Genomic DNA, 70,449 nt, shown 5'->3' on the forward strand with positions numbered 1-70,449 from the left:
CCTTCCTCCCAGGCTGAGATCCACAGGAGCACCTTTAGTTACCGCTGACCTGAAACTGGCCATACTGGCACTAGAGCCTTAGATGGGACAGGCCCCGTATCGCCTTCCCTGACCCCCTCAACCCACCAGGACCACTTCCCTGGGGCCACATTGGAGCTAGCACCCCCTACAGGGCAAAGGCCCCATGTCGCATCCCCTGAGCCAGCTAGTGCCCCGCCCTGGGGCCAGATCAGAACTGGCGCCCCGAGAGAGAAAAGGTCCCATCCACATCTGGGCACCACAACCAACAGCTGTTTCTCTTCCTCTTTTGCATGGGCAATGCCTGTTCCCGCAGCTTCAGGGACCAATCCTGGTAACAGGACGTGGTGGAAGATGCCGTCTGTATCCTGCAGTGGAGGCGGCGTCATCTTCCTGTGCTGTAGCTTCACATCTGGAACCATTTACTGCTGTGTCCTTATCCCGTCTTTTGTGTCCTGGATAGAACTGGGCAAATAACAGGTTCGGGGGTTTGCTGGGAATTCTGAAAAATTGGGAGGGGGAAAAAATGTTTAAAAAAATATTTTGCAAATGCAGAAGGGGGGAAATAATTTTGCACCAAACAAAAATTTTGCTTTGATTGTGACCATTTTAAAACTCTGTTTGTTTTTAATCAGACTAAAGGCCATTTCAAAAGGAAAAGTAGTTTCAGACCAAAGACGCTAAAGGTTTAGATTTTTCTGGGTTGGTTTTTAGTTTTGGCCGATACACGTCAGTGAAGCCAAAACAATTCACCAAATGATTCGGTTTCACCAAACCTGCATTTTTCACCGGAAAAGGGGCTGGTCTGAAAAGTGTCACCCGCCTGTATTCCCCCTCGGTCCCAGGTGGCGTCTCCTGCTGGGAGTCACTTTCCAGTGGGAACCCGCAGCAGGCCGGAGGCCGGGGGAACAAAGGTCACAGTTTCTTTGGACTCCAGAGCCACTGCGCTCTCACTGGCAAGGCATCATTCAGCGATTTTGCTCATGCAAATCTGCTTAGAGAGCTCCCTGCTCTGATCCCTGCTTCTCTTTCTCCCGCCTCTTCCTCCTGCTTTATACATGTACCTGCTCATTCCTACAAATGTTCTGGGCCAAAACAAAATGATCAATAAAAAGGCTGTTCGCCCAGAGAACGAATGTAGTAGTCATTGTACAGCGCCTGGCACAGTGGGGACCTGGCCACGAGTGGGAGGGGTAAGGGCAGCAACTTGTGGGGAAAGGTGTATAAAACCACGGCAGCTTTGCCAGGTGGAACGCTCGCTCGCAGCGTTGCCTTGGGGATGAGTTAAGTTTCCAAATTTCCTCTTGACTCTCTGAGATTTCAAGGGACGGGGCGATTTCTCCCCTCTCCCCCAGTTGAATTCCCCATCTCAAGTCACCAGCACGACCCGACGGGGCTCTGCTGAATCCCCGAGCTGGAATTGCTCTGGCAAGCCTTGGGCTGTGTCTGCTCTTGACCATAACCACAGTGGACTGAACCCCAGAGCCCTTCTCCAGCCTGTGACACTGGGGCGTTTCCCTGGCTAAGGGCTGTGTGAAATCTGCAGGCCCAACCCTACAGCCTCATGTTACGAGGTGCCCCGTATGGAGACTCTTCTCCTGCGGGGAGGCAGCATTTGCTCCACAGCAGAAAAACGAGGGGTTCCTCCCCCTCAGCCCACCTGGACCCCTGGATCCCGCGTGGATCAGGCCATTGGAAGACTGCAGCTGACATGATGCAGCGTATAAGTTCTGCCAAGAGGGGAACAGCCCCGGTACCGACAGGCTCTCTATCCTGGAGGAGAAAGGCAGCACATGACACACTCGAGTTAGAAACAAGGCACGGATGTTTGCCAGGCTGGGTGAGTAACCCTGGGCACAGCCTGCCAAGGGAAGGGGGCCTTCAAACCCAGCCGGGAGGCCTTGAGGGAAGACGCTTCAGCCAGACAGTCGTTACTGGGCACAGGGCAGGGGGAAATGGGTGAACTGGGGGAAATGGGGGAAAAGGGCCTGTGATATACAGGAGTTCAGACTCGATGATCTAATGATCCCTTCAGGCCTTAAACTCCATGAGTCTCCACAAGGCACTGCACACTCGGGCTCGGCCGGGCAGGTCTGTGCTGGATCTTGGGCTCCTGTGGCTCCGCTCCAGGCCCCTGACAGGTAGCAGAGGGACACCTCAACCGGCACCTGCCCCCTAAGGAGCACTCAGGAAAGTCAATGCGGTCTCTGGAGCAGTCTCCAGGGAGCAGGTGGGGAGGGATTTTTGCCCAGAGTGGCACCTCCTGCTGGCTATCTTGGGGATTAGCACCGCAAGTCAGTAGCCCCTCTCCTGATGTGCCTTGCCTGCCATCACGTCTGCTCTTGGGTCCACGCCACACCAAGGACTGGGGTATCCTGTGAGTCACTATCTGTGCTCCCCTGGGGGCCCGGCAGTCAGCTGTCCAGTCACTTCCCCAGGGGCGAGTGGGGGGACTCAGACCCTGAACGTAAGGGTACTGGGGGACCCAGTGGGGCAAGTGAAAGATAAATTAGCCATTGCAAAGAGCAGAGGACACCTCGCATACCAGAGGGTAACGTTTAGCGATGATACGCAAGCCCAGGCAGACGTGTGTCTCTGTTGAGGGAGGCAGAAAGAGAAAGGGATGAGCTACAGATGCAGCTTAGGCAGCTGCAGGGTAGGAGACGCCCAACCCCCCGAGGGACGCAGTCCTGAGCGGGAGGGTGTGTGATGGGGTGTCTACCCCACACAGATGTAAAAGGGGTTAATCCTGCATGTGAGCAGTGGAGTTGGGTCCTCCGATCAGCCTAGAGAGGCTGCGTTGGGTGCAGGCAATCAGGGAAGGGCTGCAGGGAGCGACCAATCAGAGCCCAGCAGGCTCACATAAAAGAAGCCCCTGGGGCAGAGCTGGTCAGTGGCTGCTGGGAGCTTGAGGAGTCAGGACTGTGTCTCTAGCGGGCGGAGAGCCCTGTGGCACCATGGACAGAGCAGTGTTGGCAGGGACCAGGGGAGCGAGAGGGAACTCCCAGCTGGCTGCTAGGACTGTGGCCCTGAGGTAAGAGTGAAGAAGGTGCTGCGGTCGGGGGGGAAGTGGCCCAGGAAAATGTGCTGAGCAGTTGGAGGGGGCGAAGCATGTGGCTGTGCAGGGTCCCTGGGCTGGGACCAGGAGTAGTGGGTGGGCCTGGGTCTCTCCCCTGCCCCACAGGGGAAGCAGCTGGACTGTTAGACTGGGATACTAACCCCGGAAGGGGGAACACGGATGGTGACACAGCTGAAGGGCTGAGTTGCAAAGAGGGTGTTGTGGTTCCTGAGGCGGCGAGGGGGGCTGCAAGCAGATGCAGTGTCGCTGTGCAAGCTGCAGATGGGGGGTGGCCTCAAGCTCCACCCCAGCGTGACCAGGAGGAGGTGCCAGTTTGGCGGCAAGCAATGCGCCCCCGTGACACGCCCTTCCCAGAGACAGCATCCCTCCAAGGGCTTGTCGCTTTGCACCCGGACACCCTGGTGTGTCGGTAGCTGCGCTGGGCACCCGTAGCCTTGTGCTTCAGTGTCCTGTTCTGGGCGCCTCGCTCCTGCTGAGGTGTTTGCCTCTGACAGGTTGCCAGCCAGCCTCACCTGGGACTCGGACCCTTCCTGGCCCTGCAGGATGGGGTCACCGCAAGGTGGAAGGTGGCCCAGTGTTTGCAGGGCTGGCTCGGTGCTGGGAAGTGAATGGCGGTGCTTCCCCCAGGGCTGTGGTACTCACCACAAAGTGTCAGCCCAGAGCAACAGGCCACGGGCACAAAGCCCCACTAAAGGCTGTGGCCACAAATTTCTTTGGAGGAAGAAACTGCACCACAGGATGTTCATTTTACTGGGGTTGGCCCTTTGGCCCGAGCCATTACCTGATGTTTGCGGCCTTCTTTCTATTAGTATGAGCAGTCCATGAGACGAATCAAGTCTATCCTTTGTTGCATGTTGCGTATCTCCAAAGAATGCACACACAGTCCTGACAGCAGCAGGCAGCTTCGTTGCCAGAAATCCCCACGCCTGCCTCTCCAGCGGGCTCTCTGCCCAAGAAGCCCAGCAGGTCCTTCCTCTCAGGGCCACGCTCACGACTGCTGCTTCTGGCTTTCTCTGTCTCCAGCACATGCACGCTTCAAAACCAATTACCCAGCCCCTGTGTTTGCAACCAGGGAAACCCCTTGTTACAGGGACTGATCAGCTGCCTCCTGACTGGGTTTAAGAGAGCACCTAGGCCAGTCCACGGGAAGCTGCCTGAAGAGGAAAGGAGAGACCCAGGAGAAGCAGGGGAGAGCTGCTGGAGAGAGGAGCAAGAACCCTGAGAGCTTTGGGCATTGAACATGTAGCATTTTCCAGGCAAACCTGATTTCAGTTTCTGCGCTTCCTCCAGCTGTCAGGCCACTCAGAATCCTTCCCACCACTTGCCTCCAGCTGACCACTGTTGTGCACAGTGACAGAGCACAAGTAAGTGTGGAAAAAATGTAAGCATTTTTAAGAAGGCAAAGGGAAAAAAGAGGCTGTTCTATTATGTGGATGGTGCTGTGGACTGGAATTCAGGAGAGGTGGCTGCTATTCTTGGCTCTTCTGCGACATCTTGGGCAGGTCACATCCCCTCTCTGAGCCTCAGTTTCCCCATTTGTGAAAGAGGGATGCTCATTACTTTGTGAAGTGCTTTGAAATCGCCTGATGGAAAGTGCACCGTAAACACTAGGGATGACTAATCTGGTCTGCAGCCTTAACTGCAGCGCTCAGTCCCAGCTCTCAGGTTGTGAGGAGATGTACTAGACTAGATGACCTGTAATTACAGGCTGCGATGCAATGCTGCAAATACCCAAGGGAATCAGAGTTAAGGTTGTGCAGAGCCCCGTAGCTTTGGCATCTGCTGCCTTGTCAGCGCTCAATCGTAATGCAGTATTTTTTTTTTAATGGAATGAATAAAATACATTCCCCATTAGGCCAGGCCTGTGGAATGCTCCCTAGGGATTAGGGCTTGGGTAAAACAAATGGTGCTTGTATCCCGAAAGCTTTGGATTTCATCAGATACGTGGTTCTGTTTCTGGTCTGTCGTTGTCATCAGGGTCAGACAAGGCTCCCATTGTATATCGCATCACTCGTCACGCTTCGCAGCCTTCATTCCCAACACAGGTTGAGCTGCGACAGCCACAATCAGAAAAATGAAGCGACTTCTCAGTGCCTCTGTCTACACACCCTGCCCTTGGCCTGTTTCTAACGTCGTTCAATTGGGACAGGTGTTTATTACTCCACAATTATATGTCATCATAAATTGGGCCCTACCAAATTCACAGCCACGAACAACATGTCACAGACTGTGAAATCTGGTCCCCCCCTGAAATCTGGCTATTGTAGGGCGGTCATGATATTACCACCTTTACTTCTGTGCTGCCTTCAGAGCTGGGTGATTGGAGAGCAACAGCTGCTGGCCAGGCACCCAGCTCTGAAGGCAGGGCTGCTGCCAGCAGCAGTGCAGAAGTAAGGGTGACATGCTATTGGGGTTAGGGTGACCAAATGTCCTGATTTTTATCAGGACAGTCCTGATATTTGGGGCTTCTTCTTATATAGGCTCCTATTACCCCCCCCCCCATCCCCATCCCCATCCTCTGTCCCGATTTTTCACACTTGCTGTCTGGTCACCCTAATTGGGGTTCTAACTTGAACTCTGAATTTTAGCAGACACCTTATCCAGGGCGACTTACAAACGTTACAGTTGTACAGTCCAATACTTGTGTATATACTGTCTGACCACATCCATAAAATTGTCTATTTATGCTGTGACCAACCCGCAAAAAATGTGTGGTTTCTCTGTGATTTTAAGTAGACCCTAATCATAAGTGAAGCTGTATTGTTACCAGTGTAATGATATGTACCTACAGCATAGGTATGTACCTACAGATGTCTCTATGCACTTTATAGAGTTCCAAACAGGATGTGGGTCCTGGTAAACAAAGGTAACAAAGCCGGAATTCACACCAGGTAGAAGCCAATTTGTTTGACACTAGTTGTGGCTGTTTCTTTGTGTATGAATGGTTAGAAGTCTATGGATCACCACCCCCACTAGAAGGAGCTATTGTACTAATTTAGCATAATCCTGCTTTGTGCTACCAATGACACATCCCTGCCCTGGTCTTCCACTTCCGGAGACCCAGGAAAGAAGCGCAGCTGGGCTGGGTGGGGCGAGCTTAGTCCGTTCCCTCCTTTCTGGACCGTTATTAAAACCCAAGGCGTGGTTCCTGCTGCCTCATTGTCTTGCCAGCCCGTTTCCTCTCTTGCTCTCTTCCAGTCTCTCCACAATACAGCTGCAGCTTGCCACGGCCAGTCACGGAGACGGATCTCTGCACTTTACCTGCTAGAGCAGGCTGGGAAATGCCTCCAAGGACTGCAAGGAACCTACAGGGTCTAGCATCTGAAGAGCTGTGGAGCAAGGTTCTTAGGCCCACGTCTTCACAGATACGTCAGTGCCCAACTCCCATTGTTTGTAATGCGAGTTAGATGCCTAAATACCTTTGAAGATCTAGGCCTTAGAATATCCTCCATCCATAGGCCTAGGAGCCGCTGGGACCTTTGCTAAGGAGCTCAATGGGGTTTTCTTGGGGCATTTGACTCTCTACTGTAGTCCTGGTTGCAGCTGTTTTTACGTGCAGAAGGGCCTGGGTTCAAGCCCCAGTGGAAGCAGCTGAGCCCTGGCGCCAGAGCGTGAAAGCCAATGCTGCAACCTTCAGGGCTGCTTTTATGTCACTGGGGGAGATGGTTAGTGCCCACCCCTCTTCTCGGCCATCTTGATTCCCAGAGGCTCTTTCCCAGTGAAATGCAAGGGGGTAATGTTGCCTAGGGGATAGGGCACTTGACTGGGGCTGGAGAGAGCTGGGTCTATGCTATTGGCTTCCTGGCCTGGGGTACATCACTTCACCTCTTTGTGCCTCAGTTTCCTCGTGTGTATAACAGGGAGAATGATGCTGACCTGCTCTGGAAAGCGTTTTCAGATCTGCTGATGGTCAATACTCTATCAGGACCCTTGGCCTATGCTGCCACCATGTGGCCACTGCCTGTAGCGCTCAGGCCACTGGCACAACAGGGATTCTCATGAATGCAGTGGGGCTACCCATCTGCCTCAGCTGCCCCCCAAGCTGGGTCTGCATCCCCCTCCCCCATCAGCAAGAGTGTGCCAGCTGTGCATCAGCACGGCCTGCGAGATGGGGCACAGCTACTCCGTGTCCTTCGGGAGGCTCTTCAGCTGCGTGACAGGGAACCCCCTGGCGGGGGCCCACCAGGGGACCGTGGATGACCCCTACCTGAAGCGCTGCCCGGCGGGGTTCAGCCAGCACCTGGCTCTGATCAGCAACGGCTGCCAAGTGGAGTACTGCGTCCAGTCTGGGATCTTCACTGGAGGGGCCTGCCCCTGGCGCGGCTCCCTCCCTACACCCGCCATGACCCTGGTGGGCACTGACACCGTCCTGGTGACCCACGCCGACAGAGAGCGCTCCTGGGTCAAAGACACCCAGACCCAGCTGTGGCGGCTCTACGGTGACCAGACAGCAAATGTGAAAAATCGGGATGGGTGGGTGGGTGTGTGTGTGTGTGGAGGGGGGGGGGGGGACGGACGGCTCTAACTTTTTTGCTGCCCCAAGCAGCAAAAAAAAGCGCCGCCCTGCCGAGCCGCCCCCCTGCCGAGCGCTGCGCCCCCCCCCGAACCCCCCCGCTGCTGGAAACCCCCCCACACACAGAGCGCCGTGCCACCAGAGCGCCCCCCCGTGGAATGCTGCGCTGCCCCTCGCCACCCCAAGATTGACCGCCCCTTACCAGGTGCCGCCCCAAGCATGTGCTTGGTTGCCTGGTGCCGGCCCTGGTGTGTGTGTGTGTGTGTGGGGGGGTGTAATATGAGCCTATATAAGAAAAAGACCCAAAAATCGGGACTGTCTCTATAAAATCAGGACATCTGGTCACTCTAGGCAGCTTGAGGATCCCACTGAGACGCACCGTGCCAGAGGGCTGGATGGTGGAGGGGGCCTGTCGGGCAAGGAGACAGCCGGCGTCACGGTGGCCGTCACCACCGGCCTGGCCATCCTCATTGCCCTGGCTGTCTACGCTCCTGGTGGTACAAGGCCAGGGGTTACTGCATAGTGGAGGAGGGGCAGAGCCTGGCCCCAGACCACTCCGTGTATGGCATCGCTGCTGAGCTGGGGGAGAGAGGCCAGTAAGACCCAGACTGGTTGATAGAATATCAGGGTTGGAAGGGACCTCAGGAGGTCATCTGCTGGGCAGAGACGAGATCCCTTCCTCCTCCCCCCCCCCTCTCCCCAGCCTGTAGCTTTGTCCCCACGCGCCCACCGGCCAGCCCCCCGGAGCTAGAGATGTGTGTACGCAGGAGTCAGGTCAGGGTAACCCTTGATCCCATCTCAGAGAGACGCTGGAGTGGAGCCAGGTGCTGTCTGTGCTTTGAACCACCCAGCGATTAGAGGCAGAGACAGGGAGGGCAACTCCTCGGCCTTCCCCCAGGGCCGACGTGTGGGGGTGGAATTAACCTGCAGGGTGGTGGGGAACAAGCAGCTCGTGGATGGGGGTTGGTTGAGATCAGGCTGGGGGTGGCTGTGACCCAGGCACTACCCAATTCAGGGATCACTCTAAATGCCCCCCCCCCCCCATGGGCCAGCCTAGAGCTTCCCTGCCCCTTTCCTCTCCACACACACCCCTCTCACAAATCCCCCTCTGCCAATTCTCCCTAATGAGATGTGGGCCTCAATTTCTGACTCCGATTGGCCTGGCATCTACCCCTTTTGGGGTGTCCCTTTAGGCCCGCCAAGCCATGAGCCCCTTCCCAACGCCCAGGAGCAGAGGGAAAAGCATAACCAGCCAGAAGAGGAGCCGCGCAACGCTGAGGCATCTGAATAGGGGAGGTCATGGATCTACTGGGAGGCGGCAGAGGGAGGTCAGAGCCCTCTGAGCCCCTAGCCACAGAGACACCCACCCTCCTATGCAGCGAAGCCAGGGGGCTGACACCAAGGGACGGGGAAATACGTGCACTCTGTATTTCAGAACCCCCATCACCCTCAGGAATCCTGTCTGCAGCCTGCCTCTCTCCCTAATCCCTGCCACCACTGCCCAGCCACACCATCTTAACGCCCCTCGTCTCACATATGCCCACATGACCCCACCGGGGGCGCTGTGTAGTTTGGGGTGCCTCTGGGGTCATCCTTCAACAAGGGGAATCTCCCCCCCCCCCCCCCCCCTCCCCCCTCCCTTCTCTCATGCTACAGGCGTCAGACCTCCCTTAGCCCTCCTCTGCACGGAGATCGGTGCCACAGGGCTACTGGATTATAGCAGCAGATTGGCAGAGCGCAGAGCTCCGTTCACAGCTCCGCGGCCCCGCCACTGCCCCGCCTCACGTTCCCCAGCTGGAAAGCCAGGCTGATGTTCACCCTGCGGGAGAGGGGGGTAGTAATGGATGGACAGACCTCCTCAGCACCCAGGGAGGCAGCGCAAACCCCCATGAAAGCCAATGACCCTGCTCTTGGACAACCATCGTGAGACATGAGGAGAGGAGCGGCCTTTGTCCATCCATAGGACGTTTTTCCAGCGTGCTCCCAGGGGGCACCCATAAGAGCAAGAACAAAAATGGTTCTAGGTTGTGTTCTATTGAAAATACCCCCCCTCACCCCCCAATCCTCCCCCCTTAGCCTTCTTTGAGCGCGCACGGTCGGCTCACGTGTCATTAAGGACAGATGGCCTCCTAGGAACGGGATATAGAAAAGGAATCCAGTATCCAGAGTCAGCCATTACTGTCTCTCCGTAACCTCCGGCGGGTTACTACAAGAGATTAGAAAGATGCAGCTTTTCTCTTATTTCAGCCAGCAGTTAATGGCACAGGGGACAATGCATTAAAAAAAGATTGTTTAAAAAAAATGTACATAGTGTGTTGTAGTCTATGAAATCCAGCGTGTGGCTGGGGGGAGGGGTGGACAGATTCCTAGATCAAGAGGGTTTTTTCAGTAGATTGGCCCTGCTCTTCCCTAGGGAAACAGCCCTGGGATTTTTGGGGTCACTCCTAGTATAACCCACCCTGTTCTACCACTTGCGGAGCTCAGTCCTGCATTTAAACAGCTGCCAGGGGGCATTAAAGGGGCTTTGAGGAAGATGGAGGAGGGGAGAAAACCCGAGCATCTTTGGGGTAGAGGGAATTAAACACTCCCGGCTCAGAGGGGACATCGTCTCTGGCAAGTGAGGGGGGCAGGGCCTGCTCGGACAGACCAATGCAGAGAATCGTTTCAACTCAACTCACTGATACGTAAAGATCGTTGGCAGCGTTGTGGCAGCCATGCTGGTCCCAGATTATTAGCGAGAGCAGGTGGGCGAGGGAATCTCTCTTATGGGACCGACTCCTGCTGGTGAACGAGAATCAGACGCCGTAACTCCCTCTTGGCCCTGGGCCGACCGTCCCCCTGGAAAGAAGGGGCTCTCGCATGACCACTTGCCACAAATGGATAACAAAAGACACCCGGACAGGCCCCGGTGACGCAGACAGCAAATGCCCTCCCGCCTGGTGGGAGAGTTCTCCGTTTATTAAATTGGCACATCCAGCCTACACGGGCGGGCAACACACCAGAGAGACGGGCACAGTGCACCGTTCACAAACAGAACACAATATACAGCAGGACACTGCCCCACCCCAGCCGCACACCCCGCATCCAATGCCACGAGGACACACAAAGACAGGGGAGGGATGACCCTTCCCATGGCCCCGCCCAGATCCTTCTGGAGAAAGTATAAAACCACAGTTAGAAATTAAACAAAAGCACAGCTGGGGGAGGAGAGGGAGATCAATCCCCGCTCCTCCCTGGGAAGAACAATCACAGGGGCCTGTAGGAGACCCCTTCCAAATCTCTTCCCCTATCCTAGAAACCAAGTCAGACTGGAGGCCGCACCTTGCTAGCACAGCAGGGTAGAAGGGCACAAGTAGGGGGTGGGTAATGTGTGACGATCTTACTGGCTAGGAGGGGGAATACGGGACTGGAGGGGTAGGCTGAGCACCCAGATATATTGGGAGGGGACAGAATATGGGACTGGGGAGGGAGCTGAGATAGACGGGGGGGGGGGGGGGGAGGGGGGGGGGGGGGGGCTAGGGCAGGGAACCCCAAGGCGGGGGGGAGATCTGTGCGATTAACAGGATTTTCAGTTTGCTGGTGGTTCCCGCCCCCCCCCAAAATAATAATTTAGAAACCAAAAAATTTTGGCAACTCACAGAAAAAAAGATTGTTTCAAGTTTAGAGCATTTTAAACATTTGTAAAAAAAAAACAAAAAAAAAAAAAACAAAAAACGATTTTTTGCCTTGTAAAAAAAATCAAAATGCTTCATTTTTTAGTGGGTTTTTTCCCCTTTTGCCTAAAACAACCCAGCAAAGTGGACACAAAACATTTTGATTTCTGGATTTTTCACCGAAAAATGTTTTGGATGAAAAATTCCCCCCAGTTCTAGTTTGGGGGTAGGATTACCCCCCCCCCATCATTAGTGAGTGCTTGGGAAATACAGAAAGGGGGGTCTTGGGGCACTGGCACCCCTGGGGGACAAAAGGGGTTCAGGACAGGATGATCTCAGCCCCTCATGAAGGGAGGGGTTGCTGTGGCAATGAAGGGGGTTTCCAGGCAGTCTGGGACAGGATCAGCTCCTCAGGCATCCCAGCGAGGGGGCTGCTCTGAACTCTCCGGGGCAGTGTGAACAGGCCTTGTGAAGCCTCTGGTTTTCCCCTCCTCCTCTGCCTGCTCCTGCGAATCCCATCTGCAGCCAATTGCAACTCCTATCCCTCCCCATTCCTGCCTCACCTGCCCCCATCTCCTCTGCATCTGCCCCACAGGGACTTCACAAGGGCTGCAAGGGGAAAATCCTCAAGCCAGGAAAGCCCAAGGAGCCAAAGACCTAAGCAACTAGACAGGAGAAGGTCAGATCCCAGCAGGGAGCCACCTCACCCACCCCTTCCCCAGCTCACAACAGGTATGGGACCTGGGGCATAGCCCATGGGACCCACCTCACTCACTAGCTGCAAAGAGGCCACTAGGTGGCAGCACCACAGAGGCCGACCAGGGTTACGGATGCTTTATAGATTTTACTGGGCTCCTGTTTCCCCAACATGGGGGCTAACCCCAGGCCAGGCGTGTTTCCAAGGCCTCCCATTGCTGCCAGCCAGAGGAGACTACGGATCTCGGCACGGGACGACTCAGAACTGTCCCCCCCCGAACAGCGCAGAGTCACACTAATGGGAGCGTGTGTATTTGTGCCCTTTCCCCACCTTCCTGAGGGGCGTGCAGTGGCCATTTTGAAATGTGGCCAAGCCTGACTGGGCGCCTCTGTTTCAAGATGGCCGCCCAGCTTCCCTCGCCCCATGCCGTGGTGAATGGCCAGTGCCAGCGGACTTGGCCTCCAGGTCTAACTTAAGTACCGTTTCCTTTAAGCGTCCTAGCGCCAACGTCATCTTCAAGCGTGACATGAGAGATATTATGTACATATATACGACAAACCCCCAAAACATGAGGTATATAAATTCAGATCAGTATCCGGGGGACTCCCCCATACAAACAGTTCAAAGAACCCATCTTATGGGGTGAGAGGGGGGAGAATTGGACCTCCCCTCATAACTCAACTCACCCCCACCAGGTCTGACCAGACAGAGCCATCCCTGGGGCACGGTTCCTTCACAGGTACAAGGAGATCAGCTCACGCAGTTCTGGACGGGGCTGCAGTAAACGACACTCACTGAGACAGGGAGAACCAGACGTGGTTCCGAGCCAGTACTGGAGGATTTCTCTCTCCCACACGCCACTGGACAAGGCTGAGCCACCTGGACTAGTTCTGACCCAGTGAGAATGGATTAGGGAGAGTGGGAGGGGACGAGGGACCCGGAGAAGACCGGGCCTGGTTCTGATCCGTCTATCACGGATTCCCGTCCCCTGCTCTAGTACCGTTCACATAGCGGCCGAACTGGTTCTGCTCCAGCCCACTAACCAGTGCCAGGAGACTCGTACCCAGCTAGTTCTGGTCCTGACCCAGTTTGGAACATATCAAGGAGACGGGATTTCCACCTCATTTCCCCCAAGGCTCACATCCGAGCAGGCAGCAGGCCTGGCTCTGACCTGATGTGGGGTGGGATCGGGGAGGCAGGCCTGGGAGGGTGAGGTGGGTTGGGACGGGGGATACCAGACCTGCAAACAGCACATTTCCAACTCACACTGAGCCCACAACATGAAAGCAGCAGTGACATGACAACACACAACCAACCAGTCTCCTAACCGGGCAAGACTACGACTGGTTTGAATCCTTGGCATTCCCACAGGCCTTTGCAGCGGCGCCCATGCGGTGCCGGAGCTGCCTTATGGGACGGGAGCACTTCCCGCTGGGTAGTGCCCTAAGAGGCAGTTCATTTTCACAGGGTTTAGCGGTTCAATCCCCCCTCCCTTCCCAGTCCAGTGCAACAAGATTAACGTAACCTTGGGTGAGGGGCGGCGCCCATGTTGGGAGACCAGCCCCACAGATATGCCCATTGACGAGGCACCGTGGGCCTCCTCCTCTGCTCCAACCCCAAGCCACACGTCTCAATGGTGCGACTGGTGCCCTCTGAGCGTCACAGCAGCGGGAGGAGGAGGGTGCAGGCACTGGGGCAGGGAGGAGGAGGTGAGTGTGGGGTGCTGCTCCCACCACAAAGGAATGCCATCTCCTCCCCTCCCCCTGTTCTCAGTCCTTCTCCTGGGCCGTGCTCTCCTCCGTGATGCCCTGCACCGCCAGCTCGGCCAGCACATTGTCCAGGTAGTTGGCGTCGGGGTAGCCGTGGCCCGTGAGGTTAGAGCCAAACTCTGTCTTGTGGTGGATCTCGTTCCAGATCACCGTGTCCGACTCGCCTGTGGTGCTGGAGGTACCGATGGCGAAGATCAGGCGGCGGTCCCAGGCCACCAGCAGCAGCTTCAGCACCTGGGGGAGCGCAGGAGGGAAAGGGTTAATACAGAAACAGCTGAGAGCCCACCCCAAGACAGGCTGGAGTCTGCACACAGTCTCTCCCAAGCGCGAGTGGCGTGGTTCATCCGATTGTGTCGTTAACTCTGAAACATAATGATGACCGATAACATGATAACGCGGTTAACTGTTTCACAGCTGATCATCCAGCTGATGTGCTTATCCCCACCACCACCAACCTGGCTCCCCAACCAAAACCTCCAGATGCCTCACATGAGATTTTGCAAGGCACTGAGTTTGCCAGACAAAATGCGGCAACATGTTATCAGCAAATTTTGAAGCAGCACAAAACAAATCTGAGTTTATTTCCATATCAAAATTCAATAAAAAAAAAACCCTCCATGGTTCGATTTTGGGGGTTGTTTTTAAATGGTCTGCAACTGACTTTCTATCTGGTCTCTTGTGCACAGAGCGCTGCTGAATTTAGCTTGCTGTGGAGTATATGGGGGCTTTGTCTGGCATGAACCCACAGCCTCTGAAAAGGCCTTGATCGTCCATTAGAGAGGTCGCTGAAATGGTGGGCTCCTGGCATCTTAGGTCTTTTGCAGGAGACCAAGTGAAAGGAGGTGGTACATCCCAGGGCTGAAAGCTCATCTCCTAAGAGGAGCTTGTGTCAGGGACGCACACGCCAGGCTATGATCCCCATCATCATCCAAAGACCCCCGGGCTAGTCCAGAAACCCTGCATCTCCTGCAGATTTCCCTCCCTCTTCGGCTCTCCAGCGAGGAGGGGGCAGCCTGTCCTATGGCAGCCCCTTCTCTCAGCCCCACAGGACGATAGCCCCACTCTGCAGGGGTGCTCTGTCCCTGCTCCGGGTCTGGAGGACAGTTTCTATCTGGGAGGGGGGGGGGGGGGGGGGGATGGCTCTCCCTTCAGCTATTGTCCCTCCCCAAACCAGCTGCTCCCTCGGATAAAACTCACCCCACCCCACGCTGCTCTAATGAACCATCGACTGAAGGCAGAGCCCCCCTCGCCCCCCAGCCCGAATGTCCTGAGTTTGGGGGAGACACGCCAGGGCCTAAGTTCCCTCTAAGCTGCATGGCCGCACAGCAGCCTATTAAGCACCGTGTGGCACTCAGGGCTGCAGCGGGGAGAGATGCCTCTCCCCCAGCCCTGGACCTGCTGCAGCCAGGGGGGAGAGGTGCCCCTCCCCTGGCCCCAACCCAGCCCAGCCCTGGAGCTTCCGTGGTGGGGAGAGGCACCTCTCCCCCGCCACCCTCCCAGCCCAGGTGCTGCTGCGAGAAAGAAAGAGAAAGAGCTGGGGGAAGTCTTCTCTCCCCGCTGTAGCCCTGGGGCAGCCTGCACCCCAAACCCTTCATCCCTGGCCCCACCCCAGAGCCCTCACCCCCACCCCAACCCTCTGCCCCAGCCCTGAGCCCCTTATCCCCAGCACCACCCCAAAGCCCACACCCCCAGCCGGAGCCCGCACCCCAACACAGCCCCCAACCCTCTGCCCCTTATCCCCAGCCCCACCCCAGAGCCTGCACCCCCAGCCGTCTGCCCCAGCCCTGAGTCCCCTCCCACACTCCGAACCCCTTGGCCCCACACCCACAAATTTTGTTATGTGCATCAATATGAAGGTGATGGGTCACACATCGGCTCCATATTGGCACACGTAACAAAATTCATTCCGCACATGGGTGGGAAAAATTAGAGGGAACACTGGCAGGACACCCCTCACCTTTCGGCCCTTCTCGCTGTCCGGGAGGTAACAGTGTCGAGGGAATCCGCGGGCTGTGAAGCTTTTCCCGGGGTTCGGGTGCTCTGGTCCCTGTGCAGAGGGAGAGAGAGAAATGGCATCCTTTGGGATCTTGAGAGGGTGCATAAGAGCTGTTTAATCTTGAGTCATCACAGCACCCCCAGCTGCAGGGCTACACCACTGCAGGACCCTCCAGTGCCCCCGTCACCCACTGCCGGGTCGGCTACAAGCTCCCTGCGGGGAGAGGAGGGTGCCCAGCAAGGGGGCCGGGGCCCTGCAGAGACATTCCCCCAAGCTCCCCACTCAGCCTTCCCGGCCGGCAGCGCTTCCAAACACAGCTGGTTCTAGCGCACGCGCCATCACCAAACACAAGACAGCTGCTGCGCCAGCGCAATCGGCCCCTCCAGGAACCGGGTCACAACCAGAGACATCCCTTGGGGTATGGAGTCATCGCAGAGATCTCGCCATGGCTGCCCCAAGGCAGCCGCACGCGTCAATACAGCAACTGCTCTCACGAGAGGCGCCCCCCACACCCATCCGCTGTGATCCAGGGATCTCCTGAGGCCAGTGGGCACAGGGGGTGCATAGGGTTTTATAGGGATCCCCGAGTTGGATAACTGCATAATAATTCACCAAAGGGCGGCATATGAGGTCTCTACAGAGTGCCAGCAGCCCACTGGTCATCACGATCGCCGTGACACATACGTACAGATACTATTTAAGCGATTATGTATCTATACTGAAAATTATGTAATCAAGATATGAGAGTTAAGGTGGGTGTGACATTGCACCCCATATTCCTCACAGTGATATGCTGATATAAGAAGGACATAATTATGATGCATTTTGTACAAGGTGCAGCAAGGCGGCCCGGAGCCGTGGCCAGAGGAGCAAGGGGGGGCGCAGCATGGCAGCCGGCAGCCAATGGGGGAGAAGGGGGGGCGCGTCACAGCCAGAGGAGCCAGCCAAGTGGGGACGTGGAGTGGCTGGAGGAGGAGCCAAGGGGGGCGTGGCCAGAGGAGCCAAGGGGGGGGCGCCATTTTTATGTTTGCTCCCCCTGCTCTTAGATCCTGGCTACGCCACTGCTGCCACTTATAACAACTTACAATCTATCTTTTGTAATTAATAAACTTATTTTAAGTTTTAATCTAAACCAGTAAGTTTGGAGTGAGTGTTTGGGAATCTTAGCTCAGGGGCTGTTGCATTTCCTCTCCACATTGAGGGAGGGGGACGCTATGAGCTTACAGTGGAAGATGGTATAATTTCGGGTTTATACTCCTCTGGGGTTGTCCCTAGGCTGGGACGCTGGTGGTTATTTTGGCTGTAGCCTCTCTATTGTTGGTTCATGCAGTGGCTGGTCAGATAGCCTGCATGTAACTGCAGCTGGGTGTGTCCCTACTTGTGTGAATGCTGGAGGAAGTGTAGGACCGGGAACGGGTCTGCCGCTTGTCACAGCGGCAGTGTGAGAGGGAGCCCCGGCCGGGGGGTCAGAGGGCTCAGTGGTACCAAAGTTCCAGGTGGCGCCCCGGGGGGAACCCGTCACAGTGGGTAAACAGGTGACGTGCCTCAGACCATTCCAGGCTGGGCTTACCTCCCTGTCTGAGCACTGTCTGTTGTCTGCTTCACAATACAGATCTATTTGCATACATAGCCAAGATGCTAATCAAGTAAGGAAATATACAAGGGATCCTGTTTACAAGTACCGATGACAGATTGTCAGGGTATATCTGCGGGGGGGTCCAGAGGTACCCCCAGCGTTCTTTACTGAGGACACAAGTGTGACTTGCCTCATGGGAAAAGGGTCACAGCCAGGCCTGGCTGAAAAACACTAGCAGGGCTTTGGGGGGGAGCTTTGGCTGACTCAGTCTAGGTTATCGAACACATGTTATGATTTTACTTTAGATGTAACCTTTTGTTTCCAAAATTTCTACTTGCTTTCATTTGAATCTCCGTGCCTATATTGGAATTGGAAAAGGTACAGAAAAGGGCAACAAAAATGATTAGGGGCATGGAACAGTTTCCATATGAGGTGAGATTAACAAGACAGACTTTTCAGCTTGGAAAAGAGACAACTAAGGGGTGATATGATGGAGGTCTATAAAATCATTTCTGGTGTGGAGAAAGGAAGTAAGTATTATTTACTCCTTCTCATAACACAAGAACTGGGGATCACCCAATGAAATTAATAGGCAGCAGGTTTAAAACAAACAAAAAGGAAGTATTTCTTCACACAACGCAAAGTCAACCTGTGGAACTCTTTGCTAGGGGATGTTCTGAAGGCCAAGACTATAACAGGGTTCAAAAAAGAACTAGATAAATTCATGGAGGATAGATCTATCAATGGCTATTAGCCAGGATTGGTAGGGATAGTGTCTGTAGCCTCTGTTTGCCAGAAGCTGGGAATGGACGACAGGGGATGGATCACTTGATGATTCCCTGTTCTGTTCATTCCCTCTGGGGCACCGGGCATTGGCCACTGTTGGAAGACAGGATACTGGGCTAGATGGACCATTGGTCAGACTCAGGATGACTGTTCTTATGCCTTGTTAAATAAACTTTGGCTTGTTTTCACGACACGCTTGTCTCAGTGCTGTGTGTTTCACGGAGCCATGACCGGAGATGTCTGGGGGTTGGTCCTGCTTTGAGCAGGGGGTTGGAAGAGATGACCTCCTGAGGTCCCTTCCAACCCTGATATTCTATGATTCTATGATCTGGTAAACTGGGAGCAGCGAATCTGTGAATTTTGTGAGTGTCTAGCGGAGCAGGGACTGGATGCTTCAGGGAGATGCTCAGAGGGTTCAAGGCTGGAGTGTGCCTATTGCTACGCCATTGAGTGCCGGGGGGGGGAGGGGGGGGGGCGGTGAGGCCTAGCGAGGATTGTGTGCGTTGCCTGTGGAGGCAGGGAGCTGACCCCTGGCAGGCACAGACAAGGTTTTCTCACACTAAGGGCAGGTGGTAGCAAAGTGCCTCCCGACCCCAGGTAACTCTGGGAAGCGTCACACACCCCCCCTCCCTCCTGTAGAGCTGGGGTCTCACCTGGACCCCCGGAGGGATGTTGTAGATGATCCGAATGGTTTTACAGTCAGGGTGCCCAGGCAGCGAGTGAGGGATGAGGTGATATTCCATCTTCCCAGGGGGCTGAGTCCCAGTCTTCACCCCATATATGGTTTTGCAGGTTGGACACTGCAAGCTCCCATCCTGAGAACAAGAGCAAGGAAGGAAGAAAGGAGAGAAAGAAACCAAATCAAATCCTTCACTTTTACTGTTGTCAGGCTGACATTCCTCCAATCCCCCCGCACACCCCTCTACTGAACCACACACACTCCCCCAACACCTTGATTAGGAAGTAGTATATGATCAAAAATGGTTTTTCCCATAAACTGATTGAGAATGAAACGTTCTTTGTTTCTTTCAAAAACGTTTATGGAATTTTTTCAGCTTTTTTGACTAAAAAAATTTCCTTTTCTTCCCCATTTAATTTAAAACCAAAAAGTTTTGTTCTGAGTTTCATGTTTCTTCCTCACGCCTTTCCCTCCCTTTTCTCGGTGGGGGGACAAAACCCAAAAATGGAAATCAAAATGAAGCAAAACATTTTTGATTCCCCAGAAAATTTCAAACCAAACAAAAATTTGTGTTTGGTTTGAAAAGCCATTTTTCATCAGAAAAACTTCAACCTTCCGTAGAATACATTGAACGCATCTTCTTCCCAACACGCATTGATCAATGGTCATCTGCATGAGTTGTTTTCAAGGAGAGGGAGAGAGAGAGAGAGAGAGAGAGAGAGAGACACACACACCGACCTGCCCCAGTGCCCATTAGGACACTTTTCTGCAATGTGAGAGACCCAACTTCAAATCTTTTTTCGATCAGGCGGTGGGGAGGGAGGGGAATTGAATCCATGTCTCCCACAATCCAGGGGAGTGTCCTAACTCCTGGGGAAAAGCTTTTAAGGGAGGTGGCACCAATGCTTCCTTCTTCGGCCATTTTGTGACTCTAGATCAGTGGTTCTCAGCCTTTCCAGACTACTGTACCCCTTTCTGGAGGCTGATTTGTCTTATGTACCCCCAGGTTTCACCTCACTTAAAAAATACTTGCTTACAAAATCAGACATAAAAATACAAAAGTGTCACAGCACACTATTACTGACAAATTGCTGACTTTTTCATCTTTACCTTTAATTATACAATAAATCAATTGGGATACAAATATTGTGCTTACAATTCAGTGTACAGTATAAGGAGCAGTATAAACAAGTCACTGTATGAAAGTTTAGTTTGTACTGACTTCACTAGTGCTTTTTATGTAGCCTGTTGTAAAACTAGGCAAATATCTAGATGAGTTGATGTACTCCTTGGAAGACCTCTGCAAACCCCCAGGGATACGTGAACGCCTGGTTGAGTACCACAGCTCTAGAGCTTTAAAAATGCACAGAAACAAAACGTTTTGGGTTGCTAAAACATTTCATTCGACCCAAAACAAACGGTTTTGATGTGGCAAAAAATTTCAAATTCAGCTTGACCCAATCCATTTTTTTTATTTTATTTTTCAGAACAGTCAGCAAACCAAAAAAAATTCAATGATTCACCCAGCTCTACTCACAATACCTTCTGTAGTACAGAAGGGGAAACTGAGGCACAGAGCAGGGACCTTATTTGAGTTGAATTTCAGCTGTCTTATGCTCCAATTCTCTTCTATGGGCTGGGCTCCTCAGCTGGACTTCAACTCCCATGATGCATTGTGGCTATACACCAGTCCTGATGCAACCGCCTCCCCTCACCAAGACAAGGAGACCATGATGCAACAGGAGAGACATAGTCCAACTAGGTGGCCTGGCCAGTAGAGGAGAATGCCATTGTAAGGCACCCACGAAGTAACTCCCAGGAGGCATCACAGTTTACTTTCCAAATGGAAATATTTTGATTGTAGCCAAGATATTCTAGCTTTAGATTTTTTTTGCCGAAAACTCAAAAATTCTCCAGCAGGTGAGGGGACATTTTCCAACCATATCTGCACATCAGCGACAGTCTCATGACTCCCCCATCTGTATCACTAACTACTGCCTCACGCCCAGAACATGAAGGGCAGCAAACCAGATAACCTTTGCAGCACGGACATGTGTCTTAATGAAACAGGATAAAATGGTGGGAAAGCTGTCTAAAATTCACTGACGCTTTAAAGGAAGAGAATGAAAGAGGCCTTCTGGGGCAGGGATGGCCAGATATGAGAATGGTTTCTACTCGACTCGCTGATGTTTTCAGAAACAGCCAAGCATTCGGGAAGGGTCAATCAGCGCTCACTGCAAAGTGACTAAGCAAAGCCCTCCTGTCCCACAGAGCCAATGGGAGACACCAGGAGAAATGGCAGAGAGAACCCTGGGCTCTTACAACCTATCAAGCGGAAGGATTCAGCCGCAGGCAAGCAATCTGATTGGCTCAGCATCCAACCCCACGTACAACCTCCGTTCTATGTTAGGACCCAGTCCTCGCTGGGGCCCCCTAGTGGCAGCTGGCCAAGCACACGCCCACCTCTCCCAGAGCCCACCACGCACCTTGTTGCCGTTGTTGTACATGGCGACCAGGCAGTGGAGGTGGTAGATATGGCCACACTTGGACAGCTTCCCCACTAGGTCGGGCTTGACAACTGGCTGGGGCCCCTTGTAGCCAGACGGGGTGGAGAGGCGCTCCATGCAGATGGTGCAGTCCTTGGGGGGGCAGAGGAGGAGGAGGCAGAGAGAGGAGAAAATCGAGTCAGACAGAGACATGGACCTGGTCTGAATCCAGCCCAGGCTCGGAGTGATTGAGCATGCAGGCCAATGTATATAAGCCAAGTTGGGGGGGAGGGGAGTGCATGTCTCAGCTCAGGCCCCACTGGGCAAGAACAACCACCACGCAGGCTCAGAGGGGAGGCGAGGCTAACCAGGAATCAGAGCCCCGTCACCAGGGTAGGGTCAGGGCCCACTGGCGGGGGAAGCCAGAGCTGGCCTTGCTCTGCGGAAGGACAGGCAGATGTGAGCTCCAGTGATATCAGCCTAGCCCCGTTTGCCGGCATGAGGATCCCCTTCCTGAAGGCACACCGACAGCCAGAAGCAAGCAGCTACGCAACACCCCGAGTGCAACTCTGCCACGTGCTTACATCCACCCAGACAACGTGCACACAGCATGCAACCCCCTACACCTCACATACAGCGTGAGCAACCTTTCCTCACAACTCACCCAAAAGGGGGTGTTTGCATGGCATGATAACCAACCCGGGACAGCTCCAGCGCGCTGTACGAGCCTGGTGTAGACGTGGCTCTGATCTCGCTGTAGCTGGCGGAGGTCGTGTGTGTGTGTGTGTGTGTGTGTGTGTGTGTGAGAGTGTGTGTGTGAGAGAGAGAGAGAGAGAGAGAGAGAGAGAGAGAGAGATCGACTTTGACCAGCTACACTGAGGTCAAATCTACCTGTGCCTTGTCTTCTCCAGGATTGTACAGCCAAAGCGCTAATGCACTGCAGAACTACAGAGATTTTGGCAGTGAAGACCTAGCCCAAGACAGACACACCCTACGCCCTGACAGACGGCAACCTGCTCTCACCTCGTCCGGAGGATGACGCACCTTCTGCAGGTATTTCTTCAGCACCTCCTCTGGGGTTTTACCTGGGGCAGGGAGGAAGAGAACCGGCACATTGGAGCAAGAGTTACACTGCCCTGAACGCGTCTGTGGAGACATGAGGCACTCCAGGAAAGGGGCGCCGTGGGGCAGGGAAGGATGGGTGGGGACAGAGCCCTGTGGGGAGGGGAAGCTGTGCAGTGAGGCTGGGGTGAATGGCACCAGATGGGAAGGGCTTCCCTTGATGGGGAGATTGGCAGGACATGGGGACAGGAAGGGGCTCCCGCAAGGGACGTGCGGACGCCCAGAGGCTCTGGGTAAGGGCTCGCGCTCACCTTTCTTGGCCTGCTTTTTGGTGGTCTTGCGGCAGGTGTTGGCCACGCCCGGGATGGATTTGATCTCGCTCTTGCTGACGGGTGGGGGGTGCAGCACCAGCTTGGGGGGACGGGTGAGGCACACGGGCAGCCCTGCCGCACTCATGAGGATCCCTGTGATCCCTGGCGGAGAGAGATGGGGAAAGGCCCTGAGAAGCCAGCTCCGATGAACTCCAGGCACCCCCCACAAGCCCTTCTGGCCAGCGGCCCGAAGCCTCACTCTGCCTCTAACAGACCCAGACCCACCCCGTGAATCCCCCACACCCCAGCACCCTCATGAAGCAGACACCCCAACCCCACTCGTTCCTAAACAGCGGCTTATGAGACCCCTCTCCTGCTGCCATATGAAGCACATATGCCCGCCAATGGTGCTTTCCATCCCCTACCTAGAACAGGGACCCTCCCCACCCACCCCTTACAACCAAGGGGCCAATATCACTCTCTGCCTCCATTCCTCTGGAGTACAGGCTTGTCCAGTAGCCCCCCATCCCCTTCTACACAGGTGCTGCCCAAAGCCCACAGCCCACACCAGCCCCAGAAGTGTGGGTCTGCCCCCCTGCCCCCAGAGGTCTTTATTGCTCAGTCACGCTAGGCTGGCCCAACCGGTTGGCTCCCTCACCTGCCAGCGCGGGGTTAACAGGGCTCGAGCCGTTGAGGTTCTTCACTGGGACGGTGGGGACCCTGAGGGGAAGGAATTGGGGGGTCAGAATTCACTGTGGGTTCGTCCCCCTGGAGAAAGCCCCTGCCCCACTGATTGGTGCAATGCATGGACCATCGGTTCCCAGAGGCTCCCCTGTCTCAGGCCACCATCCCCCACCACAGGCCAGCGAGGAGCTCACAGGAGCCCTCCAAACAGAGGGAGCAGGAACGTCAATGGACAGTGGAGAACCCCAAAAGCAGGGGACATGGTCTGGGACTGGGGTAGGCTGAGTGATCCGAAGACCGCCAGCCAGAATGGCTCCACACAAGGGGCTCAGCAAACCAGGGAGCAAATGTGGCTGGGCCCCCAAGTTCACAAGACACCCCCCCACACTGGAGAAGGGGGCTGGCACAGCAAGGGCAGGTGGCACATTCCCTTGCCCAGGATGCCTTGCACCCAGCTCCCACCAGTCGGCCCGCAGCCACCTGTCCTCTCCTCTCCAGGCTGCACCTTGCAGGGGATGGGAACGGTTATTGTTCACGTGACCCAACCAGACCAGCAGGTTTCACCTCCGGCTAACATCCTGCAGTTCACACACCTTGTGAGCCAACCTGGTCTGGCAGGGGCCAGCATGTGCATACGTGAGCCAGGGTGTGCACCCAACCTGGGTAGGAACATAGAGTTGGAGGGGTGGGCGAGACACTCATCACTTGATCTGGCAATAACGCCACCAGAGACAACGCCAAGCTGAGGGGAATGCGAGACAGAGGCTAGAGATCTCTAGTCCCCACAAGGCCTTGCCCCAAAAATGTCCTTGTCCTGATGACAACTGCACTGACCCTCCAGCGTCTTTCTAAGCTCTGTACCTGGCCCTAAAAATCACCTCAGGCCACTGCTCCACCCACTCACGCACTTCAGACGTGTCCGTGGCAGCCTGACAGCAGCAGAAAGCTCCAGTTACACCCAGGTGGTGCACAGCCCTGTTTTCCGGGGCTAGCTCTTCCGCCAGGACTGACACAGCAGGAGCACCGTGGTAATCCGGGCAATGGGATTTTGATACGCCCATCTCCTACTCATTCAAGAGATCATTTCTAGGGCTGGCGGGGCTGCCATCTATCAGACCTGGAACCGCAACCAAGCTCTCGGGGCAGCAGTGCTGTTCTGGCCCAGACCTCGGCGCCGGGACTGAATATCACAAGTCCTTGGGCCAACACCGAGCCTAACGACTGCACCACCTGAGAGGGAATGACGGAGAGGAAAAGACGACGCTGCAACAAGACTCGGGGAAATATACCACTGAGGGGTGCTCTGGGCACAAGGCAGAACCCAGGGGGCAGAGGCCCCACTACACCACCCACTCTCGTGTCCAGCGTTTGCTGCCAACCAGGCTGAGACCAGGAAATTGCAGACATAGGCACCGTCGCAGACGGCTGGCTGGCCATGTACTGCTCATTGCCAGTGGGGTCAGCTGAGCCCACAACGGGTGTCCCTCTCTCTCCCCTCCACGCCCTGCGCTTCTTGCTAGTGTCCCAGCGAGGCCTGCTTTGCCCACTTTCTCCATCAATGCTTATGCCTCTGAAGGGCTAAGTGGCATTGGAGGGTCAGGAGAAGAAGTGGGGCTTCTAGGGGGCAACGATGGCAAAACAGCCCCCCACATTTTGCATGGGGGGAGGCCCGCGTCCTATTCTGCAGCCTTGGAAGGGACCAATGGCCACGCGAGGCTGCGGAATGAGACACAGCTCCCCGGCGAGACACAGGGGTCGGGTGGCACAACGCCAGGGCACCGGCGCGCCCGGCCGAGTCAGAATGTGCCATTTCCTGGCTGGACTTTTGACATGGCTTAGGGCGGGGGAAAGCAGGGAGATCAATTTCATTCATGGGGGCGGCACCACAGCAACAGAGGAGGGCGAGCCAGAACCAGGCACCTTCCTAGCCGGACAACAGTTGCCGTAGCGACAGACCAAGGCCTAGCCAGAGAATCCTCTAATCTAGAGACATGCCCTCCCACCCCCCGCGCCCCTCCTCCCCGCGTCCCTTTTCTCTCAGTCTTTAGAAACCCTCCCTGAGTCTTCGAACCATTCATAGCCCCTTTTGTTCCCGTGGCCCTTTCCTCCCGCTCCCTATCCTGGGAAAGTTTCCCGGAGGGGTCACAGGCCCGGGCGAACGGCGACAGAAGGCCGATGGCAAAGCCAGACAAAGGGCGAGAACCACGCTAATTAAATGGCCAAGAAAGGGATTTCTGGGGAGGGGGGCGAGATGTTTTCCTCATCAGGCAACAGCATGAAAAGCTTTCTATAGGCCTTTTGATAGTGCCCCCCCTCCCCCTGCAGGGCCGAGTGAAAGAATGTCCCATAGCTTCATTAAGATTCAAAAGGGGATTGTGGGGCCTCCCCCATTTTATGGTTAAAGAGGTCTCTGGTATTTGTCGAGGGGGAAAGAGAGGGGCTGGGGTGGGAAGAGGGGGATAGACAAGGGCTGTGGTGTGGGCTCCAGTCACAGGGGGGCTTTATTTCTTCCTTAGGGACTTTCCACCACCCTGGAGGTTTGTGCCGTACAGTTTTGGACGTGACAAATAGCCACCACAAAGATTCTGGAGCGATGGCCCATTGAGCCCAGCTGGGGATCTGGCCCACTGACGCCACTGGAGCTATAGCTGATTTACATCAGCTGGGATCTGGACCTTGGGGTTTCCTCCACCTACAGCAGCTAAAACACAGACACTGTGGAATACCCAGGCCAGTTGTTAACGAAACTCCCAGGTCTTAATGGCTGAAACGCTGGGACTGGCTGACGTGGTCTAGACCCCAGTCACCCGGCGTAAACACGCCCTGCACACTTGGGCTGGGACTCGCAAGGAAACTGCCAATCTGGATCAGACCCCAGATCCAGCTAGCCCAATCTCCTGTCTCTGACAGTGGTTGGCACCAGATGCTGCAGAAGACGCTACAAGAGCCTCATAGGAGCAGACATGGTATAATCTCCCCCCACAGTAGGTGTCATCCTGGTCTCTACTAGAGGCTGGCTTAACCCCTAGAGTGGGAGGTTTAATATCCCTGCTACCTTTGTTAGCACTGACTGTTATCACTCTGGATATTCTTGTTAATGGTGAAAATGTCCAGTTTCTTTTTGAACCTTGCTAGGTCGATGGCCTCAACAACATCCTGTGGCAGTGAGTTCCACTGGCTAATGACAAAATGTGTGGCAAAGTATTTCCTTTAATCAATTATGAATTCTCCCCCTCTCCATTTCACTGACTCTCCCTTGTTCTTATGTTATGAGACAGGGAGAACAGCAGCTCCCGATCTCCCTTCTCTAGATCACTCAGTATTTTACATATTTCCATCACGTCCCCTCTTACACAGCTCCTCTTTAAGGTAACAATCCCAATCTTTTGCAATCTCTCTTCATAGAAGTTTTTTTTTCAGGCCCTAGCCATTCACACCGCCCTTCTCTGAACCCCTCTAATTCTACAACATCCTTCTGGAGACGGGGTGACCTGGGCATCCAGGCAAAGCCACCCCACTGATTGATGTATTGGCACCACAATAGTCTCTGTGTTATTCTCCATCCCATTCCTTGAGCATCCTAACAGCTTTTTTGCTTTTCTGACCATAGCTGCACACTGAGCAGAGGTCTCCACTGAGCTAACTAGAATGACAACTTATTCCTGAGCTGATGCAATTAATGTACAGTGCACAAGTGGTTTAAATTTTCCCCTCCAGTGTGCATTACACTGCATTTATTGACACAACTTCATTTATCATCATGTTTCCCATTCCGCAGGCTTGTTTGGGTCTCTCTGAAGCTCCTCGGAGCCCTCTCTGGTCCTAACTAACCTAAATACCTTTGTGTCTTCTGCACATTTTCCTGTCCACCCTCCTTTCCAGATCACTAATAAATATATAAAATACCACAGGATCTCGTATGGAAATTAAATCCCTCTGTTCACCTTCTGCTGGGATGAGAACTGACCATTAGACCCTACTTTTTGCTTTCTGACTCCTACCCAGATTTTGATCTACGACAACACTTGGCCTCCTGTCCCATGCCAGCTTGGTGTCTTGACTGCTGAAGGCCTTTAAAGCAAAACAACAGCAACACCAAAATGAAAGGGGATTGGACTAGATGACCTCCTGAGGTCTCTTCCAACCCTAATGTTCTAGGATTCTATTAAAGTACAGACACAGCGCGAGATCGAAGCAGCAGATGCACGGTCCCAGACGGGTAGCCGTGACAGACAGACTCATGCTATAGTGGCAGCACAGATGCCCACGGACAAGGCTAGGGGTGCAGGGTACCAGAAGCAAACAGCGGGACCCCGACGCAGGCTCTCCTTTCAATGGATGTTAACTGAACACAGCTGAAAGGGTCAGCGGAGCAGCCCTTGGAGCTCACTCCCAGAGTGGGGACTGAACAGGTTACACCAGGGCAAGTTCTCCCCCACCCCCTTGCACAGTCCTGCCAACAGCCTCCATAGCCCACTTCACGGCTAAGAGGCCGATTACTGCCAGCTATTGGAGGGCAGGGTGATGTGGGTACCCTGGACCCAGGCTGATTATTAAGAACCCCGGGGGAACTTTGCTCGCTCGCTCACTCACCCGGAGGCAATCAGCACACGGGACTGGGCGATGGCCAGGCGCTGCAGGTGGGTGCGGTTGAGGGTGTTGAGGCTGGCACGCGAGACCTTCCCATTGGCGGCAGGTGGACTTGTGGCAGAGCTGGCCGAGCTCAGGGCCGGCGTGCTGGCCGCCTGCCTCCGGCCCACTTGGGACGCCAGGGTCTTCAGTGGGCCACGCGTGGTGGCCATGCCATCTGGGGGCTTGAGCCCAGGTGCTGGAATGGGAGGCTTGGGGCCGCCCGATTGAGCGGAGGCTTTACGCTGCTGCTGCTGGGGGACTGCAGTGCCAGTCCCGCCATTGGCCCCAGCCGCGACTGCCGCCTTGACACTCATGACCAGAAGGCACTGGGGGCAGGTGCAGGGTGGGGTGGGGGGTGAGCTGGAAACGCCGGGGCTGGCTGGCCATGACTGGGACTTGGGCAGGGTGCCGGTGACCAGCGGGTAGACCAGGTCGAGGCGGCGGCGGATGCGGCGCTTGCGTTGGGTCTGCCGGTTGATCTGGCCCATGGTGCTGAAGTCAATGACGTAGCAGAAGCCGATGGAGGTGAGGTCGATCCAGGGGTGCTGCTTCTCGTAGGCGTGCTGGATGGTGATGCCCACCTCCATGTCATAGGGCGTCCACGAGCCGCTGTCGTTCTCCCACTCCCACACCACGCCCTTGCCCGGTGCCGAGGAGGGGTCATAGTAACTGCGCCGCACCGGGCGGATGGTGCCTGGGGAGAGCAGGGAAAAACAGAGAGATGATAAAAGCCTGTGGTAGCCAGGCTACACACATTGCCCATACCCTACTCCCCAAGAATATCCCTGGGAAGGGACAGGCATTACGAGCCAGGGGCCCACAGCCTCCATGGGAGGGGATGGGGGTACAAGACATAACCAGCCCAAAGCAAGATGCCACAGCCTTAGACCAGTGGTTCTCAACGAGAGGTACGTGTACCCCTGGCAGTACGCAGAGGTCTTCCAGGGGGTACATCAACTCATCTAGATATTTGCCTAGTTTTACAACAGGCTACATAAAAAGCACTAGCAAAATCAGTACAAACTAAAATTTCATACCGACAATGACGTGTTTATACTGCTCTATATACTCTACACTGAAATGTAAGTATGATATTTATATTCCAATTGGGGTTTTTTTTTATATATGGTAAAAATGAGTACGTCAGCAATTTTTCAGTATTAGCGTGCTGTGACACTTTTGTATTTTTATGTCTGATTTTGTAAGCAAGTAGTTTTTAAGTGAGGTGTAGCTTGGGGGTACGCACGAAAAATCAGACTCCTGAAAGGAGTACAGTTGTCTGGAAAGGTTGAGAGCCACTGCCTTAAACTATAATTGAAATTAATGGAAATTAAGCACCTAAGTACCTTTAGGGATTTGGACTTAAGTTCTTAGGGACAAAGACTGTTTCTTGCACTTCAAACAAAGTCACATCAGCTTAAGGGGAAAGGCTGATTTTATACCAGTTTATTTATCAGCACAACTGTGCTTGTGGACTCTCGTCCATCAGGCCTCGTCTCCGCTAGATTCATAGATTCCAAGACCAGAAAGGATCATTGCGATCATCTTGTCTGACCTCCTGTCTAACACAGCCCAGAGACCTGCCCCGAAACAATTCCCAGAGCAGAACTTTTAATGACCAGTGATGGAGAATCCACCGTGAGCCGTTCTAAATTGTTCGAACGGTTCGTTAGCCTCACTGTTACAAAGGAAAGCGTTTGCAGGTATAGCGATCCTGGCAAACCCTCCTACTGGAGACACAGCTGATGCCAGCAAGATTTCTTCTGCTGGTATAATTTATGTGAGTTCTCTGAACAAAACCAGCAAAAGGACTTTTTTTTTTTTTTGCCAGTGTAACTTCATCTACACTGGCGCTTTTACCAGCACCATTATGTTAACTAGAGGTGTGATTCCCCTTCCCACTCCTAATCAACATAGCTATGCCAGCAAATATTTTAAGTGTAGACCAGGCCTTAATCCATCTGGTAGTAGTTTGTCCCTCATCAGTAATTTACAAGCACAAGCTAAACAAATATACCCAGCATTAAGCTGGTACACGAGTCTACTCAGAAGTTGCACTCGTTTGACTAAACCGATTTACGTGAGACCAATGGAACTTGGGAGCATAGACAAGCTGAGGGTCTGTGCAGCACCCACCACCATGGGGCCCAATTGGAGCTGGGGCCTTTATGGGCTACAATGATTTTTTTTAAACTCTGTAAAAGACACAAAATATACAATCATGGTTCCACAAATGGCCTTAACTCTGACCCCACCTCCCTACCCACCTCTTTGGAATCTGCTGCTGATATGGAGGTGTATTGTACACCAATACAAGGTGTATTGTAATCAACAGAGTAGAACAGGCAGCCTGAGCTTTCTGTCCCCTTGGTTTTGATTTCCTCCCCAACATAACCATCTCCAAATGCTGTTTGCAGCAATGACATCCGTTGAATTGGACTTAAATGCAGTTTGACACCGTCTATAGCACTCAGCCCCAGCCCAGCTATGCGAGTCGCAGAGGACTGTATTCAGAGGTGGCTACATTTTGTAGCAGAGCCAAACCACAGGTATCCAGGGCAGCATTATTTCTGGGCTGTAGGCAGAGGGGTAAGAGCAGAGATGTCTCTCTCTGTTGACAGGTGGCTGAATGGAAGGAGAGTCTCTGTGTGAGTTGCTGCTCCATGGAGCGGTGGGAATAGAGGAGCAGAAGTGTATCTACGTTACGGTAGTTGATAGTATTCCCAGCATGAATCAGAACCCAAAATTCATGCGACTCCAGTATTGGGAGAGTCCCAGTGAGCTCTAGTTCTGTGTGTGTGGGCACCCCAGAATTGGGCTGAGCCCCGGCACCTCGTTTCATCCCTGGCACGGTGCAATGGCAAGCTGTGTATTTCTGGTAATTCAAGGTTTGTGGTGCAGATTGAGAATGCGGATGCAGGATAGGGGTAGAAAGGAGTGGGGGATGGGTAGAGGACAGGCATTGGTAAAAGTGCAGAGTCCAGTTAGTTTGTGGAATCTCATCTAGGCGATTCCTGAATTTCAGACGTTTTGTTGTTAAAATTACTACAAAATTTCTCTTCCCGTTTTAAGAACCAACCTCCATTTGTAGCCGTCACACAATTGTGCGTTTGGGAATTTCCTTAGTTTTTAAAAGGAAACGTTTTATGACCCTGATGCAAAAAAAACTGTCACAAGGCAATACACGTGAGACTACAGCCCCTGCAAAGCCAAACCATGTTAGGCAATGGAACACAAGAAGACACCACTCAGATCCAGTACTCCGTGGGTGCCGTCTGGATCCTCTCTGACCCAACGCAGCTCAGTTGGTGAATCTCACAAGCTCTGACAGTGTCGAGTTTTAAAACCCTGCTGGACTTATTCTGATAGCATGAGATCGAAGGGAGAGATTTCTGTGGCACATAACCACTCTGTTGTATTTCCCCTCTTGCGCCCACCGCCACCAAGGTCAGCAGCACAATCTCCACTGACTTCGACATTGCAGGATCAAACTTCTCATGAAAAAACTAACCTTTAGCCTTATATGCTACACCTCATCCAGTCACTACTGCGCCAAACAAATGCGCAGCTGCTGGACCTGCACTTTGTGGGATAGGGCGTTCCCCAAAACAAAAAGTTTCTAGAGACTTTAAAAAAACAAACACAGCAGTAGAGCCACATTAATCAACACGAATGACAGATTCCCATTAGAAATCCCATCGAGGGTGGACAGTACAAAGGTTAGGGTACCAGCCTCGGATTTAGGACACCGAAGGTCAATTCCTTGCTCTGGCACAGTTGTCCTGCAAGTTCTTAGGCAAGTCCCTTAGTTTCTTTGGGCCTCAGTTCCACATCAGTAAAGCAGAAACACACACACGGGTGCGTGTGGCTAAATATTAGAGATTGTGAGGCACCCAGACACCGCAATGGTGGAAGTAGACTAGAAAACGCTGAATTTTGCAGCTCAGCATGTGAACAAAGAAAGGATAATCTGAGGTTTAACTTTAATTACATACGGTGCTCCGTAACATGCCCGTAAGCATGCTGTAAAGCACAAGGAAGTCTCAGACCTGGTCCACACACCAGTTTGGTACCACTATCCTTATTCTGGTGAGCTTCTACCTTAACGTTTATATCAGTACAACCCCTAGCACGGTTTATACTGGTATAGCTTCTGCCTCTTCCCAAATGACAACAGCTATCACAGCATAAGCACCGGTGTATAGTTAAAGTGCTACAATTTTGGGGTACAGCCCCAGCACTTCATTAAGTCTCCATGGGAGGTCACGCTAGGATTTTTTAATTGTGCACATTAACACGGCGGGTGAAGGGAGTTCGACCGCTTCCCACCTGATTTTTCAAACTCCGAGCTTGACAGAATTCCTCAGCCAATTAGTCTGAGTTTTCAGTAAAAAATATTTTTAACTCTCTCCCATCGAGAAAGGCCACACAATGAGACGTGTGGTGGACAAAGGGGGAATTGCCGAGGGAGCTGTGTGTGGGGAGGGGTGGGGAGAGAAACCAAGCTCCGAACAGCATCTGTAATTTATTATAATCCCAGATGAGAAGGGGAAGGAGCAGTGTTGGCATTCAGCATCTGGCAGGTCCAGTGCCATGCAGCAATCCTGTGGGAAAGTCCCCCCTCCCCTCCCCTAGCCAGAGACGTGCAGCCAGCCTCCCATTCAAGAAAGGAAGAAAAGGGACAATAGCTATTCAAGGCTCAGCTGGGGTCGTGACCCACCACATCAGAGCCCCTTAATGACCCAAAATAACAACATTCAGAACAAGCCAGCCAGAGGCAGAACAATTCCCCATTCAGCCCAGCGGCAGGGCTGGGGGGGGGGGGTCCCCTCTAGCCGCCACCGTCCCACCCCCCTCCCTCCCTCAGAGCCCGTTTCACTATTACTCCCCCGCCTTCCTCTCAGCTGGAACCTGGGGAAAGAGGGGGTCCCCACTGGGAGCCCCATGTATGTAGGGGTGCCCCCACTGGAAACTGACTCCCCATCCCACCGAAGCAGATGGGGGGCCCTGCTGTCTGCAGATCTCAGACCTGTACAAAAATGGAGAGCCCCTCCCCTATCACCCCAAGGGAGATCTCAGAGCTGGGGGTGGGGTGGGCTTAACTTTCTGTGCCAGGAGCACCAGCCCCCCAAGGGGCAGTTCACCTGGAGGGCTGTGGCACCCTCCCCAGCCACACAGGAAATGAAAAGGGATCCGAGGACAGGCACAATCACCTTCGGACCACAGCCCCCAGCCACGGACACCTGTAGCTTATGAAGGGGTGTCACGCCAAGAGCAAAACCAGCACCCCATCCGGAAGGGCTGCCCGCACCCTGGGTCACCGCCTCCCTCCCAGGCATCCCCCTGGCAGTCACCGCCTCCCTCCCACTCCTCTGTGCTGGCTCACCCGGTCACCTTTCTGGACAGACTTGAACAATGGATCCCTGGCCCTTCCATCACTGGTAATGGTGTGTGTGCGTGTGTGTGTGGGGGGGTGTTATTCCAGACAGTTTCCAGAGGAAAATCTGTCCCCAATGAACCTGGACAGACAACTTGCCTCTGTCTCCATGGTGACTAGCCCACTGAGTGGGGCGATTTTGGAGGAGCCTGAACCGAGCAGACACAGGGCCAGCGGGAAGGATGAGGAGAGGGAGCTGAGCCGCGCCCATGGGGGAGAGGAAACCATGGGAAGAGCGGAGCCAGATCACGATCCATCCCGCTTTGGAACATCCAGGGCTAGGGGCATGGTGCCCATCTTCCCCAGCATCACGTCGGGCCACGCACATGCCACCACTCATTTCTGGCCAGGGCCACTGATGTCTCCAGTGCTGCCCCCAAAGCCAGTTGATACCCTTGCAACTACGGAGCCACACCTGGCACCAAGCGGAGAGTGCCAGAGGTGCTAGCCGAGGAGCCAACCATCGTGGCCCCATAGTAGCCCCAGCCGGCGCCCCTCCCTATGCCAACAGCCGGATTCTGCGCTGTCCTCTCAAGCAGCACAGCTTCGGCCAAGAGGCAGCACTTTCCCGCTTCATAACAAAGCAGGGAGGGGCTGCCATAAAGCCGGGAGCCCCTGTGCTGTCAGGGGTATCCCCATCCCAGCTGCCTGGGGTCCTCTCCAGCTCCGACTTTCCCCACTGCCAAACCCCTCTGTGCCCCTGGCACTCCCCATGCTGCCACCTCTTCCCCCCACCCCTGCCCGGTCCAGTCCCTTCCCCCCCCGGCTCCCCCACCCCCCCCCCAGTGCACTGGCCCCCCCCAGCCCCGTGCCAGGGTGGGCTCGCACTGCTCCACACCCTGCCCCACCTGCAACCTCCTCTCGGGATGCACTGGGGATTCCCCAGCTCCGTGTGAGCTCACAGGCGCCCAGGGATTCCCAGGCAAGCCGCCTTTCCTCGGTATATTCCTGTTCTCGGAAACACCCACGCACCCCCATCCTTCCCGTTGCGAGACCGGGGGCTGCCTCCCTGCGGGGAGCCCAGGTGCAGCTGGGCTGGGAACACCAGCCTCCCCGTCTCGGGGACTGAATAAAACACAGGCACCAACCCTGCCACGCTTTGGGGAACCCCCCCCCAGCTCTACCAGTGCCCCCCAATCCCGACCCCCCCCAGCCAGTCCCTGCTATCCCAGCCCTGGACTCCCGCCACAGCTCTGCCAATGCCCCTCAATCCGGACAATACAGCGCGATATGGACCAGGGCAGAAAACAGACAGAACGACCCGAGACAGGGACGAGACACTCCGGGCCGGGCTCCCCTTCCCCAGGGCGATCCGATCCGGGCCGGGCCCGCCCCACCCCCGGCAGCGCAGGGCGATCCGGGTCACGCTGGGCGCCCCCCCACTCACCGGTATCCTGGCGGAACTGGTGCATAGAGTGCAGGTCCAGCAGGTAGGGCGCCAGCCGCCGGTCCGCCTGGCCCAGCACCACGCTGCCCGCCCGCGGCCCGGCCCGGATCACCGCCTCGATGTGGTGGCTGACGGCCGGGCTGTAGGGTCTCCAGCGGCCGTGCTCGTTAAGCCATTCCCAGACCACCACGGCCGAGGCCAGCAGCATGGCTCCGCCGGCCGGGGCTCAGCGCCGCATCGGCCCGCGACCTCAACAAATCGGGGGGAGTCTCCGGGCTGCTTTTTTTCGGGGGGGGGGGGGATATGCAGCTCGCCCTCACTCCCCCCTCCCTGCAACGTGCCCCCCCGGAGCTCCCCTGCAGCGCCCAGCCATTGCACCCATCCGCCAAGACCCGGCCACGGAGCGCTGCTCTGCAATGGGGCTCCCGGGAGGGGGATTAGCTCGCGCTGGGTTTCTTGGAGGCGGGGGCTTTAGTTACACCAGTTGCCGCTCCTCCGCCTCCTGCTGCTGCTTCCCTCTGCAACAAGCCCTTCTCGAAATTTCATGCTCTAGTTTTTTTCCTCCCCCCTTCTCCCCCTTTGCACGGGATGAGCAGCAGCTCCACCTCCCTGTTGCTCTCCTGCCTCCTTGTTTTAAAGGAATCCGGGTGGCCGGGATTTCCCGGACGCAGACAGGGACATGCAAGCCGTCACCCAGCGCGACGTCCCCTTTCCAAAGCCGGGAAGCGGCGCCCCATTGCACGGCCCAGTTGCTTCCTTCCCTCCGGCCTATTGCCCCCTCCCCAAACAACTTCCTTGGCTTTTGCAGCCGGGGAGTCTGAGCCGCAGCGCGAGCTCCCAGGAGCGTAGCGTCTCGAGGGCCCTCGCTGCCCCCTCCCCACTCCCACCACATTACCTCATGCCCGGCCCAGCGCCAGGGCGCCACCTACTGACCACGTAGCTGGAACTGCAGCTGCAGGGTTGGGTTGAACCATCTCACTCCAAAAGAGGGGGATTTCACCTGGGGGGGGTAAAACCTTTTACCATCCCTTTGGGGTAAGGGGGGGGGGGGGGGGGTTTCTCCCAGAAAAGGAAGCTCCAGGCCCTGGGTGGGCCTGAGGGTGTCTGTGAGATTCCCCCCCCCACCGCGGGCCCAGTGCCCCCCCCTCAACCCACAGGCCCCTGCTATCCCAGGCCTGCACTCCCAGCTCTGCTCCTGCCCGTCAGTCCTAACCTGCAGCCCCCTCACTAGCCCAGCCTTGTGCCCCCAGCTCTGCTGCTGCCCCTCAATCCTAACCCACAGCCCCCTGCTATCCCAGCCCTGCCCCCCAGAGCCAGCCGGTGCTCCTCAACCCCAGCCTGCAGCCCCCCACTATCCCAGCCCTGCCCCCCAGAACTCCTCAATCCAAACCTGCAGCCCCCCGCCCATCCCAGCCTTGCACCCACCCTCTGCTTGTGCCCCTTGATCCTGCCATCTCAGCCCGGGCCTTCCCCACATGGCTCTGCAATTGTATGCCTAACTCAATTCTGAAATCAGACCTGTGGCTTTTTTAGCCTGGCAGGATCCCTTTTAGAACCTCCCTTAAGGCGCTCTCAGGGCTTGTTGGCTGCCTCCCAGCCAGCACTCCCCTTCCTAATCATCCTTAGAATTTGTCAACACAATCTGCTTGGTGTTTGCAGACAGAGCGCTGTGCACAGCCAGAACCGGTTTGAACAGCTGCAAACCCTGATTAATAGGCAACTCCTAGCCAGGTGTCTGGGTCTTTATGACCCGAGCATGCCAGTGGTGCAAATCCTTGCAAACTGGATCCTCCCCCAGTCCCTCCTCCTCACATGCCAGGTCCCCCCCACAGCCAGAGCCGTTTGGATTGGCTTTTACTGAGAAGTGACCTGAGTATCAACCCTGTGTGTTGAGTCATTCCGTTGGAGCTGGCTTCCTAGAAACTTGGGCGTAGGCCCAAGGGGAACAGTGACCATTGCTTAGTGACTGGAAAATGGAAGGTTCAACCCACCAGCAACGATCACCCATTTCTGTCCCTGTTGCCCTTCACACCTGGTAACAGCCACAAAGCCAGCATGTCTCACCTATCGCATGCATTGCAGTGACATCCTCGATAGCTCCGCTGCAGGGTTTGAACCCGTGAGTCGCCCTGACTCTGGGCAGCTATAAAGCAGGGGCTTTGATAGCCTGAGCTAAAGGATGGGCTCCTGCAGCTCCGAGGCTGTAGAAATGATAAATCTCTATAAGTGATGTCGCCACTAGAGGCAGACAGAGGGCCGCTAGCCTGGGTTATGCATACAGCGCACTGCTCCACTCCTCTGTGAATGCAATAGCTTTTCCTGACTGGTTACCAACAGCGACTGCAGCCAGCCTGCCCTGAAACCTTGATGCCCCTTTCACACAATGAATGTTTCTCCCAGCTGTTCGCTTAGCTTTTGAGTTAAACAGGTTAAAAAAAAAAATCCCACTCCTCAGAAGGGAATTGCCTTGGTCGAGAAGATGCATCCCCTCACCAAGACGTAGGCAGTTCCCTGGGGATGCTAGGGTCATAGCATGGCTGGGAAATTGTTCCCTAACTGTCTCAGCTCTTTCCTAAGTGCGACCCTGCTCACTCTTGGCTGCTACCCCCCTCCCCCACTGATTCCCCCTCCTCCTCTGCCCCCCATTTAGCTGAACGAGTCTCCAGTCTCTTCCAACCAACAGGGCTGGCTGCCCAGAGAAAGATCTCCCCCAACCATGGGGAGGAGACCCAGCCCCGGCTTCCTCTTTGCCTGCTCAAAAGCCTCCCGCATCCTACACATGAGAGAGGCGCCCCCACCCCCAGCAGCATGGAGCCCAGCAGCTCCCTAGCACAGCAGCGGTAGGTGCAGCTGGGAGAGCAGGTGCCAGCTGGCTGGGAGCAATCAGCAGCGCTCCAGCTGCCACCCACAGTCATGAGACACCAAGCCAGGAGCCAAGGGTCCGATAATTTCACAGTAGCGGGGGCTGCCCCAGCCAAGTCAGAACGTTCTGAGTCACGCAGCTGGGGGCTGCTCTCCTACCCCTAGGAAATTCCCACAAATCCCAGCAGGAGCATCTGGTAAGTTTCTTGGATTCGTTATCGTTCACCTAAAAAGGGAAATCATTATTGTGGAGCTAGTGAGGAGCCCTGACAAGTAGGTCAGAGCCAGCTAAGATCTCAGCTGCACCCTTCCTTCACGAACCAGCTAGGTCATAGAACCATAGATTAGGGTTGGAAGGGACCTCAGGAGGTCATCTAGTCCAACCCCCTGCTCAAAGCAGGGCCAACACCAACTAAATCATCCCAGCCAGGGCTTTGTCAAGCCTGACCTTAAAAACCTCTAAGGATGGAGATTCCACCACCTCCCTAGGAAACCCATTCCAGTGCTTCACCATCCTCCTAGGTGCCCCCAGAACACCTCGCTCCCTGGTGCCCCCAAACACTTCGCTATGTGACATGAGCGGAGCGAATGCCGAGCTACAGCGCTGAGGCCTAACATCCTTCCAGTGGGTTTAGTGTCTGGGTTCATTTCCCAGCTCTGCTCTGGACTCTTTCCAAGGCCTTGGGTGACTCAGGCAGCTAAATACCTCTGAGGACTGGGCCTGTCATGTACGCCTTGTGCACAGTCAGTGGCAGGACTGCTCCTAGCAGGTCAGGCTCCTGTACCAGACACGGACTGGCTGCAGAGAAAGCGTTACCAAAGACGTGTTCCCTTAAAGGGACGTGAATACACTGCCAGGTATGGCTAGTATATGCTCAGGGAAGGGATGTTACAGATGGTGCCGTCTCGTTTAGCATTCCAGTGTAGGGCCTTCGTAGGCCATGTCTACACTCCAGCTGCGACAGCTGTGCCACACGTCATAGCGGCTGTCAGATGAGCTTACTGCTCACCCAAGGGATGGGGCTCCTATCTCTCCCTTCTGCCACAAGCTCCCTGGGCACCACCCACCTATCCCCCTTAACTGTAAGCACTTTGCACTCCCCTGCCTCTCCCCTCAGGCCAGGGGTTCTGGATCCCCCCCACTTCCTCCTCCTCCCATGCCAGGTCCCCCCCAGATAAGTTCCATAACTAGGCAGTAGGATTTCACTTTACAGTTACTAGCTCTTCTGGTTGTAAGGAAACTTCTAGAACCATCAGTCTGCTGCACCGTAGTCCTGAGTCTGCAGGCAGGCAAGCATTGTAGCTCTAAGGGGGGAACTAGCCCTTTGCTAACACTCAAGCCTGCGGGTCTCCCCTACTGGGCCTGAGCCAAAGCCCTCTGGAAGCAATGAGAAGACTTAGAGCGAGGACAAAGGCCCTGAGCCTTAAAAACATTTAGGTTCCTAACTCCCACTGGTTTCAAGAGGAGTTAGGCACCTACATACCCTAGAGGTTCTGTGCCAGTGACCATTGTATAGACTCACTAGCAGGTTCCACGTCCGTCTACACTACAGCCATGGTTTTCAGAAGCGATTAGCAAATTTGAGGGCTTCAGTTTCCAGGGGGTGGGGGAGGTGGGTTTGTCAGCTGGAGATACTAACTCACTGGAAGCCAGGCCTTTGTGGGGGGTCTCCCTTTCCAGGCACCCCTGAGATTAAGGCCCCCTCCAAATCGCTAGACACTCAAACTTGGCCTTACAAGCTCCACGCCGTTTTTATAAGCTGTTTGGGACACACTCCTTTGCCCTGGCTCCCAACACAGCCGGGCTGCAGCTGCACAGCAAGGGTTGTCCCGTGGCACACCCTGCCCTCAACCACATTTGTGCACCCGTATTGCCCACGCTGTGTTTTGAACCATTGAATTGTGGGGAAAATCTAGGCCATTTTCCCAGGCTGCCTTGCCAGGGGATAGAGTTTGCACAGGACGCAGAGCAGCACTGGCAAGGCAATGCATTCTGGGACACAATAGTGCAAAGACAGCTCAGCCGGTTCGGCGACGGGGGCACAGCTGGGAGACTCCCCTCCCTCTGTACACATAAGACAGTATTAGGCCCTGGCTGCAAGAAGCTGACCACGTGCCATGCCATTGTGCTCACCATGAGAAGGGCGGGCACAAACTACGCTCAGAGCCAACCGGCTGGCTACAAACTCAGTTAAAAGTTCTAGTACGAGACAACCTTAGATTTACTCCTCTGTGCCTGGAGCACCAGCGAAGAGGAAGGGAAGGAAAATGGTTGGTAACGAGCAGAAATCCTGAGGATCCTTCGCTTTGTCAAACCTGTGAGCTTCCAACGAATACAGACAAACCCCGGTTTGTTCTGGCTGGGCAAGCACCAGAAAGCAGTTTCCTGCAGAGATAACAAGGGTGCCTCTGTGCCCTTCCAGCAAGCAAACTGTCAGGGAGCTTGCGCTTAGCCCGCTGCTGCAAGGGTTTTCCAGGCCCAGGCAAAAGGTAACTAGAGGGCAGACCTGTTTAGAAAAAAAATCCCTTCATTTCTCTTCTGTTCCTGATTTAAAAACAATTGGGCAGAGGGGTGAATGGAGAGCAGCTGGCAGAGATCAGCACGGGAAAGGCAGCTGGGGCATAGTAAGGACACTGTGGAGTGAAGTGGCAGAGGACCAGAGACCTCACCCCAGATAAGCAGGTGGGCAGAAGCTGAGGAAGCCAGTGGGCAGCGGGAGCCTAAGAAGCCCCTGGCTGCCTGGCCCATCGCTCTGGACTGAGCACAATTACTCACACTGCAGCTGTGTGCAGGGAAGCTGCGGAACACCTGTCAATTGGCTGAGGCAGGGCCGGGGAGCAAGGACAGAGCAGGGAGGGGAGAACTAGCACCGAACTCGGACTCGGAGGGAGGTAACCCTTTGATGTCAGGCTTTTGCCGGGGTTCACGCCAGCTGGGGTTCAAGGGTTAATACCCAGAGCAAAGGTCTTACATTCCCTGAATGACCCAGACTGATATAACCTACAGGCAGGGGCTGCTTCCCCCAGTGCCAAGATGCAGCCCCCTCTGGGGAAGAGCGTGGCAAATGCATGGTGTTTAGCACAGGAATCAGGAAGGGATCCCGTGGTGATCTGAAGCTGCAGGCATGGGGTTTAAGACCCACTGATTCAATCCCACTGGAGTTTGGCCAGGACTGCAGCGGGTTAGCTTCCCTCCCCTGGCACAGCACTGGGGACCACTCGTGACGAGCTGTCAGGTCTATTTTCGGTTTCGCCACAAAGAATCCGGTCCGGTGCCCAAGTTGAAGAGGACACAAACGAGTCTGGGACCGATGCCCAAGTGCCTTGAAGCTTCAGGAGCGAAGCTGGGATCTCCCCCTTGTGGTCACAGTCTCTCCCTGCACTGCTGGCAAATGGCACAGCCCAGCTCTCAGGGCTGAGCCAACGCCTTCCGTGCCAGGGGCAAGGCGCCCAGAGCGACAGCGATTGGACAGAACAGCTGCTCCTGCCCCCCAGGCTGAGAGCGGAGACCTGGCTGGCACACAAGACTAGGGTGATCAGACAGCAAATGTGAAAAATCAGGACAAGGGGTGGGGGGTAATAGGAGCCTATATAAGAAAAAGACCCCAAAATCGGGACTAGGGGACATCTGGTCACTCTAGCCAAGGCCCTTCATTGGATGCACAGCAGGAGATGGCATCATTGGGCTCTTGCATGGAGATTAAAGTGACTCCATTTCCCTCCTCAAATGAAACCGATACAGTCCTGAGCACGTGGGCTGGGATTTACAAAGGCAGCAAGTTAGCGACCGGCGCTGAGCTCCGTGATGCTCAGGCAGAGACATGTTTGGAGGGATTGCATGGATAAGGAAGACCCATCAGTGTCCTGGCCCTTGTGCCAGGGAGCTCCTGGCATTGGCCCTCAGTAACACCCAGCACAGCGCTGTGTGTGATTACCAGCCCCTGCAGGGGACTGGTGTAGCCGGGAGATCTCCAGCCAGCGAGGAAGAGGGAAGAGTCAGCGCTGGTAGGCGAGTTTTCACTGGCAAAGTCTTTTCATCCAGAGCTTTGCGGACCTATGACCCAATGGGGGATTGGCCTGGGGCACCAGGGTTAGAGTGCCAGGCTCTGTTTTACATCTCCCTGCAGCTGTGTTGCTCTCCAGGCTGGCTGAGTACGGAGAAGAAGAGCACCACCTACTGAAATGACACCGCTTCCTACTGCACAATGATTTTCTCTGGAGACTTCTTATCCGTGCGCTGAGCTGGCTTGGGTGCTGCTGACTGTAGCGGTCACAGCACAAGGGGATACCAGTGGAGGCTTTTTGGACTCTGCAACGTCTGACAACCCACTGAACTCCACTCCTGACCGCTCCCCGCCCCCAATACACATACTAAATGGTAGAGGTTTCTTACTGGCTTAATACAAATTCAATGAACACATCAACATGAGAGATTTTTAAAAACATTTATTTAAAGATCGACAGGTTGCATAGCTATTTGATACATAAGCACTTAACAGTAAAGATCTCCAGACTGATTCTTGCCTGCATATTTATACCTGCCTCTGGAAATTTCCATTACATGCGTCTGACGAAGTGGGTATTCACCCACGAAAGCTTATGTTCCAATACATGTTAGTCTTAAAGGTGCCACAGGACTCTCTGTTGCTTTTCACAGATCCAGACTAACACGGCTACGCCTCTGATACATGGCACAGCACGTATGTTTATAATTGGCACATGAGCATCAATACACAGATATGAACACATTTTATCCCATTAAGAATTTAAGAGACATTTTCAGATTCAACAGCCTTTATTTCCTTTATCTAGTGACTAACTTCATTTTAGAAATTAAAAAAAAAAAATCACTCATCTAATTTACTTATGACCTTGATGTACTCTTTGTGTAAGTCTCAAACTTGCTCAATGAAACTGACGAGTCAGTTTCACCTTGCAGTTCATATGAGGTAACATAAGGCTGCAACCTCTGGGTTGCCAGCAGTGTAGGGCGCTGTTTATTTTTAAATGATTCACAGGAGCAAGAACAAAAAGAGCAGGAAACTCCCCCATCCCCCACTATCCCCCAGGCATTGAGATAAAAAAGGAATCTGTCAGGTTAAACTGAAGAAGGATGTGTCATTCTGTGGCCCAGTTTAAAGATAGGTTTCAGAGTAGCAGCCGCATTAGTCTGTATCCGTAAAAAGAACAGGAGTACTTGTGGCACCTTAGAGACTAACAAATTTATTTGAGCATAAGAATAAGTCTTTAGTTTAAAGACAATATTTCAGTTATAAGTGTGCATGTCGTTCCCTGTATGTAGAATTTGCTGCACCAATTCAAATTTCATGCAACTACAAGGCAAAAAAATCTCTTCCTCAGCCACACACACAAAACACTGATTGTTTAGATATACATTTAAATCCAACTATAACCCATCACTTGGGGTTTTGGAAGAAAGAACAAACAGCAAAGAGGAACAGATTTCCTATAAAAACCTCAGAGCATTGGTCCATCTAGTTCAGAATCTCAGTCCAACTGTGGCCAACGCTAGATGCTTAAGCAGAAGGCAAAAAGCCCCCATAATGCACGTTGCCAACTGCGTAGTGTCAAACAAGAGGGAAATTCCTTCTCAGACCCCACCATGGGTGATCATTTCATGCCCTGACGCACAAGGACTGGGACACCTGGATTTTATATATTGCCAGTGAGCTTGTAATGCTAGGGATAAATTACTAGTTATGCTGATGATAGGGTGACCAGATGTCCTGATTTTATAGGGACAGTCCCGATTTTTGGGTCTTTTTCTTATATAGGCTCCTATTACCCCCCACCCCCTGTCCTGATTTTTCACATTTGCTGTCTGGTCACCCTAGCTGATGATAATGTAGTGTTAGTATGGAAGTGATGCTGCTAATGTCTGTGTGACGCCTTTGAGCGTACGGAGAGTGAACTAGGTGATTCCAGAATCCTGAGCAGACTCAGAGTCAGTTAAGTGCTAGTGCAGATAATAAAAAGTGCAGTGACTTCCTCTCTCCTGACCAGCCTGATTCCTGAGTGCTTATTCCCAGTAGAGATGGAAAGCGAAAAGTCATTAGCCAAATGATAGACAGCAAGAGAAAGCAACGTGCAAATACACTCTTATTCCTGAGATCCATCACCTGTGAGTACCACAGGCAGAAGGAGAAAGAGTTAAAATGCCAGAGCTATAAAGCCTATAGTGACATGCATCTTTCGTCCCTTCCAAACTGCTAAAACACCGTTACCGCTAGGGAGAAACATAATTTAACAGGGACAATGCACAGCACAATGTACAGGAAGAGACACGAAGAACTTTGCCTGAAATTACAAGTTTTTTCCTTCCTATTTGCTAAAATCTAATGATCAAGGACAGATTTTAGTTAGACTAGCATGGCTAATATCCTTGTTTTTGCTCCAAAATAAGTGCTGTAAAAGTGCAGATTGCTTAAAGTTTTGGGTTTTGTTTTATACCTATTTAACTTCAATGACTGATTAACGTTTTGGATAAAGGAAGCCTTTGCATAAAGGAAGATTCAACACCCTCACCCTTTTAGTCAAGGGGCAAGAGCTCACAATGAATCTCCATGAGACACAGCAGAGATCAAGATGCACGAAGTAAGAACTTTCAAATATTTTTGCCTCTTGGAGGTATTAGACAGCACAAGCAGTTTTAAAAGTGGTTTGCAGTTCACCTTTCAATCTTGGTGAGTCAAATTAACCACGTCAGGGTAAACTTCTGATGCTGCTGTCCTGAGGTCTTTTCATTCTAAGCAAGTAAAGCAACTGTTTTATTAGTTGCTTCCTCTCAACCCACAAAGTTTATACTCTCCATAAAACTTGTTTGTCAGATGGAAGTTCTGTAAAGACTCAGCTGGTTTTGAGGCCATGAGAAAGTTGCATCCGTTAAAATAAAGATGGGAAATGAAAGTGATTTAGTTTAACAAGGGCAGAGATCTATGTGAACTAATCAGTTTATTTCACACCTTTAAACTGGTGCAACTTTTTTGTGTAGACAAAACCTCATCATGAAACAAAAAGCCCTGCAGTATGGTTCGATCCCTCCCTGATAGACTATGGATTGGGTTAAGGCTTTCGATATTTTATTTTACAACACTTATTTTCATGACTTAATTTAAAAAATAAGACACGGACAAAATTTAAGAAATCGTACATTTTTGGATTAGACTTCTGGTTTAAAATTTCCCTAATTTGAAACTCTGACCCTGTTGCTTCATTACAAGAAACAAAGGCCTCAGAGTAAGGTTCTTCCTGTGGGAGACAGAACATTGTATTTTAAAAGATTGCTTAAATTACAGAATCCATTTTAACAGCCCACTAATTAGTTGCACCTCTTGGCAGTGAAGATGCATGTTACACAGTCCAAATGATGGAACGGGACCCATGAAGGTATGGGTCTCTTCTTACCACCACCACCTCCCAAGGTGTAAGTGAGCATTCACGTGGAATAAGTGAAGCCAAGTCAGCTGAATGGGGATTTTATGGGTGGGTAAGTCCACAGGTCAATTTTGATGGGAACTGCCAAGCAAAAATAAGTTGAATGACAAAGGTTATGGAACGCAGAGATAAAATTGTTCCAACAAACCGGCCACTGGGAGATGGCATTGGAAAAGCATCGCAAGGATTCAGGCCAAGGGTCTCGGAGATGGAATTAAATCCGCCACTAAGTCATCATTTTCCAAGTCGCTGTCACTTTCCATTATCACATCATTGGTCTCAGCGCTGAGGGCTCCCTCAGGGTTATTATGGGGAACCTCTGCAGTGTCCTCAGAGCCACCAGAGGGCGCCTCAGTATCTCTCAGATGGCCTTCGAGCACAGACTTATACCACTCTGGATTCTTCTTTTTGATATCAGACAAAATGGCTTTTATCAACTGGCCCCACTCAACAATGCTGTGCTCCTGTTTACAGTAACTGTACAAATAGCCAGCGGTGTGCATGGCGATCAGGCGTCCAGACGCATCAAACACAGGTGAGCCTGAGGAGCCACAGAAGAAACTTGTGTCATAGGTGACTACGGTAGGATTGGTAGTCACTTCCTGGAAGCTCCTTGGAGTGAACATGTGGATGCACTGGGGGGTTCTGCTCTCAGGGATGGTACCACAATTGGTACTACTGTGGCCTTCCACCTGCCCTTTCTGGAGGCGTTCAAATGCATCGCCACCCCCGCTCAAGTGGGGTTACTATAGAACAGCCATCTGTGGACTTCTCCTTTCCATCTGGGTGGCCAATAATATAAATCAGGCCGCTATGTGGTGGTGAAGATATATATTTTGCCAACCCGTTTGGGAATTTAGAGCTCCTTTTCTTCAATTTCAAGATGGCGTAATCAAGAGCCTGGTCTGAGACTTCCAAGCAAGGCTCTACGTCGAACCAATCATCTTCCTTAGGGTGTTTGTTTTCATAAGAGAAGGAAACCCTGACAGACTGACTAATTTCTGCCCAGTGCTGCTCCTCAACTCCTGGTCCTGCTACATCGCTCACCACGTGACGACAGGTGAGGATGTACCCGTCACATAACACAAAGCAAGTGGCACAGCCCCTGTTTCCATTGTAGTCCCATTCTACATACCCTACTGAGTTGCTGAGTCCAGCAAGGAGTTTATGCACCCGAACCGGAGTGGAGTTCTTCGCCTCCTTACTAAAATTTTTTCTATGCAATTCCAGCAGAGCTTTGACATGTTTGCCTGACTCACTAACTTCCTCCTTAAAGAACTCTTGGATCAATTCACTTTGTTTCTCTAAATCAGGGTACTGGGCCCGAACAGCTAGTTTAAACTGATAGAATGCTTCCCCCTGTCGCTCCCGAGGGGCCCCACCACGCTGCTCAGTCCTTGCCTTAACGGCACGCTCAGATTCAACCTGCACCTCAAATGACTGATTGTCTAAGTCATCGACAGAATAGTGACTATAGTGTAATGTTTCGCTGTTCTCCACTAGATACCACTCCTTTTCCTCCAAGAGGGGCAGAAACCGTCCATCCTTGCACAGAGCATTCTTGATGGTCTCCCCTTTTGGGGCAAAGACGCATATCTTGCAGCGCTCTTTTATAAACTCCTGGCGCATTATTTTTTGAATTTGTGCCCCATCCGGCCCTTTCTTTCCAATGGGTGCAATATAAAATACAACGCATTCAGTCCCTGTGCTGTCGAGTTGGCGGTATCCTTGCTCACCACCTCCCTGGTCTCCCTTCACTTTATAAAACTTCATTTCAAAGTGGGACTTCTGAGGCAGGCACTTGAGGGGCATTCCCAAGTTCACAAACCCCTTAATCTCCCTCTTCCCCTGCAGATGCATCTCCTTGCCCTGCTGCTTCTTGATGTGAGTCCGGATATCTTGCAGAGCCATCAGGGCCCTGTAAATACTGTCATTGGCTTTGCCTTTCACCACATACTCCCCTCCATTTTTACCTAAGTTAACAGTGAATTTTCTATCCTCACTGGCATTCGATTCAGGATCTTGGGTTCCAGGTTTCTCAGTAGAAATCGGCGTATTACCAATGACTTTCAGAGCACTGGCACCAGGGTTGGATCTCCTCCTTTTTGGCGTGGGGGGGGTTTGACTCCTGCACATTCTCTTGCTGAACAACAACAACAACAAAAAACAGTGTGAATAAACAACAGCTGCAGTTTCCCTTTTGTAGCCCTACGTCAGTGCTCTTCACTATTTTTGAACTAGGGGCCACTTGGGCAAAAAACCTTCAATGTGAAAGCCATATGGGGTGGGGCTGAGGGGTTCAGAGTGTGAGAAGTGGCCCAGGGTAGGGAAGAGGGTGGGGTGCGGGGGTGAGTGCTGTTGGCTGGGGATGAGGGGTTCAGGGTGCAGGACAGGGCTCAGGGCTGGGGCAGAGGGTTGGGATGCGGGGAGGGGGATGAGGGCTCTGGCTGGGGGTGCAGGCTCTGGGGTGTGGCCAGGGATGAGGAGTTTGGGGTGCAGGCAGGCTGTCCTGGGGCTGGGGCTAGAGGACTCTCCCCAGCCTTCTCCCTGCCAGGAGCAGCTAACTCCAGGGAAGGGGTCTCTCTCCCCCGTGCCAGCAGGCAGCACGGAGCTCTGGGAGAAGGGGTCCTCTCTCCCCCCTGCCAGCAGTTGGCACGGGAGCTCCAGGGAGAGGCCCACAGCAGCCCTGCAAGCCTCAACTTGCTCTCCTCCCCAGTTCCCGCCCAGCCCCTACTTCTCTCCTCTCCAGGTCCCTGCTGCATGGCCCTTTAGAGCTGCTGCGTGGCTATTTATAGCCTGCTGAGCACTCGCACAGCTTAGAGAGAATTTAGGAGTCACTTAGGGTTGATGGGAGCCACCAATGGCTCGCAGGCCTTGCAATGAAGAACACTGCTGTACGTTATGTTAAATCAAAGCACCAAGACTCAGTACTGAGGTACATCACTGCAGGCTTTATTGGTCATGTCTGCACTGTGTGCATGTTCACACACCACTCCCATAAAGTCCTGTCTCACCAAGTATAAAATCTGGCATGGTTCCTCTGGTTCTGGTCAAGAACCCAGAGGTGATTATCCCAGAATATTGCACCTGTTCCTGTTAACTCGCTTCCTAAAACCCAGAATTTTAATAGTAACATATAAAGAAAAGAAGATTAGAGAACAGCCGTGAACACTCCTTCCAGACATGTTCTGACTGGCGAAATTATCTCTGGTGCTCACTCAAGCACCAACTCCCACTAGTCCTTCCCATAGCATTGTGGGATTGCCTGGGAGGACTGACTAATCTAGCTTTGCCGCAAACCCAGTAAATCTGTGTTAACTAAACCATGCCCACGACTATCTTACCTCTAAGCAAAATAAGAGCACTGTTTAGTGGATAGGGCCTGAAAGCAAAATAGTTCCCCCCCACACACACACACACACGAGATGTCAGGGTCATTTGAGGTGACGAGGACTCTATACTGAAACCAAAGCCCAGACCAGTGCTTCAAGTGTGAAGTTGACAACAGTCAGACAGCTGGTGTGCTCATGCCACTGCCCATCATTCTGATTAACACTGTCTCATTGTTTCCTTGTGTTCATGCCCTCTGTTCACATCTCTCTTTTTTCTTATACTTAGCCTGTGAAGCAATGCTCCCTAAACTGTGGAGCGCATCTCCCGAGGGAGGCATGGAGAAACATTCAGGGGGTGCGTGGTGGGACCCAGGCCAGCCACCACGAGGTGAGATGGAGTGGGTAGGGGCAGGAGGGACGGAGCACCACCCAGCTCCACTCCGCCCCTAGCCCAGCTCTGCTCTCATTCCCTCTCTGCCCCCCAGGCCAGCTCCACCTCTAGTCCCAGCTCCTCCCTTTTCCCCAGTTCTGCCCCCAGCTCTGCCTTCAGCCCAAGCTCCTCTGCTGAGCCAATTGTGCAGTAGTGGAGTGGGGGTACAGACAGATTCCATTACAGGGGCATGGCAGGAAAAGTTTGAGCACCACTGCTGTAACGGGTTTGGGATAGGAACTGTCTTATAATGTGTGCAGACAGCATCTATCACAGTAAGGTCCGGCCCATGATAGGAGCTCCTATGAGCTACCATACTGCTAATAAAATAATAATACATCACATGAGGAAATCTGACGTAGAGTGAATTACCGGAAAGTAATATGTGATGGGATGTGTCTGGGGGGCTCTGGCTGGACTCCTGCCGATGGGCGGTTTCCTGGCACTCATGCTGGCTCAGAAGCGGGAATAAGAAACCGAGGAGTCAAGAGATTTCACTGTTAGGAGACAGCTGCAAGAGAGTACGGACAATCCCTATTCACGTCCCATCTGTTTTGCCCTTCATCCTCACACTTCATCACCACCCTTACATCCGTGACACGCGGCAGAGTGAGTTTGGAAACAGCGCACCATTGCGCACGGGCTTTTGGAAACACTGTGCCCTTTGGAAATCCCCACGGATCATCCCACCTGGCTGGGGGCCACAGGTCCCACTCAGTACTGACCACACAACACTGTGGTGGAGCCGGCAGATACCACCGGGAAAGGGAAGGAGGAGCTAGCTAGGTGGGAGGGATTCTTTGTTTTCTCTGCAAAAGAGATTTTTGATTCATTTACCCACTTGACTCTCCCTGAGAGGTGCTCCCCCACCCCTGGCCACCCATGAAATCCATCCCTCCCCCATGGGGGCCCCCCCGCTACTGGTCCCCACACATCCCTCCCCTGCTCAGCCCTCCCATCCCCCCACAAGATCCTGCCCTCCCTCCTGGTCCCCCCAGGATCCTGCCCTCTCCTTCCCCCACAGGGTCCTGCCCTCCCTCCTGCCCCCCACAGGATCCTGCCCTCTCCTTCCCCCACAGGGTCCTGCCCTCCCTCCTGCCCCCCACAGGATCCTGCCCTCTCCTTCCCCCACAGGGTCCTGCCCTCCCTCCTGCCCCCCACAGGATCCTGCCCCCCCACAGGACCCATCCGCCTCCCAGCCTCCATCTAGGACCTGCCTCCATCTAGCCCCCTCGGCTCGCCCATGGAGTCCCGCCCCCTTCCCGGCCAGTCCCCCGGGGGCTGCTGGAGCCTCTCACCAGGTCCCGGCTGCGCAGGGCGGGAGGCCGAGGGACAGTCACCCAGTTCCCGCCACGAGGGCGAGGCGGGATTCACGCCTCATTGGCCGCTGGGAGGTGGCGGGGGGAGCGGGGAGAGGACAGGGCGAATCCACCTCGTCATTGGGCCCGGGCACCGCCGTCCTCCAAAGCTGATTGGCTGCTGGCTTCGCGGCGGCGGCTGGGTTGGAGAGAGGCGGGGGCAGGGAGGTAGTTGGGCTTCGTTCAAGGAGCGCGGCCAATGGGGGGAGAGGGGCTCGATCACCATGACAACCCCCTCATGTCCCTGGCCCCGCCCCCAGGAGGTGGGAAGGCGGCTGGAGATTTTCCCACGTTCTGCACAGGTGCAGGCGGGTCCTCAGGGCGGAAGCCCTAAGGCAGAGCGGGGCAAACTCCGGCCCGCGGGTCCCTTCCCTCTGGCCCCCGAGCTCTGCCGGGGAGCGGGGTCAGGACAGGCTTGCGGAGGAGCCAACCCAACTCCCCAGCAGCACCTGGTCCCTCCCCACCTGCTCCCCTCCCTGCCTCCCTCGCAGTCACAGTTCCCCCAGTGCCTGGGCAGCGTGGCTGCAGCTCCGGCCGGGCGGCACGGCTATAGCACCACCAGACCTGGTGCTCCAGGGCGGCGCTGTCAGGGGGTGGGGAGCAGGGGGAGGTTGCAAGAGGCGGTCAAGGGGCCTGGCCCCTGCTGCCGGGAACAGGGGTAGAGGAAGCCAGGGCCCCCCTGCGCCCCCAGCGTGCTTGGCCCCTGTCCCCAGCAGCCAAGCCCAGACGGGGAGCGAGCCCTGCCCGACGGCCAGGGACAGCAGCCAAAATGAGCAGGGGAAACGCACAGGGAAAGGACTGAGCCCCCCTTTCCCCCACCCCACAGGTAACGTGGGGCGGGGAGAGCAGGGAGGGTTGGATGGGGGGATGGTCAGGGGGTGGGGACCAGGGGGATTGGATAAGGATGGGGGTTCAGGGGGTGGAGAGCAGGGGTGTTTGGATAGGTTGCAGGTGTCGGGGGGGGGCAGTCGGGTGGGGAGCAGGGGGGGTTGGATAGGGGGCCAGGCCACGCCTCGCTATTTGGATAACCCCTGGCAATGGGTTATCCTGAGATACAGCCAACATTGCAGTCAGCACTGCTGGTTCCAAAGGGGTCTCCTTCTGATGGGATGGTGGAAAGGTGCAATCAGATTCTGGGGGTTCAGCTGTCTATCTTTACAGAACAGCACCAAAGGGACTAAGACTGAAACTGTATATTTTGGCAAATAAACTATTCATCTGAAAAATTTTGCCCAGCTCTGCCTCCAACAATGACAAGACAGCTACAGTCTCCAACCAGTTCTAGAGATAAGCAAATCACCTAGTCATGCAAGCACCTACTTTGTTAGGATGCTGCTGCTGAAAGACAGGGCCTATAAGCCACTGACAGGTGGCTAGAGCTCCATGCATTCTGAATAACAGAAGTGAAGAGAACACAGGGCAGTGGTCCCCAACCTTTTCCGTGAGGCGGGCGCCGGACAACTAGCTGCCAAGGAGCGCGGTCGCTCGACAAGCAGCCACCGAAATGCCACCTAGAGGCGGCAACATCAAGAGGCGTCACCGTCGAAATGCCGCCGAGAAGCGTCGTCAAGAGGCATCAGCGGCATTTCAGCAGCAGCGCTTCTTGACGATGCCGCATTTTGGTGACTGCTTGTCTGGCGGCCAGTAGGCGGGCGCACATAGATGCCACGGTGGGCGCCATGGCATCCGCGGGCACCACGTTGGGGACCCCTGACACCGGGAGGGGCAAAAGCAGCTCTTTGGACTCACCTGGGAGGGGAATTTGCCAGTATCCCTTTGTTATCTCTAACAATGTTGATGAATTTGGTGTTCCATGACCAGAAGAGCAAGTCACTGAGTTGGGACACAAGGTAAGCATTACAGAGCAAAAGCATAGTTCCCTGCAGGAAGTGAATGGCCCTGTCCGATTTGGGAACTAAACTTTTCAAGACTTTTTTCTCGTCTCTTTGCTTTAATATTGCCCTTTACTGCTGTTCTCCATCTCCTGGATTTTTTCCCAGTATCCTAAAAGTTGTGGGTTCCACTTGCATTCATGGCTCTGTTTGAATGCAGTGGGCTAGGAGAACCCCCTCTAGGAAAGAGTACACACCACCAAAGGCCCCTTGTTAACTTCAGAGCTTGCCTTGACGGAGGGAAAGTCCAGGACGCACAATGAAAGAAAGTGCCTACCCAAAGAGCTTACACCCTAAATAGACAAGAGGGGAGGGGAAAGAGGCACAGGGAGGGAAGTGACTCACCTCACAGCAGGTCAGTAGCAAAGCCAAGGAAAAGAACCCATGTTTCCTGCCTCCCAGTGTCCTATCCACTGGACTGCAGTCTCCCAACATTAAAGATTGCTTCTGCCCACTTCCCTTCTCCAACCCAGAAACACTTGGTAAATACAACGGGATTGTTTATTTTCTCCCCTTCATGTAAAGAATATTCAGTATAATGAAGACATCAGTATGAAATGTTTTTAAAAATGTACTTAAATTGGCAGGATACAGATGTAAGTGCATATGCTGGTATTTGGTACACACAGCAGTATATATACACATCTGTAGTACATGGGCATCAACACAAAAAACAAGAAAAAATTACCCGTTTATTTTCTCCCACTTATTTTTTTTAGTTTATATTTTGGAGGGGCACGGTCAGGTTCAAAAATATTTAAAAACACCACTTTCCTTTCTCAGACTGATTTTTAAAGCTTTATATGGTTGTGCTAGTATTCACTTCTGACCTTGATCTATTGTTAGTGTTTGTCTCAACTTAAGAAATGAAAATAGTTTAATCAATTTCATTTAATTCTCATGCCTCAGCCCAAGGCTGCGATGTTTGGATTGCAAAGAGGACAAGGTTTTAAAAGTTTCACTGATTTCAGAGTATAAAGCCAGGAGGTCATTAGATTATTTAGTCTGACCTCTTGTATATCTCAGGCCATTAGATTTCACCCAATGACTTTAGTCTGATCAAAGTATTTCAGTCACTCGGGAGACTAAAGCTGTTTTGTGCCATAGGCAGAAAACAGAAGAGACCTAGGTACCACCAATGCCCAGGCCCCTGCAATGGCAGGGAATTGATTAGTTGAGATATTCCCAGATGATCCAAGCAGGTGACCCACAACCCACACTGCAGAGGAAGGCAAAAAAACCCAAAGGCTCCTGCCAATTTGTCCTGGGGAAAAATTCCTTCCCAACCCCAAGTCTGGTGATCAGTGAGACCCTGAGCATGGGCAAGACACACCAGCCAGGCATCTAAGAAAGAGGGTTCTACCACCTTAGAGCACTGAGCACAATGAAATTAAAGACAAAATGAATGAAACTCCCCGACCCTTCCTCACTTCAAGCCCAAGTTCTAAGACAAGCTTAACCTGACTGTCCCTTTAATAGAAATGTGTCATTTTTGAGCCCAATTTAAAGCTAATTTTAGTCATAGGTGTATCATCCCCTGTAGAGAGCTTGATGTCCTGGTTCTCACTTCATGCAGCTCCTCGTTTGAGAGCCAGAGCAAACTCACTAGGCACACAAAATACTGATCCGTTAGTTATTTAGGAAATCCATCTACATATAACTAAGCCCCTTCGTTTTCAGTTTAAAACTATTTTTACAAAAGTGTCCCAGGTTTACAAAAAGTATTATTCAGTTGTTTTCTGATTTTCACCCTACATTTGTATCATTCAAATATATATAAAAATAACTTGTTTTATTAGGAAAATACAATACATTGCATGAGATATACATATTAGGATAATGCATTAGTCTGTGTGTATACGCAAAGCTGCCTTTTGAAGTAATGCTATGTATTAGTGTAGAAGATACACACAATAAACAAACAGGCACGCACAAAAGCTCTGAAGTGCGTGCGCATCTGAACATACGGATGACTCACATATACATTTCAAGCTGTTAGAGAACGGTTTAAAGATTTGACACTAAAATGGGAAGAAAACAAAAATCTGTATCAGAATATGCTTCAGAACACAAGGAAGTCTTCTAAAGTTTAAAACAAAAACAGGAGACAAGGATGAAGCTTAGTGTATGCGCTGCCAATTGTGTGGCCCAAATAATAAATGTAAATATTTATAGACTAATAGTTCCAAGTCTACAGCAGTAAACTGTTTAGTCACATGAAACTCAGAGGAGGCATTGTGTTTTGAGTTCAGTTTTAGTTCTGCACAGGCCGGCTCCAGGGTTTTGGCCGCCCCAAGCAGCCAAAAAAAAAAAAAAAAGCCGCGATCGCGATCTGCAGCGGCAATTCGGCAGAAGGTCCTTTGCTCCCAGCGGGAGTGAGGGACCGTCCGCCGAATTGCCGCCGAATACCTGGACGTGCTGCCCCTCTCCACAGCGGCCGCCCCAAGCACCTGCTTGCCAGGCTAGTGCCTGGAGCCGGCCCTGGTTCTGCAGCAAACCGCATTGATGAACAGAATTCAAAGCATTAATCTACTGAATACTTTCCCCCTGGCTTTCCATCCACCAAAAATAAACCTGATATTTACCCAGAAAAATTAGTAATTTTTGCACTGATTTTCACCTATTCTCGGTGTTGTGGTAATAAACACTGATAAATTCCTGGGAAAAATAAAATAAAATAAAAAAACTGAAAATGAAGGGCCCTACATACAACATATTCCAAGCTCAGGTTATGGGAGTACGACTGCAATAAGGAACAAACCCCATATCAAACTCAAAGCACTGCTCTATCTGGTCCAAAATGCCCTCTTCAGCAATGGCCAACCCTGCATGCTTCAAAAGACGGTGAAAAGTTCCCATAATACAAGTGCTCAATTGTGCAACAAATGGGGGATATTTATTCCTGTGTTGCCATGGATGCTCATCTTATGCCTTGAAGCAAAGAGATGGATACAACAGGATTTTATAGATAGCCACTAAATGTTCCTGTGGGTACCAAATTGCTTGTATGGGGATAATTATGCTAATGATAAAGTAATGCTAGTACAGAAGTGACTATTGATGTCAGGTTGGTTATTCTAATGCCTATGTTATCCCTCTGAGCATGACCATGGTGAACTAGAGGTTTCTAGACGCTTGAGCAGACTGACCTAGTGCTAATACAATTAACCAAAAGTGCAGTCCCTTCTGGGAACTGATCAAGCAGCACATGGCATATTTCAATAAAGCCTGAAAGCTAAAAACCAATAGCCAAAGGAAAAAAAGTCCTTTTACTTGGAAACTCCTTACTTCCCAAGATCCCCGAGCACTACAGCAAAAAAGGAGGTGGAAGAGCCAGAGCACTATAGATTATTCTTATTAAAGATGACCCCTTCTCAGAGAATCAGAATTTAGCCTATAAAATCATAATGGCCTGTGTTAATAGACATCTTTCTTTTCTTCTAAAGGGTCCCAAAGTGCTTTACAATCATGTATATAGGAATCATTTGCCCACCACCGAGGCAGTTATTTCTAATGCAAGAGGGTTCAGAGAAGAGCCACCAGAATGATTAAAGGATTAGAAAACATGCCTTATACTGAGACTCAAGGAGCATAATAATAATAATAATAATATAATTAATGGAGATATCCCATCTCCTGGAACTGGAAGGGACCTTGACAGGTCATCGAGTCCAGCCCCCTGCCTTCACTAGCAGGACCAAGTACTGATTTTGCCCCAGATCCCCAAGTGGCCCCCTCAAGGAGTTAGCTTAACACAGAGAAGGTTAAGGGGTGATTTGATCACAATCTATAAGTACATGGCACAAGGAACAAGTATTTGATAACGAGCTCTTTGATCTAACAAACATTTAGCAAGATCCATTGGCTGGAAGTGGAAGCTAGACAAATTCAAATGGGAACTATGGCACCGATTTTTAAGTGAGGGTAATTAGCCATTGGAACAATTTACCAAGGCTCGTGCAACTGATTGGGGTCTTGGTTTCATATTTCTTCCAGAAAACAGCATCTCTGCCAGCACAGAGCCCCCATTTCAAGGGCAGTGAATGGGCTCAGAACTAAGAGAGCCACTTGACTCACCCACACTACTACCAGCTGCACATGGATAATCATGTTTAAGTATCAGTCTAAACTGGCTCTCCTTAGAATCTGAGATCTGATAAATGCTGAGATGGTACATCTGCAACCATTGAAAATGAACAAGCCATTCCATTTAGCATTTGCCCGGTCACAACTTGTTATAGTTAAGGAGGTAACATTACAACCCTGTTTTTACTTGCTCATAAATTACCAACAAGTCTCAAATTTCCTCATTCTTTGCCTCTGCTCAAAAGAGAGTGATGAGAGAAAGTTTAAGGAAAAAACCTTTGTTGTTCTAGTCATATGAAGGTAAAGGGGTCTTTTCCCTCACTGGAAAAAAGGTATCTAGACTAACTACACAAAAAAGCATATAGGCTTGATTCTTAGCACATGAATAGTCCTTGTTGAAATGAACAACCATGACTAAATCTACAACCCATCCTGGACAATGATCCCTCACTTTCACAGACCTTGGGAGGCAGGCCAGTCCTCGCCCACAGTCATCCCGCCAACCTTAAGCATATTCTCACCAACAACCACACACTGCACCATAACAACTCTAACTCAGGAACCAACCCATGCAACAAACCTCGATGCCAACTCTGCCCACATATCTACACCAGCAACACCATCACAGGACCAAACCAGATCAGCTACAACATCACCGGCTCATTCACCTGCACGTCCACCAATGTTATATATGCCATCATGTGCCAGCAGTGCCCATCTGCTATGTACATTGGCCAAACTGGACAGTCACTATGCAAGAGGATAAATGGACACAAGTCAGATATCAGGAATGGCAATATACAAAAACCTGTAGGAGAACACTTCAACCTCCCTGGCCACACAATAGCAGATGTAAAGGTAGCCATCTTACAGCAAAAAAAACTTCAGGACCAGAGTCCAAAGAGAAACTGCTGAGCTCCAGTTCATTTGCAAATTTGACACCATCAGATGAGGATTAAACAAAGACTGTGAATGGCTATCCAACTACAGAAGCAGTTTCTCCTCCCTTGGTGTTCACCCCTCAACTGCTAGCAGAGCACCTCACCCTCCCTGATTGAACTAACCTCGTTATCTCCATACTGATTTATACCTGCCTCTGGAAATTTCCATTACTTGCGTCTGATGAAGTGGGCATTCACCCACGAAAGCTTATGCTCCAATACTTCTGTTAGTCTTAAAGGTGCCACAGGACCCTCTGTTGCTTTTTACTTAATTTCAAGGGATTCATGTCAATATTATGCATTTTTCCCAGCATCTCTCTCAGATTCTAGGTACTTTTAATTTTCCATGCATGTAGTTGGCTTTACTTAAAGGGTGAAGCTAAATACTTGTAAAAATTTATATCCATCACTCCAGATCCAAGCCTTGTCCTTCCCTCCTCCCCCACCCCACCCAGGCTACCTTGTCCGTTATCTTCTTTTTTTTTTTTAATTAATTAATAAAGAAAGAATGCATGGTTTCAAAGCAATAGTTACTTTATTTCGAAGGGGGGAGGGTGGTTGGCTTACAGGGAATTAAAATCAACTAAGGGGTCGGGTTTGCATCAAGGAGAAACACACACAACTGTCACACCAAAGCCTGGACAGTCATTAAACTGGTTTTCAAAGTCTCTGATGCTACCCTTGATAACTGAATGTCAATGATTGCATTGGCTACTTGGATCACAGCAGCCCCCACAGTAGACTTGCCCACAACAGCAGCGGTGACGGTGAGCTGAGCAGGCTCCATGCTTGCCGTGGTATGGCGTCTGCACGGGTAACCCAGGAAAAAAGACATGAAACAATTGTCTGCCGTTGCTTTCACGGAGGGAGGGGCGACTGACGACATGTACCTAAAACCACCCGCTACACTGTTTTTGCCCCATCAGGCATTGGGAGCTTAACCCAGAATTCCAATAGGCAGCGGAGACTGTGGGAACTGTGGGATACCTATCCACAGTGCACCGCTACGTAAGTTGATGCTAGCCACGGTAGTGAGGACGCACTCCGCCAACTTAATGTGCTTAGTGGGGATATACGCAATCGACTGTATAAAATTGATTTCTAAAAATCGACTTCTATAAAATTGACCTAATTTTGTAGTGTAGACATACCCATAGAGAGATGAAGTGACATGCCCAAGGCCACTTTGGAAGTATATGGCATTGCTGGGAATTGAACCCAGATCTTCTGGCTTTCTGTATATTTCAAGGGTACCAGATCACTTGCATATTTCAAGCAGAGCGCAATTAATAGTGGCAACTGTGCAGAACTTACAACAACTCCCAATGGTTTCAGTGGAAGTGTTTCTCTCACTTCCACCCAGCCCCGCTTTTTAAAAAGAGAGAGAACTTGGAAATTAAATGTAAAAAGGCCACATTAATGCAATAATGAAGTTAAAAATCAGTCAGACAAGGCAAAAAATGAAGGCTTCTACAATAGTGTTACCTCTGCCATACTGCATATATGTAGTATTTTCTTTTCCTCTTTTCTTCAAAGGCCCATTCCCATTAACTTCAAAGAGAAGCAGGCCCTCTGTGACCACTGTTTAATGTAATCTTTATATGTTCAATGCATAACAAAATACACAGATTGCACAAGGGGCAGGGGTGCAAGTTAATGTTGTGGAATCCTTTGACCATTTTCAAACAGTGCTAATTTAATGTGGCATTAAAGTAGCTTTTGTATTTTTTAAAAACGGTATAGAATATTTGTATTTCTTCCATATTTATATTATTTGTCTTTATTACGTTTATATTTATAACCATTATATTTTAAGAATGGTTGATAATTATTTGTAGAGCCACTCCTCCCTCTAGCTCAGCCTTTAGAAGTCCAAGGATTATGCATTTCTTATGAAAGAATCCCACACTCAAGGTACTGACCCCATCATACTAACCACCCTTCATTAAAAATAAAAAAAGTTATTTCAAGGTTTGTCACCAGCCATTTCAATGAGAACAATGAAAGCAGAGAGGGGTATAACTAGATTGCAGCTGGTAGGAAATCACCAATCAAAGAAAGTTCATGTCAGGAACAATGGAGACTTCAAAGCATGGAGATCAACATGAAGGGTGAAATGCACTGAGTGTGTTGGGAAGGCTCTCGAAGTCGGAGATTTTATTCCAAGGTTTCCATTTCTATGTCGTTGGTGTAAGCACTGGTGAAATCCTCATGCTCACCAGGACAAGACCTAGCATCTTCCCCAAGGGAGGGGAGCTCAAACTCATACCAGGCTTTATACTTCTTTTTAATTGCTGCAAGGTTGGCCATCATGGAAAAGCCAAACTCAACAATGCTGTGCAGCTGCTTATTCTTTTCATATTGATAACCAGCGGTGTGCATGGCCACCAGCTGGCCATCTGCACTGAACACCGGTGAGCCAGAAGACCCAAAGAAGAAGCTGGTGTCATAGGTGACTACATTGGGATTGTTGATCACATCCTGGAAACTTTGGGTGAACATGTGAATGCACCGCCTCTCCTCTGGGCCACATCTGACACTGTTGCACATCTCCTTCTGACCACGCTGGATACGACTAGGGTGACCAGACCAGCAAGTGTGAAAAATCGGGACAGGGGGTGGGGCGTAATAGGATCCTATATAAGAAAAAGACCCCAAAATCGGGACTGTCCCTATAAAATCGGGACATCTGGTCACCCTAGATACGACAATGGCACTCCTGGTTCCGCTCAAATACAGGGACCACAGTACAGCCATCTGCAGATTTCGCTTGCCCATCCGGGTGGCCAATTATATAGATTAGACCATTAAATGGCAATGGGTGAGAAAATTGCACTAGACCTACTTGGAACGAGCTTCCACCTTCTTCCAGTTTCAGGACAGCAAAATCAAGATCCTTGTCAGATATTTCAAACCAAGGAGCTAGCGAAAACCAGCTGTTTTCCTTTGGGTATTTATCTTCATAAGAGAAAGTCACACGGGCAGAGTGACTGATTATCGACGCCCAGTCCTTCTCCTCCACTCCTTCACCAACAATATGCCCTACCACATGTTGACAGGTGAGTATGTACTTATCATGCAAGACAAAGCAAGTGGCAGAGCCATCATTTCCATTGTTGGCCCACTCTATAAACCCCACAGAGTCACTGAGAACACCAAGGCGTTTGTGCACCTTAATAAGAGTGGAGTTCTTAGTCTCCTTCCCAAAGTTCTCCCTGTACAGTTTGAACACAGCACGCTTCGATTTCCCTTCCGCCAAGGCTTTTGCAAAGGCTTTTGCGAAGAGCTCGTCAATCACTGTACTTTGTTTCTTCAAGTCAGGATACAGGTCCAGGATACTACTTTTAAAGTAATAGTAAGTCTTCCCCTGCCCCTCCTTGGAGGCCATGCGGGACTGGTCATTCCTTGAACAATCCCCTGCCTTGAAAGGTTGCTTAGTTTTAACCACCACCTCAAATGACCTGTTGGCTAGATTATCAACATAGTGATCACTAGTTCTGCACTTTCCATTCTCCACCAACTTCCACTCTTTTTTCTCCAAGCAAGAATGAAACCAGCCATCTTTGCATAAGGCATCCTTGATGGTCTCCCCTTTTGGAGCAAAGACACACAACTTGATCAGGTCTTTAACAAGCTGCTGGCACCAAAGAATTCTTGTATCGAGCATTGTTCTCCAATCTACTGCCAACAGAGGAGACATAAAATATTATGCATTTCTTTCCCTTGCTCTCAAACTGATGGTATCCCACCATGCCTTCTTTTGGATTCCTATTCACTTTGTAAAAATTCATTTCAAAGTGGGAATTCTCAGGAATGTACTTGAGAGGCATCCCCAAGTTAACATACCCCTCAATCCCTTTTTTCCCCAGTAGGTGCATCTCTTTGCCCTTCTCTTTGTCCAACCGAGCATGGATGTCTGCTTGTGCTGTCAGGGCTTTATAGATGCTGTCATGGGTTTTGCCTGTCACCACATGATCCTTGCCACCATCACCCAAGTTGACGGTGAATTCTTGCTCCTCTTCAGTGGATTTCTTACTGATTAAGGGGCTCTCTCTTGTCTGTCTCTTACTGATGTCACCCAGAGGAGGTGTGCTGTTCACAGATCTCTTCCTTTTGGGAGGTGGGTTTTTCAAGGGAGAGTCTTGCTTATTCTTCTCATTGGGCTAAACAAAACAGAGCAAAAATAACTGAAATAGCACCTTTTTGTGGGTATACCCGGTAAGGGCTTCATCCCAAAACTGCCCCAAACTCCATCCCACCCCCCCAAATCCCCCTCCTTACCCAACCCCCTCACCAATCCAGCCCCCGACATCCCAGCCCTCCCACTGCCCCCACATACCCATCCCTGCATCTCACCTATACCTTGCCCCATATCCCAACCCTTTCCCCCTGAACCCACCCCTACTGCCCCTCACCACACATCCCAGCCACCCCCAAATCTCCTTCCCTACCCAACCCTTCACCAATCCAGCCCCCCACATCCCAGCCCTCCCACTGCCCCCACATACCCTATCCCTGCATCTCACCTGTCCCTCCCTCATATCCCCGCTCCTTCTCCCCGCACCCCACCCCCACTGCCCCTCACTGCACATCCCAGCAACTCCCGCACTCATCCCCCAAATCCCCCTCACTAGCCAACCCCTCACGAAGCCAGCCCTCCGACTACCCCCACATACCCCATCCCTGCTTCTCACCTGCCCCTCCCCCCATATCCCAGCCTCTTCCTCTGGACCCCCCCACTGCCCCTCACTGCACATCCCAGCCACTCCCCCACCCCCATCCTACTCCTCACTCCAAATCCCCCTCCCTAACCAACCCCTCACCAATCCAGCCCGCCACATCCCAGCCCTCCCACTGCCCCCACATACCCATCCCCGCATCTCACCTGTCCCTCCCCCATATCCCCACCCCCTCCCCCCGCACCCCACCCCCACTGCCCCTCACTGCACATCCCAGCGACTCCCCCACTCACCCACTCACCCCCCAAATCCCCCTCACTAGCCAACCCCTCACCAATCCAGCCCTCCACTGCCCCCACATACCCCATCCCCGCATCTCACCTATCCCTTGCCCCATATCCCAGCCCCTTCCCCCTCCCATCAGTTCCTACTAGCTGTTATGATTGTAGGGGTTAAAAAACACCCTCAAGAAGGTGACCTGTGTGTAATGGATGCAGAGAGGAGTCTGCAGAGAGCCTGAGGCAACAACGCGGAGAGACGTGAACAGCCCCATCCACCCTAGTTAGCTCAGATGCCCAGCGATGGTCATTTAAATGCCAATATTAGTAACTATTTCATTGTGTTGTGAAGTGATTTTGGAGCCACCAGGATGTCATGTTTGGGAGATGCCACCATATATTATTTTCCCCCAAACAAGTAGCCAACCTCAAGGAGCCCAGCAGAGACCATCCCCCTATCCAAGCCCCACCGAGGGGGAGCCAACCTCAAGGAGCCCAGCAGAGCTCAGAGAGAGACACAGTGTTGCTATCTGCTGTGAGCAGCATCTCCTTCTGGCAACTCACAGGGGCGGAGCATATTGGAAGAGGCACTGCTGTAGTCCCTTGAAAACTAAAAATTACAAGCTGTCACTTTAAATTTCAAAGGTCTTTCCTGATCCTGCTTCCAGGGTAGGGGACCCTAGGGGAAAGTGTGATCTGTGTCTGTAGTAGTCAGTCTGCAGACCAAGAAGGTGGTGTGAGCCATGCCCTTTCACGGAGCAGCCTGTTTTGTTTCTCTCTGGTTTGTGGTTCTGGTGAGTGATTGCTCTGAATTCTAAGAAATAAAGGTGTGTTACCTTGCAACCTTCCAACAAGAGTATTATGTTCTTTATCTAACTTCTCTGTGTATATGCCATGAGCATAACAATCACCACCTTGTTTTTCCCAATCTGACTCCTGCACTGTGCAAACGTACCCAGCTTCAGCTCAGCTATCTCAGTACACTACACATCAATCCTATTTCACAACTCCCACAGCTATGTCAGCTGGCTGGAACCCCTCACAGCTCTGTTGATGTCCCTCAGTCCTGGCCCAATGCAGGGAGTGGGGAGGATATGGCCCTAATGTGGTCACTAAACTTCTACCTAGTAAAGTTACTGGTGCATCTGCTGTCATTCAGTGGGAGAACAAAAATCTCTTGGGTGCTGCAGCCTGCCCAGGGTTCAGCTGCACTCAACCTGAGTTGCTCGCACACTTGCAGTGGTTGTGCACCACACAACTGGTCACCCATGTTACATGAAAATCTGGCTCTGACAGTGTTGTAATTAGACTTAACAGTTACTGCCACTTTTCCTAGAGCTGTTGTCCCAGGCTGGCTGCAGACTCAGGCAGACAGAACTGTGTCGGTTAGATGCCCATCACCTTTGGAAGATTTTCCTTGTAGCCATAAGGGCTCGAGACAGCTGTGTTTCTTCACTGAAAACTTGCAGTGTGTGTCCCCTGAATCCCAGATTAATACCTTGTGTGGGCATAGAGTGACCAGATGTCCCAATTTTATAGGAACAGTCCTGATTTTTGGGTCTTTCTTATATAAGCCTCTATTACCCCTACCCCCACCCCCTGTCCCGATTTTTCACATTTGCTGTCTGGTCACCCTATGTGGGCAGGTGCAGAGCTCAGGGCTTGAAGGCCTCTGGTCTAATGGTCTGAGGCAGCGCAAAACTAGGATCCTCGATCTCCTGTGTTCAAAGCAGGACTCCGACAATGACTCCCCGGGTGACCTTGGGCAAGTCACGTCCCTGTTGTGACTGAGGGCGGGGCCAAGAGCAATGGATGCTGGGAGACCCTGGGAAGGCTCAGGGGCCAGTTCTGTGGTGTTTAGTGAACACTTAGGTGCAGATCCTCAGAGGAATTTAGGCCCTTAACTCCTGCTGAAATCAATGGGAGTTAAGCACCTAAATACCTTTGAGGATCTGGGCCTCAGTGCTTAAGGGGCTTGCCAGAGCTCTGCTTCCCGCTGTGTCCCCTTCCAGCTGGCTGTGTAACAAAAGCTTCCCAGCACCCTGCCCAGGTGTTCTGTCTGGGAAGGCACAGTCCCCAATAACACAGGTTCTAAGTCTCTTTGGTCCACAAGGGATCGGGGCGGAGGGTGTCACACCAGGGCCTCCCAGGAAATCCCACACCCTCCAGCTGTAGTAGAGAGAGAGGGCCTGGTGCAAGACCTGAGATCTGAACCAAAGTCAGCAAAAGCCAGGCCATGAGCAAAAGTCCGGCCCTGTCATCAAGCAGAGGCTTGCTTACAAGTTTGCTGTCCGGCACATGAACTTGGCAAAGGCACGGTGAGTGTTGCTAAAACACAGGCACTCCCAAGAAGTACTAGGCACTAGGTAGGGTTGGTAACATGTTGGTAACATGCCAGGAGCGTAATACGTAATTTGTTTGTCTCAATGTATAAAAGAGAAATCATAGGAGGGGCACCTTTGTCTGGCTTAGGGGGCAGCAGACAATCCCGCTGCTGACTGAGCCGAGTCCATTGTCCTGGGCATATACGTAGAGTCTATTGGGCACTAATACCGCGCTTCATTGGCAATAAACCTGGCCAAGTGCCTTGGCCACCGAACGGCGTCTGTGGTCTTTCTGGGTAGTACTACCGAGGACTGCTAAACCAGCTCTCTGCAGGGTTAGTACAGCGTACGGAGAGAGTACACACGCACACCAGCTGGCAGCAGCCAAAGCAGAGAGCACCCTTCACAGCTGCACAAGTGGCTTTGTGGGGAGCTCCCCACCAGCCCTCCCCACTCCATCCATCCTCCCTGAAGGCGGGAGGTCTAGGATCTAGACTGTGCAGAAAAGCCACGGCGGGTGGCTGATGTGCTTTCTGCTCTGGGGACTACCCTCTTGGCAGACCAGCAATTCACACACGCACACGTCTCTGAATCAAAGCGGGGTGAGATTGTGATGCAGCTGGATGAAAACAGACAATAGCCTGGTTGTTCAGCGGGCCGTGGGAAGCCCTTGAAATGTAGCAAGAAGTTCAGGGGCTGTGCTGGAGAGAATGAGGGAGGCCACCGGACAGAAGGAAGGGTGAGCAATTTCCTGTGGTGGGGGCCTCGGAGCAGATCTGAGTTAATGACGCCACCGTCCCACCCTGACTAACCCCCGGCCACATTCAGGCTCTGGCTGCACTGGGACGCTGAAAGGACTTGCACCCGCCACCCTAAAACAAAACTGTTGTTCTGGGGGAGCAACTGCACATTTATAAAAGAGATCCCCAGCTGGTGTGAATCAGCCGTGGCTCCATTGGAGTCAATGGGCCAGATCCCAGCTGGCGTCAATGAGCCAGATCCCAGCTGGTGTCAACCAACGAAGTCTGAGCTGCTGTGGAACGATGTTGATTTTTCACTAGTGAGGATCTGGTGCCGAGTTTTACTTTTCTGTTGGAAACTTCATTTTAGACCCCCCACCCCCTTCACAACTACGCACACAAATCTCCAGTTAACCCCCTTTCGCCTTCAAATGTCTTTTAACCAAAGCTGAGCGGGGTTGGTGCAGTGATGCGGCTCAGACACAACATAGTTGCTCATCAGAGTTTGGACAATTCTTGTACCACAGCTGGGCCACATCTTATCCACAAAGCCACTTAGCCTGCAGAGGATGTTGCTGACCCGAGGCTCTCAGAAGGACTTTCCCGCTCGGGACTCAGTGCTGCACTCACCATCTTTCCTCAACTTTTGTCAGTTCCAGCCAATGGGACTCTCTCGGCAGCAGGAGCCAGACCAGTGTTGACAAAGTGTAAGAACAAGGCTACGCTCCTGTTGACGTCACCAGGCCTCACCATCACCCTAGGTAACTCGGGAGGGTGGAAAATCAGAAGGGTCAATGAAGCCTTCCTGCACCAGGCCTAAAATGAACCAAATTCCTTCCATGTTTAAACTCTAATCGACCTCAAAAGCCAGGAGCAAGTGGAATGTGTATGCAACCTGCTATCAGTGGTAACCCCCCCCCCCCTTACCAGTACCAAGCGGTAATAATGAGGCCTGCATGTTTCTGGCTGAAGGGAAAAAGGACAAGATAACGGTTTAAAGAAGTTACTAACAAGCTAGGCTTATAGCTGCCAAGAATGACTTAACTGCTTAAATGTAATTGCTATTTGCCTAGTAATTGTTACCAGGGACGGGAGGGGTAGAGAGAGAGGAATGGGGGGGAGGAAGGGAGGGGTAGTGGGGGATGGGGGGGGGGAGGATGAGGCTTGACTGCAAAATGTATAAAAGAAGAAAAGCTGTTTCTGTTAGTGTGCTTGATTTGAGACGTGCCAGTCTCCTTGCACCGCTTTGAGATCGCAAATAAACTTTGTTTGCTCCTCCACCCCTGGTGTGTTTATTGGCGCGAAGCACACCGGGCCACGAACCTCGCTGTTGCTATCCTCGGGCACCTTGTGCTGGCAACAGTTTTGGCGTCCCTGGGTGGGCTCGAGGCTGAAATTTAGCCTTGCCCGGATCCCTCCGGCGGCCGACGGACTACGGCGACGACCGACGCCCAGAGCTCACCGGTGACTTCATCGGGGGCCTCAGCGGAGACGTGGTTTGGTCGACCCCGGAGGGCACAACGGTGCAACGCGCTCGAGTAGTGGAGAAGCAGCTACGGGCGACGGTGGGGAACCGGTCCTGTGGATAGGGCGACGGTGCAGAACCGGACCCTTGGATAAGGTAGGAACAGTCCAGTGGGGACTTTATCTGTCTTGACCTGGGGACACCCAGTGTCTACCTGTTTTGACCTGGGGACGCCCAGAGTCTCCCTAATATGGGGCAGGGACAGAGTATGGCAGGCAGGGCAAGGTGTACACCCTTGGAATGCATTCTGGTGAACTGGAAAGTGTTTGGATCGGATCCGTTGATTAAAAGTAAACTGAAAAGGTTCTGTACAGTAGACTGGCCTCTATATCAGCTAGAGGACCAGGAAATGTGGCCACCGGAGGGATCACTTAATTATAACACGATCCTTCAATTGCTTTTGTTTTGTCAGCGTACGGGTAAATGGAATGAACATATGTATGTACAGTTGTTTATGTTGTTAAGAGATAGATCAGATCTTTTGCAAAGGTGTAATTTGACTCCGACAGGTTCGGTAGTAACTATTGTTAGTCCTCAGAACCCTCCCCCGGTTGTGATGGCAGAGTCGGTGTCCCCTTCGGCTCCAACACCCCCACCCTATAAAGACAGGGTCCCTCAGGTCCCAGAGATTGCCCCCCCGGTGGGATTCTATCCATTGATTACTGAGACTTGGGTAGCCCGTCCTGGATCAGAAAATCACCCAGCCACTACATTGCAGGTTTACTCTCATGTGCCTTTTAACCCAGTGGACCTGGCAGCTTTTAAGGCACAGGCAGGGGAATTCTCTACGAACCCAAGCAAGTTTATTTCAGCCTTTGAAGGGTGTCTGGCTAGCTGTAAATCTGACTGGGATGACTGTAATGTCCTTCTGCGGACCCTGCTGTCTGAGGTGGAGCGGAATCAGGTTGTGTCTAGAGCAAGGGAGGAGGCACAGAAGAGACATGATCGGAATCCAATTCACGTCCCTACTGCTGCAGTCCAGGTCCCCCTAGCAGATCCCGGGTGGAACCCTAATGACCCTATGGGCCAAACGCGTCTCACTGTGTACAAGGAGCTCCTATTACATGGTCTCCGACACTCGGCTGTCCCACATAACAATTGGGCTAAGCCGTATGAGCTACTACAGGAGCCAAAAGAGAGTCCGGTTGCTTTTCTGCAGCGTATTCGGGATACCATCAGGCAAACTACTAATGCAAACCCCGATGAACGGGAAACTGAGGCAATCATAAAGGGTATCTTTACCAGCCGTGCAGCCCCTGATATTAAAAGGAAACTACAGAAAAGGGAGGATTTGATGGGCATGACCATGGCACAGATTCTGGAAACTGCAAACAGGGCTTACAGCCTTAGGGAGGGAGAAAAGGAAAAGAGGCAAGTGAAAATGATGGTTGCAGCAGTACAGGCCGGTGGCAGGGGAAGATTTCAGGAAGGTGGAAGGGGCCAGGGAATGAGAGGACGTGGGCGTGGGCACCCTGGCTCACAGGAAAGGCGTCTGGATCACAACCAGTGTGCCATATGCCGAAAGGAGGGACATTGGAAAAATGAGTGCCCAGCAAGGGAAGGTACCCCTATGATGGCAGCGGAGGATCAAGAATAGGGGTGTCAGGGGAGACAGACTATCCTGCCCCCGGAACCCCGAGTAAACATGTGGGTGGGAGATTCAGACATAGACTTTTTAATAGACTCTGGAGCTGCACGAACCGCTGTAAACCCACCCCTGCAGCTGCCTGTGGCAGATTCCCTCACTGTGGTGGGTGCCACAGGGAAAGGAACCAAGTGCCCAGTATATGCCCCAGCAGAATGTGCTTTGGGAAACAGAACTCTATCTCACAGACTGGTTTTCCTCCCCGATTGTCCAACGCCACTATTAGGACGGGACCTGTTTTGTCGCTTAGGTGCCACCCTGCATTTCACCCAAGATGAAATAACCCTCACCTTACCCCCAGAGAATACCTGGATAATGACCCTTGCAACAGAGCCCTCAGCCATGCAAGCCCCAGAATGGAGCCAGTGGGAAAAGCAGGTTTTTCCTCTAGTCTGGGCATCAGGGATCCCAGGGAAGGCAACCCGTCAGACCCCTGTTCATATTCAGCTTCTCCCAGGAAAAAGCCCAGTGCGAATCAAACAGTATCCGATTAAGAGGGAAGCCAGAGAAGGATTGCAAGAGACTATAGATCGGTTCCTAGAGTGCGGTGTACTACGAGAATGCCAGTCAGCTTGGGACACCCCCATTCTGCCCGTGCAAAAGCCCAATGGCACATACCGGCTGGTCCAGGACCTGAGAGCAGTTAATGAGCGGGTTAAGACTCTGCACGCCCTTGTTCCAAACCCGTATACACTGTTGGCCTCTATAGGGGGGCAGTACACCCATTTTTCGGTCCTAGATTTGAAGGATGCTTTCTTCACGATTCCGGTCGACACCCAATCTCAGGAGATTTTCTCCTTCGAGTGGGAGGACAGCAGAATGGTTAGAAAGCAGCTTTGCTGGACAGTGTTGGCCCAGGGATTTAAAAATTCCCCCACTCTGTTCGGCCAGGCCCTGGCTAGAGACTTGGAGGAGTGGGACAATGAGGACAGGGTCCTCCTCCTGCAATATGTGGATGACTTGTTGATTGCTGCTGTGGGTCTCAGCTCTTGCCTTAAAGCCACTGTGAGCCTCCTGAACTTTGTTGGACTCCTCAAAAGTGGGTGTGCTCGTCCTGGTTTGTTGCTCCAAAGCTCTGTATAGAAGTTATTTTGCTGGAAGAGTGTATAATGGCAATGTGTATGTGTTCATTGTTGGGAAAAGGTGTATGAGTGAAGAGTGGAAGTTTCCTCTGTAAGTTAAAAGAAGCCAAGAAGGAGAGAAGGAAAAAGAACAGAACGAGTTAACTGAGGGGAAAAAAATATAGCTAGCAAGCTCAGTCCAAAGATAAGATGCTGGCCCCATCCAAGGGCTTTGTTCACAGCTAAGACTTGGCTGACAACCAAGAAAAAGGGGGGGCCTGAATGTGCCCAAGCAACTATGAAATCTGCAAAACACTGCCAGGCATTAATGAAATGTGTTAGGTTTCTTTTCTCACAGATAAAAGAAGTGCTACCCAAAGACCCTAGCAGCCCTGCCACTCATTGAAATAAGGAGACTGAGTCTACGTAAAGTCCATCAACGAAAAACTGCTTTGGCTCCCCACTGGAAAGGCCCTTTCCAAGTCCTGTTAACCACCAACACCGCTGTGAAGTGCCAAGGACTGCCCACCTGGACCCATGCTTCTCACTGTAAAAAGACCCCTCCACCTCAGGAGGACTCTCCAACTGATAAGCCTATTTAAAGACAGGGTGATGTGCTAGTAACCTCTCCCCTGTATGATGCTGAACCACACTGTTTCAGGAAAAGAGAAAAAGGAACACTTGCTTCACTGAAACCACAAAGTCCAGGAATTCCTGACTACAAAAGACAAAAAACTGACCCTGGTGAAGAAACAAAGAATCATACGCTGGCAGGGAGGCTCTTTCCCAGCTTATGAATAAATAGTTTCTAACCTCTGGACTTGGGCCTCTGGCCTCCCAGGTACAGGCTGAATGTCTAGTCTGCCAAAAGAACAACCCTCGACCTGGAGTGTCAGTGCCACCAGCCACTCTGGAGCCTACCCCAGGCCCAGGACTGGTTTGGCACATAGATTTTACTGAGTTCCCCCGGACCCAAGGATTCAGATACCTTCTCGTCTTAGTGAATCGATACAGCGGATGGCCTGAAGCCTTCCCATGTCGTAACAACACTGCTAAAACGGTGGCTCTTAAATTTG

At 52.2% G+C, this 70,449-nt stretch overlaps 4 protein-coding genes across 7 annotated transcripts in view; 1 reads left to right on the forward strand and 3 right to left on the reverse strand.

The window, feature by feature from the left end:
* Positions 1-1,150, forward strand: part of LOC117873117 (lectin-like) — a 9,177-nt gene extending 8,027 nt beyond the window's left edge. The window contains exon 6 of the mRNA XM_034762157.1: positions 335-1,150. Within this exon, the coding sequence (XP_034618048.1) occupies positions 335-356 (22 nt within the window). The 3' untranslated portion in view covers positions 357-1,150. The remainder of the gene's footprint in view (positions 1-334) is intronic.
* Positions 1,151-12,233: 11,083 nt separating this feature from the next.
* On the reverse strand, positions 12,234-36,213 carry DTX4 (deltex E3 ubiquitin ligase 4). Of its 4 annotated transcripts, XM_034762160.1 has the most exons (10): positions 36,191-36,213; positions 35,661-35,765; positions 27,903-28,635; positions 23,284-23,345; positions 22,626-22,787; positions 22,276-22,337; positions 21,253-21,405; positions 18,741-18,902; positions 15,687-15,776; positions 12,234-13,963 (listed from the first exon to the last, which is right to left on the reverse strand). In XM_034762160.1, the coding sequence occupies exons 3-10, from the start codon at positions 28,526-28,528 to the stop codon at positions 13,730-13,732; spliced, it is 1,551 nt and encodes a 516-aa protein (XP_034618051.1). In that variant the 5' UTR covers positions 28,529-28,635; positions 35,661-35,765; positions 36,191-36,213; the 3' UTR covers positions 12,234-13,729. The 4 variants fall into 4 exon arrangements, with proteins under 4 accessions (XP_034618051.1, XP_034618050.1, XP_034618052.1 ...); XM_034762159.1 differs by lacking the exon at positions 36,191-36,213 and having other exon boundaries at positions 35,661-35,777; XM_034762161.1 differs by lacking the exon at positions 36,191-36,213 and having other exon boundaries at positions 35,699-35,717.
* A 5,845-nt stretch (positions 36,214-42,058) lies between these two features.
* Positions 42,059-49,677, reverse strand: FAM111A (family with sequence similarity 111 member A). The gene is given in 3 exon segments (XM_034762162.1): positions 42,059-45,798; positions 45,800-47,225; positions 49,217-49,677. Coding segments are annotated over 2 exon segments (1,947 nt in total). The 5' UTR covers positions 47,219-47,225; positions 49,217-49,677; the 3' UTR covers positions 42,059-45,270.
* Positions 49,678-59,278: 9,601 nt separating this feature from the next.
* Positions 59,279-61,662, reverse strand: LOC117871782 (protein FAM111A-like). The gene is given in 4 exon segments (XM_034759546.1): positions 59,279-59,696; positions 59,839-60,780; positions 60,782-61,284; positions 61,648-61,662. Coding segments are annotated over 4 exon segments (1,878 nt in total).
* Positions 61,663-70,449: the final 8,787 nt, after the last annotated feature.

Source organism: Trachemys scripta, chromosome 2 (assembly GCF_013100865.1).
Source record: "Trachemys scripta elegans isolate TJP31775 chromosome 2, CAS_Tse_1.0, whole genome shotgun sequence".
Taxonomy (NCBI): Eukaryota; Metazoa; Chordata; order Testudines; family Emydidae; genus Trachemys; species Trachemys scripta.

Excerpts from the sequence above, each read along its gene's own strand:
- DTX4 (XM_034762158.1), bottom strand. The coding sequence starts at position 34,973 with ATGCTGCTGGCCTCGGCCGTGGTGGTCTGGGAATGGCTTAACGAGCAC. Across the intron at positions 28,636-34,765 it reads CCAGTTCCGCCAGGATACCG|GCACCATCCGCCCGGTGCGG; the intron begins GTGAGTGGGGGG and ends TGCTCTCCCCAG. Across the intron at positions 18,903-21,252 it reads TGTACAACAACGGCAACAAG|GATGGGAGCTTGCAGTGTCC; the intron begins GTGCGTGGTGGG and ends TCTTGTTCTCAG.